The sequence below is a fragment of the Micropterus salmoides genome, unplaced genomic scaffold (assembly GCF_014851395.1).
Source record: "Micropterus salmoides isolate LMB-PRFRI ecotype aquatic unplaced genomic scaffold, ASM1485139v1 Ms_hic_scaffold_3, whole genome shotgun sequence".
Lineage (NCBI taxonomy): Eukaryota > Metazoa > Chordata > Actinopteri > Centrarchiformes > Centrarchidae > Micropterus > Micropterus salmoides.
In genome coordinates, this window is record NW_024042261.1 from 35,766,355 (window position 1) to 35,838,443 (window position 72,089).

The window sequence follows — 72,089 nt, forward strand, 5'->3', positions numbered from 1 at the left end:
GAATGCACCTCATATGGACATAATGTGTAGTTTCTGTTTTGCTTTGGACATTTTGTGAGTTTCAGGTGGTTTTAAAACAATAATAAACATTGACATACAAGCATTTTGTTATACATATTTTTAATTATTTGTCTCAATAAATTTACTCATTAAAAAAAAAGATTATTTCACCCATGTTTAGCCTGTTTGAGCATTTACATAATTGGTTAGCCTATATATGTTTAGGACTATATGATCCTTTCTCACTATAAGGATGTTTCAATGGTGTTAAAATTTCTTTCTTATTAATACCTACTATTATGCATTATAAAAATGTATTTTATGTTATTATCTTCATTTAACCAGGAAAGACTCGCTGAAGTTAATACAAAATTAACACAATAACATTAATAAAACCAGAAATGTAGGCTATTGAATTTAACATGAACAAACACAACAAGAAATACTTTTTTCATTGGGCTCAATAAAAACATGTCCACGTGGGTTTTTAGTCTGAAAAGTGACACCGGATGTCAGCTGTACTTCTTCAATCTGCTTTGACAAAGACGGTAATAAAAGCAGTGAAGACCGCTCGGTGGTGAAAAGCCCGGACAGACAACTGCGCAGACAACAAGCCGCTCCGTTATCCGCCACATCTCGTCGGTATTTTTGTTTTGATGGGTTAATCTGCGACCGAAGAACAGAAGCTGAATAACAGAGACAATCCGAACAGGGAAACTTGAAATGGAATGACACCTTTTCCCCCCTCGAGTGGACTTTTTGTCGTCGTCTTGTGATCCCGGTGGCATTAACCGCTTGTTTTGGCACATTTGATCCCGTCTGATGTCCACCTGCTGCCGCCGGTTTGTGACCTGCAGACAGCCTCACCACGGAGCATCAGATTGACCAAGTAGGTGCACAAGTTGGTTGTGTGTTTAAAATCCTATGGTTGCATCATCTGTCCCGCTGTCACAAGGAAGAAAAAAAAAAACCCTGCAACACATCATGATGTCTTGCTTCTTTAAAATGATTTCCTCGCCTTATCTTTTATAACATATTTGCAGGTTATAGTTACACATAGCTTCGACTTTTGGGTTTATTTGTGAGTGCGTGGATCTTTCTGTGACCCTTAAAGTGTTAAGTTATATGTTTGGGACAAGTCCTGACTTGTTAAGTTACAGAAACATGAGCAACATCCATGGGGAGAGAAATTAAAATAAATGTCATGTAGGTTTGAGACTAAAACTGCGATTTACACATATTATCTTGGATATCTGGATGGCTGCCATAAAATCACTGTTATTAATTAATTATTTTATCGACCCGAAACGCAGTGTAGTTGTAACTTTAGTTACGCACCTCGCGGGAATTTTTATTCCTTTACTCGTTTTTGTTCCGACGTCAAATATTTGTGCCAAAATTACTTTAATTCCACTTTACAAGGATTGTTCATTCACACTGTTTTCTGCTTGCTGACTAAACGTTGATATTTTCCTTCATGGCACAAATGACTGCCGTTAAAAGTTCACGCACACGCCTCTTTGCTGCCTGTGTGTGTGTGTGCGCGCGCGCGTCCTCGTGCTCGTGCTCGTGCAGCACGGATTTGTTTACAAACACGCGTCTCGTGCTCATGAATGGGAGCCGCCGTTGCCCTCTACCGGCCGATGGCAGGTTGGTGGGTCAAACTGGTGAAGAAAAGAGGAAGGACAAAAACAATGGTACTAAAATTAGAAATGTGGATTTATCTATTTTAAAAATATTGTTTTTAAAACACATCTTTGGACACAAGTCCAATATGTTGTTACATTTGAATTATCATTAGATAACTGTGGATAAATCAGAGCTAAAACAATTAGCTGATTAATTGATTAGATGTCAATTACTAAATTAATCACCAACTATTTTTTAAATCGATTGTTGGCTTTGAGTCCTTTTTTAAAGATAAAAAACGTTAAATTCTCTGATTCCAGCTTCTCAAATGGAATTATTTCAGGTTTCTTTACAGAATATATATATATATATATATATATATATATAGATTTAGGACAAAAGAAGACATTTGAAGACGTCACTTTAGTTTTGGGAAACACTCAATGACATTTTTCACAATTTTTTGAACCTAATAAGTAATCAATTAACCGAAAAAAATAATCGGCAGATTAATCGATTATGAAAATAATCGTTAGTTGCAGCCATAGTATAAATATGGGTGTGTAATTACATATGAGCTTGTGTCCCGTGTGTGATTTAGGCTACTGCTGAGATGGCCCGTGCAGAGACCATCGAGAGTGTCGGGGAACCCGGGGGAGGAGGGAACACCTGCCGCATGGGGCTGCCTCGGCCCATCGAAGCCTGGCCCGGCCTGCTCACCACCACCACCATCACCACCAGCTCTAGGACTGGCATCGGTGCCATCCACCATAACCACCACAATCTGCACCCATTGCAGGCTCACTATGTGTCATACTCTCCGCCTTACCCCCACCCAGAGGGGCAGGACGAGCCCCAGACTCACCAGCAGTTATCTGCGTTATCGCCATCACCAGCGCCTCCTCCTTCGCCACTCTGCAATCGGAGGGGCAGAGGCGCAGTTGCACCTAGTGCCTTCTCAGGACAGCAGTCAGGTAAGATAATAGCATTCACTTATAACCAAAGGAAAATAGTGCTAGATGCTTAAAAACAAACCTTAGTGGAGGTTAAAAATCTTACTTTAAAAGTAATAGCACGTGAGTTGCAGCACGTCGTCATTAAAACCATTTCGGTTCGTGCTCCCTTTGTGTTGACACACAGGGAAATTGGGCCAACAAGGTCTGTATCAGAGCACATCAGCTGCCAGAACAAGCAACTACAGGGCCAGCATTGATTTTCGGCCAATGCTGGCTGCAGGAACAAGCTCATCAGATATACTAGACGAGCAGCAGTGGATGCAGGTTCCGATGAAACAGTGGAAATTGTGACTCATCCATGCAGCGCAGTTTGCCTTTCAGACCTCCACCCTTAAACAAACAGTGAAGTTATCAGTTAGCAGAGACTGTTTGGGCTGTGTTGATGGGGGACAGGTGGAGGAGATGAGGAGGAGATGCGTTACAGCTGTGACAGGGAAAAACTCTTCTGCTGCAGAATGGCCACTGTGCCTGAGTATCATGTAGCAACACTGGACCCAGACAATAAAACTGCTCAAACCGGTTTTGTTCAGCAGACAATACAATATATGTTCACGAGGTGTGAAGAGGGGAGGTTACAATGGCAAGGATGGGTATTAGACTATTAATATTTTGGCTCAAGTTAGACAGGAACATCTATTTTACATTCATAGATATTGCACCTGTTTCTGTGCGTTGTCAAAGACAGGTATTAAAAGCAGCTTTTGTTGCTGGTGCTTCATGTTAGTATTTTGGGAATAAACGGTGTCACAACTAAAAATGTCAGTAAATTGTTTTATTTATGTCTCCAGCAGCTAGTTTCTCGCTATTAAAGTGATTCTGCCTCAACCCCTGTCAGTGAGAGTGATTCCCCTCGGAAGTCAAATTACTTCTCAGTTTGTTTAATTTGGCCTCTTGTGTGTTTAGTCAATACAGGAGAGCTTTGAGTTGTGATGACTGGAGTCACCTTTTATTATCACAGGATGGAGCGTGTAGAGTCAATCGAAACTTCAGTATCCTGGTGTGAAATTTAGAAGTGGTAGAAAGGGAAATTCAGGAGGCAGCAGTGGCTCAGCAGGTGGACATTTGGCTGTGAGCCTCTGTTTTGTGACAGCTTTGTAGCAATATAAACAGACAAGTTGTGTCTGCCTCCACCTCCTACTCCTCCTCCTCCTCCTCCTCCCTCATCTGTGGGTCAGCTGTGAATCTCAGGCATGTTCAGACATGTCCTCTGCACTCAGGCTGCAACAGAGAGAGCTTCCTCCCGCTCTGAGCGGCTCAGCCAGGCAGCACAAAGTCATGTCAGGCAGTCAGTTTATCTTTAGTTTAGCCATTTAGTTCAGGCTGCAGATTTCTCATTTTTCAAGTCATTAATTTAGTCAGTCACGTTTGTAAGTTAAACAGCCAGATTCAGAGAAGCCAATTTGTTGGACTTAAAAATGTGTTAATCAGGCTTATCAATCAGTTCACGACTCACACAGTTAGACAGCCAGTGAGTTTATCTTTAGTTTTTACATTCAATCAGGCCTCAGATTTCTAATTTTTAAGACATTTATTTAGTCAGGCAGTTAAGTTTGTTAATTAAGATTCAGAAAAACAACTGTTTGTTAGACTTTGTGTTAATAAGGCTTATCAATCAGTTCACTAATCACACACTTAAACAGTCAGTTAATTAGAAAGTCAGTTTGTTATCCAGTCAGTAAGGTAATTAGCTACTCAGTAACCTAGTTAATCAATTAGTCAGAAAATTAGGATGATCCACAAGACTCCTAACCAGTCAGTCAAGTAACCAATAAACATAAATATTTTTATACATAATGGCGAGGTAGAATAGCGGCGCAACATTCCCATTAGTAAAGTTATATAACATAAAGTTAGGAAGTTATCCAGCTCACCATGAAGCGTTATGAGCCCCTGTTAGTAGGGCAAAATAAAAGGCAAGACAAGTTAATTTCTTAAACATATCCCCTTGTTTTTAACCAGCTACTTGTAGTTTATTTATTTATTTGCACCTATTAAAGTGATTTTACCCCTTGTATGGGCATCTTATTCCATAGTGTATGCTGTAGGTATTTATTTTACTTTTACAATATGTTACCGTAAGCATAGCCATCTTCAAGATACAAAAAAAACAATAAAATGTTCTTTTATGTGTCAACAAATAGACATTGAGCTTAGGGGGGCGTCTTACCCCAAACTACCCTATTTCTGGTCTAGTCTGTTTGGATTTTTAATGCCCCCCAATAACTAAACCCCCCTGCCTCCCACATTTAACTGGTCAGGGGATCTCTCTGTTACCTTGTCAGTCTGTCAGCCTATCACACAGAGAGGTTTATCCCCAGTCCTGCCCCCTTTTCCTCCCGTCCACCCTATCACAGCACAGACCCCCACTCTGCCCGGCCAATCACGTCAAGACGTCTCCAGGAGCGCTGCCTCAGAGTTACCTTGGCAACAAGCCACGGTTTCCAATTGTTTTTTTTTTCTACGCTCTCTCTTTTCTGTCTCTCAGTCTGTCTAGTCACCTGCATCTTTAAAGGATCAGCTGTAATCCTACTAGAGCTATGGTTGCCGCAGGCGCTCAGCTCGGTGCCGGAGACAGGGGTCGTTTCATAGAGACAGTAAAGAAACGGGGGACCCAAAGGTCTATCGTAGGAAGATTAGAACAGGTTATCTACTCATCTTAAAGAGAATTGATATTCAAAACCAAAGACATTGTCATTTAATACAATATAATTCAGAATAAATAAAAACATTTTATGCTTTTATAATGCTTGTTGGCTTTTTCCCTTGTGTTATATATCTTTTTTGTGCATGTAATACATTTTCAAAGTCTCCCACAGAAAAAACTGCTCCCGAACTGCCTGAAAGCAGATTGATTTTAATGCAGCCTTTACTTCTGTGAATAAGTTGTGTCACTTTGTAACACTCGTCATAATGCTCGCCTGGCGGCTACTGTGGCACGCCCTCAAAAACACAAGTGGAAAAACCTACGAGCTCACCCCCACACTCCCAACCAAGCGTTAAATGGACATTATTACCGTGATGTAGAAACAGTGCGCAGTTAAAACTTTACGTATGAAAGATCAATATATTGCCAAGACGAAGCGGTGAAAACACAGGGTGAAAAGAGCAACTGCAGCAATGTACAGTATGACAATAAACATATCATGTAAACCTATTCTAGTACAACCCCTAAATACAATTATGAACCTGAAAAAGAGCATAATATTACCTCTTTAAACATTGTTGGATAATCAAGCAAACTTTTTATGCCATTATATTACATTTGGGAAGTGTTTCTTTGTTTAATTTTGTGTTACATGATAAACAACAGACATGATAAAATGCAGAAAGAGGAGAAGAAAGAGAAAAGTATCAGTGCTCTGGGTTTCCTGCTGTAGTTTAATCATGCATGTGGTAATAATACATACACTCTTCTACATTATAAAATAGGCTTTAGCTGATTCTAGAAGCAAGAAAAATAAACAAGCAAGTAAGTAAACACAAACAAGTAATAGACAAATGAACATTTTTTTTCTAAAACAGTCAGAAAATGCTTTCAAATCGAACAAACCATGACATTTAATTCACGCTAGTTTTCATAAAACTATTGATAATTGCGATGAAGCGACCAGACAGAAGGTACAGGTATCTGTCTGTTTAAAAAAAAAAACACAAAAGCTGTAAACACACAAACACACACACACACACACACACACACACAGTACCTCTCAATACCAGACTTATTAAGCAGATTAAGAGATTACTCTCCCAAGTTCCATGAAGAGGAAAATAAGACACCAGTCTCCTTAAGAAAATATATACGTGTTTGTGTTTGTGTGTGCGAGTTCGGCCAGAGAACTTAACCTCACTGCGACCCACAGTAACTATTTTTGGTATATTGTTAATGTCAGAGGTGAAGGCTGAGGTTTAAATGTGTATAGCAAGAAAATTCACTTCCTGTTCTTTCTGCATCATAAACAGTAACCTCCCCCTTTTCATTTTATGCAAGCAAAAACAAGCCCGTGCAAACATATGAAAGCAAAAATATTTTAATCTGTATTGTTATCTATTTCTATATATTACTGCAAGTTACCTGTAAAGTCACATTGCTGTTGAACGTGATGATCAGCAACGGCCTGAAAGGGGGTGACTGAGGATGTCTGGGAAGTCTGTGTATGATATTGTCTGTATTTGTGTCTAAACTGAATAGTATGTGTGCGTTGATCACCCCAACTTGAACATCTACATCAGTGTACACTGCTTTGTTGAGAAAATGATGCATAACCAGAGGCTCTGCCTGATAAAGTGCTACTGTCTTTTCATACATGAATGTTTCTTCTCAAGAGAGAGACAGAGAGTCAGAGCATGAGGAAGAACTATGCTAAAAATAAAATGAGGAAGAAATGCTTTTTTTTCTGCGTTAGTTTCTTATTTTCTTATTTATTTTTTTTCGCTTTTTTCTGCTGCAGACTCAGCCAGAGAGGAGCCCTTACCTGACTTGCTGCCCCAGAATGAGCCCCCATCCTGGGCTTCACCCCATCACAGACCCCCCAGGGCAGAGGCAGTGCAGGAGCTGGAGGTCAGGAGAGTGGCCGACCAGCTGAGGGCCATTGGAGATGAATTTAATGCCACAGTCCTCCACAGAGCGGTAAGAGCAGGGGCAGGGCTTCAGTGTGAAATGTAGAGTGTGTTTAGTTGTCAACCTTGAGTTAGTTAGGTTGACATTTTTGTATTTCTCACAAAATACTAATGTAGATAAGTTAATATGGAGTCTTGAATAGAAAGGAGTGTTTAACAAAAAATGATTTTCGGGAAGTTCTTGATGATGATTCAAAATACTCCTTCAGCAGACGTGTAAAAATGATTTTATCTTAGGAGTATATGCTTTTCTAGTCTTTTCGACCACTCAAAGCGCTTTTACACAACCTCACATTCACACACATTCATGCACTGAGCCTAAGTGCTCAAACAGACACTAACATTCACACACATTCAATCACTGGCGGAACAGCCGACCTTCCGATTAACGGGCAACTCGCTCTACCTCCTGAGCCACAGCTGCCCGAGAAAAATGTAAGCCAAACCAGTCTCCTCCAGAGCATATATTTATTTTTCAAAGCGGCCCATGTTTCGCTTTTGTTTGTGTGCACAAAAAAACGTGCACGTTCACAAGCGAAAACAACAATTTCACCTCAGTCAGAGCCGTTATGTCGTCTCAGCTTCCTCACTTACAAACACGCACACGTGTAAAATTTGATTTTATCAGAGTAACAGAAGGCCACAAGCTTTTCTGTTTCCCTTTTAAAAAGTTGTGATTGAGATATTGACACATGCCGTCAATCAGATGATGAACACACTTAAAACTTTCATTCATCGCAGTGAGGGTACAGGCCAGAGGGGATTTTCAGTGTTTTCCCTACATGTGTGTGTGTACAGTGTTTAGTGTGTCCTTGAATACAGCACAGTCACATTGCTTCTTATCAGTCCAGTGTGTTCTTGCCTGGATGAGCATGTGAGTGTGCATGCTTGTGTATGTGTTGTATGTTATGTGTGTGTGTGTGTGTGTGTGTGTGTGTGTGTGTGTGTGTGGCATTAGTGATCAGCACAGATCAATACATGCATGTGTGTGAGAGATTAAATCGATGTCATGAGTGTGCTGTGAGCCAGGTTTTATCTTCCTTCCTTCATCCTCTTCCTCTCTTCTGTACTTCCTCCCTACTTACACTTTCTTTTCTTCTCTTTCTTTTTTTTATTGTTAATCTTTATACAAATTATAGTCCTTCCTTTCTTCTTTCTCTCCTCACTCCCTCAATTGATCTCCCTCCCATTTCACTTTTTTCTCTTACACCGTTTCCATCCTCGTCACTCTTCCTCCATTCTTTATCATTCTCTATATAGATTCAATAACATGATTTGGTACAGTAGTTTTCAGAAATAATTCAAAATGTAATTTTTTTTACCTAAAAACAACACAAAAGACTTCACACATTCAAATAATCCTCGCTGACGTACAGATTAAATGACAGTGTTTTCCTCCTCTGCTGTCTATCTGATCCTTTTTTTTATTGTTATTGCTTTATCTCCTCCCTCCCTCCCTCTGTACTCTAGATCGCGTGAGGAGTTGGCAGCAGCTCTCCCTCCTCCACCGTCTCCCCCGCCACACATACGCACACACACACCTCCCCACTGCTCTCTCTCTCCCTCACCATCCCGCCTTTTGCACATAAACAAAGATGACATCAGCTACTCTTTGCTCTGACTCAGACATGGATGGTACACACACACTTTATGAGGGTGAAACAGGCTCTTTGCAGCCATGTGCAGCGGGTTTCTACGGTTCTGCTATCTGTCTGCTGTGTGCATGTGTGTGTGTGTGCATGAGAAACACAGACAGATACTTTATTCTCAAGGGGAAATTGAGGAAATTGTGCATGTGTGTGTTGTTTATAACCCAGCCGGGGCCAAGAGCACAAAGAGATGCTTTTTTCTAAACGAGCAATGAAACAAAAGAAATAAGGAAAGGAGGGATGTAGATTGTAAAGGAAGGAGTTAGGGAAGAAGGGATGGAGGGAGGGAAGGTTAACCACAGGCATGGGAGGTTCAAGCAGTTCTTAGTAGCATCCTTAACACAGACACACTTGTTTATCTTCCTGTTCGAGCTGGCTGAGTGTTCCTCATAATTTCATGCAGACATGTAGTCTCTCTTTCTCTCTACTGCATCCTTCCCTTCTTCACTCCTCTCCCCAAAAATAACATCATGTTACATTTTTGCCTGCCAAGTCCTCTGTCTTTATGAGATATCAAATAATCAGCTTAAAGGATTTTTTTCCCTTTTGTTTTTTAGTTTTCATATGGTCTGTTTTAAACATTTGGCACGTTTGACATGTGTTCAGAATAAATCGTCATCCTCTGAAGCACTTTGAGAACAATCACATGAGCTCAGTCAAACTAATTTAAACACTTACAGGTTCTAACATTTTTGTGGATGTCTACTTCAGCACCTTTGGAAAAGAGCTGTCTTTCTTATCTGCTGCTACACATGTCAACAGGGACAATGGGGAACAGCATTGTATGAGCTGTTTGTAGGTCACTTTGTCAATAAATGCGCATTGTTTAGCATCTTGGTTTCCCTAAAAAGGTCAGATATTGAATAATCCAATGAGTCTGTGTTTTGTTTGGACTAACAAATCTCTCTGTCTCTCTCTCACAGCATGCTGCCCCTCACTGGCAGGACTGGAGAGAGGCCTGCCGAGGACTTTTCAACTTCATCACCCAGACTGTCAGCACTCTCTACAGGCTCACGTAGAGGGAGGCACCTCTCACCTCCAACCACCGGTTATCATTTTTACATTCAGGACTTGAAAACGGAACAATCCTGAACCTGCAGGATAAACGTGCCCTGAAATCAAACATTTGCTTGAACAGAAAGAATTTGTAAGGATGAGATCAGCAGCTGGAGGTGTCGGTGCCACCTGTGGGCTGGATCAGGGTGCTACCTGTGGAAACTGGACCCTGCCTGTCTGTCTGTCTGACAGTCCGTCTGTCAGTCAGTCTGCTGGTACAGACTGGATCTGACGGACCGACTGCCGCTTTCCTATCTGTATATTTTGTAAAATCCACTTGCTTTCACTGTCTTTGTCATCGTCTCGGGGGTCAGCTCTTTATGTAGCAGGCGTGACTCAAGTGTGTGTATGTGTGTATGCGCGTGGCAGACCTTGGTCAAATGGAAAGGTTGTGTACACTGAGATGTCATTGCAGAGACGTTTATATTCATTTTGGAAAATACAGATATTTCAAAATTGGCCTGTCAGTAGTACAGATGAGTCTGTTTGGAAGTGAAGGTCTTCATTATCTTTTGGAGTAGATGCTATACATCAGTTCATCCCTTTGTAAAATCTTCTTCTGTGGAAACTTTATCCTTCAGACACCCTCTGATAACCTAATTTAGAGGATCACACACATGATTTGAACATGGTCTGATGTGCACGTATTACTGTTGTGTCTTTATTTTGCCCCCATTCTTAAAAACTGTGAAACTGGACTCCGTGTTTGCATCGCAGGGAAAAGTCGGGTGTTATTCCTTTATGCCACAGAGTGAACCTCTCTCCCAATCTGAAACTGCTTAATTTCATCATATGACGTGCCTTTCTGCTCAGCGCTCTGTTGAGGCCTAATCTTTAACATCAGGACAATCAGCCACACACACACACATTCAAATAAATATACACACACTCTCTTCAAGTGCTTTGTTTTCAGTCTCAAAACTCAAGTGTCATTTGCATCACATTCAATAGTTTAGCGACAGCCTGGTTTGAGGTCATTTAAGGACAGAAACAGCTTAATCCCCGGCAAGCACACACACATTTTGCCATTCCACCGTTCATACAGCCAGTGTTGGGAGCTGGAAGGTCTCACCCGTCTGTGTCGACAATGTTTATAGTTACTTGATCGTTTGTAAATATTTTTTTGGAAGATGAATTTCATATGAACGTTTTGGTGGACTTGTAAAGTACCCATCAAAGCCAGAGTTCACTGTGTTTGGGAGATCTTGTTTGTATTTCTGAGCAGAGTTTGAATTTAAATCCAGTGGATTTGAGATGGGATTCCATGAGTTAAAGAAAAATATATGATTTGGATATTTTGATTGTTGAAAAGTATTTGATGATGTTTGTAAAAAAAAAAAAAAATGACCCCTTCAGTTGTGCGATTATTTTCATTGTAGTTTGGGAGACAATGTTAATTGCTCGTATTAAGGGCATAATTTATTTTGGAATGTAGCCTATCTGTAGCTTGTTTTTTTTTTGGTTCCTTGAAAATTTCTGATTTTGTTTTTTATGTATTATGTACTATTTATTTTTTTCCAACGTTCCTGATCAAAACTACAAATTAAGTTGTACTTGTTGTGGTAACTGTTAAAACAGAGATTGAATAAGATGGAAGCAAAATCTGTCAAAATACACACTGAAAGTGGAGACATCACTTTAAAAAGCAGAAAAAAATAAATTTCTTGGTATCATCTTTATGATAAAAAAAACTGGCTCAATGGTTTAAAACGGTACTATGCTTTAAAGCAATGGTCTTAATATTAACAATTTACTGATATATTTATTATATATCACCTTCTGTTATTTTTGTGTTTGACACATAAAGCAAAACAAAATGTAAGTGTCTTAACAGAATGACGCAGACCTCTCCAGAAACTGAAAGTGATGTTTTGGCTTTCAGTGTGTATATCAGATGAAATGGACAAGTACCAAAATTCTTCCTTTATACTCTTTATAGCACAAAGAAGACGACATAAGAGCATCACAGACTGTTAGCAATACTCAGAGTTTTTGTTAAACGGCTCAAACTGACTAAACTGAAAAACCCCTTTCACTGAAAATCAGCTGGTTCTTTCTAATTTTCAATGTAAATTTAATTCCAAAACTCATTGTCTGTGTGATTTTGGACAGTGCAAGTGCGACTGGTGCTACACATGCTAAAAACATACATTTATGTACTGTAACATACTTTTAATTTAAGTGAATTTCAACTTTCATTTCAGGAAGCATTCGACTTAAATGTTGGCCCTTATTGACCTGTCACACAAAATGCCTCTAAGATGTGGTTGGCTGTGGTGAATATGTTTCATCAGGATTTGCCATACACATTATTCCACTCTGACTGGGCCTCAGCTAAACAGCTTTGGATGTTTTTAGCACAGGGCCTTGTTTTTTTAACATTTCTGAAAGCCTTGGTGTATAAAGTCATACCACAGCCTGCAGATGTTCAGCTAGCATTGGGGCTAAACTGAGAACAAACTATGCTAGCATGGTAGACGCTCGTTTACTGCTTGTAAATTCATATTTTCAGATCAGCCCTACAAACGGGTTTAAAGAAAGTCTAAAATCTGAAGGTGACAGCTAACCTGGCACTATGTGCACGTGCAGTTGCTCACTCTCTGGTTGTTTTTCTTGTGAGAGTGCACTTCTTGGTTCAGGACTGGCCTCCCTGCTACGACGCTCTGTCATCACATGCAGTGTGTATTTGCTGTTTTTCGACTTTTTTCTATTGTGAACTTTCTACTGGAATTTTTGTACTTTTTTCTTTTTTTATACAATAAAGATAAGGAGAACTATATTCATTTGTTTGGTGTTTCATGTCTTAACATTAGACGCAGTAGATGCAGTATGTATTGTATGTATGTAAAACTAAAATAAATTACGTTACATATTACAAGGACTAATATTTAATTTTTGATAAAATATGAAACCATTGCCAATTAAAGTTTTTAGAATTTCCTTGTCTTGCACTGTGATAACATATAATCATGTTTCATGTAACGACCCACAGTATGAGTTGTTTAATATTTCTAAAAGAAACTTCCATAGTTTTGTCATTTAATCCCACCGTTCAGGAGTTTTCAAGTGACTGATTAACTGGCTGGTATATTTTGCTGAAATTGTTTTAAGATTTTTCCACACTTGTTACAGCATGTCTGGTAAATCAATCTGGTACAGTGCATCAAATGGTAACGTTTATGTTTTACTGTACGCTGTCCCTTTTAAATAAATTAATGAATAATAATGTATCTAGTAAAAATACCTCGACTATTGCAATGCCCTCCCAGCGGGTCTTTTAGCTTGTGTGGTGAAACCCCTAAAAAATGGTTCAGGTTCAATATTTTGATCAGCCCAAAAAGACTCATGTCACTCCATAACTCAGTGACCTCCACTGGCCACCCATGACCTCCTGAATCAAATACAAGTCACTAATGCTGCACACAGGGTGACTACTGGGTCTGCACCCATCTACCTAAACTCCATAATACAAGCTTACATTCCTTCTCGGCCGCTACGCTCCTCCAACGAAGGCCGCCTGGCTCTGCCATCCCTTCACACAAAGCAATCTCAGTCCCTGTTCTCATCTGTGAACCACGATGGTGGAACGAGCTACCACATGCCATCAGAGCAGGGGCGTCCCTCTCTAACTTTAAGAAGCTCCTGAAAACTCTTCAGAGAACACTTTCTCTTATAACACCTCTAACGCCTAACCTCTATCATGCACTTCATGTGCTCCTCTTCTTCTATCACCTTACAATTCTCTTGTATTTATTGCACTATTCTTTAACTCTTGCTTCTTCACTAGGTATTTATCTCATGGACGCTATACGCACTAATAGCTCTTACTAATATTTATTGCTTTATTGCTGCTTTTACTTGTATCTATTGTCACTTGCAGATCTCTTACTTTACTGATGCTTGTATGTTGTTCCTCTAATGTGCGTCACATTGGATAAAAGCGTCTGTCAAATGAGTTAATGTCATGTAACTAACATTGTTTTGGAGCTGTAAAAAGACGACTTGTAAACTTAAATAGTCCAAGGAAAGACTTACCAAGACAGGAACTACACCAGCTGGGAGTTTCACAAATAAACCTGTTCACTATAGAATTTTCCTTGGTGACGCTTAATGAAATTATTTGCAATGTAATGTAATGTAATGTAATGTAATGTAATGGCTTGTCCAGAGAGACATACATATGAGGTATAATCGGATGACGCCACTCTGCCAGGACAGCAGCAGTTTACTGGAATGTGGTTCAGCAGATGTTTACAGATGTTGGTGGGCGGAGCAGCAGCCCTCTGGCCATGCGTGACAGTGGATGGACAGACACCGCTGCGGTTCTTGATCACATCTGGAGAGCAGCACGGATTAGAAGACATGAGGTCAAGACCCTCGCCCACACACAGAGACGCACCACAAGTGTTTACAGTGATGGTCAACATGACAGTCTGGTGCAAGAGGACCGGCACCAAAATACTTACTCCAGAACATGTTTCTGTGCTTTTAAAGTAGCCTTGAATAATCCTTGTATTGCATGGTAAATACAGTGTTGTTAATGTTGTGTGGAAATGTCTTTCCAGCGTGATCCAGAAGGAATGTATCAAAGGACTTAATCAATTATTGTTTTTAATCATTTATAATCTGGTTAGTTTGTTTATTATTAAACCAACATTTAACATAAGAGAAACACAAGTGCATCACTAGTGAATAAACAAAAAGGTGACACATGAAATTAAATGATTACAGACCAAAACAGATTTCTGATGGCTTTGACCTTTCCATTAAAGGACGTTCTCACTAGTTACTATACCATTCTATGCACTTCCAAGTAAATATTTGTGTTATTTTCAGATAAATAAATGTCTCTTCTGCTAGCCAAAATAACACATTAATCAGTGCTTGATGTCTGGTGACACCCAGAAACACGTGTTTCACAGTTATAATTTGTCTAAAAATAAATCTGCATTTGGGGAGTTTCTGGGTTAAGGGTCTGGTAATGAACCTAAATGTCCCTGTCTGGATCATTGTTTTGACAATTGTCATGCTCTTCCCCACCTCTCTTCCTGTTCTCACTCTATTGTCGCAATCTAATAAACGATTATTATTAGGACAATCGATTGTGTATAATTAAATTACCATGGCACCCTGTTTTTTTTAGCTGTTATTGTTTTTTTAATCTTTAGAGCTGAAATGATACAAGTACTTTGATAATTGATTCATCACTTTAGTCATTTTTCAAGCAAAGATACCAAACACGGGCTCAAATGTGAGGATTTTACTTTTCTCTTTGTCATATGTGATATTGGACTGAATATTTTGGGGTTTTTACACTTTTGGGCGAGTAAGTTATTTAAGGGTGCCACATTGTGCTGCAGAAAATTATTAACAGCCAATTTTCATTATTTTCTGACACACAACACACAACGATTCATCAATAAATCAAGAAAATAAATGGCAGAATTATTGGGCTTTACATAACAAACAAAGGGAAGAATTCACCAGTTTACGAGGAAGAGAAAGGACCTCGTGGCAACCAGCACACACACACTTGTCTGTTACTGAGTCATCAGGCAGTATTGAGACTAGATATCCTTACTTAAACTCCTCTGCAGAATGAGCCAATCATGCAGCCCTCAGAGCTAAATCAGGGATCTGATTGGTGGCAACAACAGGCACTTGGTCTTTGCTGCTAAGTGGAGGCGAAACAGAGAGAGTGACCGCACAGCAGGGGCACTGGCTGGGGTTTAAATGTGTGTGTGTGTGTGTGTGTGTGGGAGTGAGAGAATTTAAGAACAAGAGAGAACATGAAAGAGAGAAAAATGAGAGAAGGAAGATAAACGGGGATGGAGAGAAAGAAATAAGTATAGTAGAGTCAGCATGTGAAGTGTGTAAAGAGTGCAATGAATGTGTGTGTTTGCAGATAAGAGTTTAGCTTTAATTAAAGGGGCAGAATGAGCTTAAAGGGACGTTCCATAATTAATCTCCTTTCCTAATCCCAGGAAAAGAGCAGTGGCACCCTGTGCTGCCTAATCGCTCCTCTGGTTTAATTTCAAGGCTCCACTTGTTTTGGTGCTCCGCAGCCCTCAGTCAGCTGTAAAAACAACACCACTCAAAAGTATACTTGTGTTACTCCATATGTAGTCATGGGTATTATTTTCTACCCAGCCTCTCGCTCATTCATTTTTTAAATTCTCTCTATTCTCAATCACAATCTGTTGATCCTATCTTAATAACACATCCAATTGTCACAGATTAAATTAAAAAAAAAACCTCACAAACAGGGGATTTAAAGTCTCCCTTTATACGATTTGTGTAATATATGTATTCTTGCCTTCACACAACAAACTGTACTGAACTTCATATTAAAAAAGGTGGGAATTAGATCTGGCAGTCGACTTAGAGAATATATCTGTAAGTCATCCAAAAGTCCAAATCACAAATTAATTCACTGCAAATTTTGCAACAGAATCAATTGGTTCCCTATTTTAAGATACAAAAGAGGTTTATTTCAAGTCCAAATTGTGTTCTGTGTGTTCTTCTGTGAGTCTTTTGTTGATGGATATCATTAGGAATTTTCTGTTACAGTAAAGTTATGTTTTTTACAGGACATTGTGATGATGGAAAGTTTCAAGGCTAGAAATGTGGGGGGGGAAAAACTGCTTCAGCAGATATTGCATCTATGACTTATAGTGTATTACTGATTCAAATTCTGATAAGATACATTTTTGGTAAACAGCACCCGCACTGCTTTTACCATATCTGCTGTTGCTGCAGATGTCATACAGCAGTCAGCAGTTGCAGAGGACTGCACCAAAATGAGTGTAATTTGTTCCATTTCCAGTTAGATATATCTCTACAGTTCAGGTTTCACAGGTCTGGCGTGTTAAACAGGTTCAACCACCCACTACCAGGGGCTGAGGTCAGACATGAGACCATAATGCTGGTTTTCCCCCTTTGTAATGCTCTGTTCTTGCTGCCTTGTTTGTGAGGAAGAAGATAGAAAATGCTTTGAGTTTGTCCCTAGGCTCATTGAATGCCTGTCCCCGCCCTTTCCTATTATTCTGCTGCATGTTGCGCGTCACTGAGACACCATAGAGCCATGTTTGGTTCGATGAGTCACATCAAGGTGGTGAGAGGTTATTACCAAATACAGTCATACACTTTGCTGAACATCATATGCCTGACAACTGTCTTTCCCCTTCAGCTCAGATACTGACTTACTGTATTCAAATCCACCACACTGATTTGTTATATTACAAGTGAGATTCTCAGTTTGACCAAAATATTTCTAATAATACTGCCCTTCATTTTTAGACTGTTTCAAAATTTCAAAACACTTTTTATACATTGAAATCAAGGCCACCATATCTCAAGGCTGTGCCTTTACACAAAATGGAAAGTCAACAATGTTTCAGACAGATTTCCTTGTAATCCACAGCAACACCTCAATACAATACAAGGTGAAGCTCTTGCGTTTGAACCCTGCACATAAGTTTGTAGTGATGACACAAGGGTGTGTGGGGTTTAAGAGCTGAAGTGAAAGAGTGAAAAAGCTTACAGTTTTTCCCAGTCAATTGTCAAACTATATGACTGTTGTTATAAACATTAGGTCAGTTGTTCACATGACTACAGTCGTTTATAATTGCTTTGGCACAAAATGCACTGAGTAAGCCTTGCAGATCAAAATACACTGCTCAAAAAAATAAAGGGAACACTAAAATAACACATCCTAGATCTGAATGAATGAAATAATCTCATTAAATACTCCTTTCTTTACATAGTTGAATGTGCTGACAACAAAATCACACAAAAATGATCAATGGAAATCAAATTTATCAACCCATGGAGGTCTGGATTTGGAGTCACATTCAAAATCAAAAGTGGAAAACCACACTACAGGCCGATCCAACTTTGATGTAATGTCCTTAAAACAAGTCAAAATGAGGCTCAGTAGTGTGTGTGGCCTCCACGTGCCTGTATGACCTCCCTACAACGCCTGGGCATGCTCCTGATGAGGTGGTGGATGGTCTCCTGAGGGATCTCCTCCCAGACCTGGACTAAAGCATTCGCCAACTCCTGGACAGTCTGTGGTGCAACGTGGCGTTGGTGGATGGAGCGAGACACGATGTCCCAGATGTGCTCAATTGGATTCAGGTCTGGGGAACAGGCGGGCCGGTCCATAGCATCAATGCCTTCCTCTTGCAGGAACTGCTGACACACTCCAGCCACATGAGGTCTTGTATTGCATTAGGAGGAACCCAGGGCCAACCGCACCAGCATATGGTCTCACAAGGGGTCTGAGGATCTCATCTTGGTACCTAATGGCAGTCAGGCTACCTCTGGCGAGCACATGGAGGGCTGTGCGGCGCCCCCAAAGAAATGTCACCCCACACCATTACTGACCCACCGCCAAACTGGTCATGCTGGAGGATGTTGCAGGCAGCAGAACGTTCTCCACGGCGTCTCCAGACTCGGTCACGTCTGTCACGTGTGCTCAGTGTGAACCTGCTTTCATCTGTGAAGAGCACAGGGCGCCAGTGGTGAATTTGCCAATCTTGGTGTTCTCTGGCAAATGCCAAACGTCCTGCACGGTGTTGGGCTGTAAGCACAACCCCCACCTGTGGACGTCGGGCCCTCATACCATCCTCATGGAGTCTGTTTCTGACCATTTGAGCAGACACATGCACATCTGTGGCCTGCTGGAGGTCATTTTGCAGGGCTCTGGCAGTGCTCCTCCTGCTCCTCCTTGCACAAAGGCAGAGGTAGCGGTCCTGCTGCTGGGTTGTTGCCCTCCTATGGCCTCCTCCACGTCTCCTGATGCACTGGCCTGTCTCCTGGTAGCGCCTCCATGCTCTGGACACTACCTTCTTGCCACAGCTCGCATTGATGTGCCATCCTGGATGAGCTGCACTACCTGAGCCACTTGTGTGGGTTGTAGACTCCGTCTCATGCTACCACTAGAGTGAAAGCACCGCCAGCATTCAAAAGTGACCAAAACATCAGCCAGGAAGCACAGGAACTGAGAAGTGGTCTGTGATCATCACCTGCAGAACCTCTCCTTTAGTGGGGGTGTCTTGCTAATTGCCTATAATTTCCACCTGTTGTCTATTCCATTTGCACAACAGAATGTGAAATTGATTGTCAATCAGTGTTGCTTCCTAAGTGGACAGTTTGATTTCACAGGAGTGTGATTGACTTGGAGTTACATTGTGTTGTTTAGGTGTTCCCTTTATTTTTTTGAGCAGTGTACTTTGCATTTGTTCACTGTTAGATCATATTTCTCTAAAATGCAATTATACACATGTTCATTGTGTAAATCCCTAAATGTAAAATCGAGTAACCAAAAATTACAATAACTTGTCACTCATATATTAGAGTTATAATAGTTATGTGGTATTGTTGTAAAAGTTGTAAGATGGATAGACTTTGGCTTTGACAATTCTATTTCCTCACAATTTAGATCAACCAAAAGCTACTGTTGTCCAATTTAGCTGACAGGTAAAACTCATAACCAGTCAGTTCTCAACCACATTTATACTGCAGGGGTAAGACTCAATGTAACAGAGACAGACAGGGGCAAGAGTCTGCCCGTGCAAGAGGAAGCGGCATTAGAGCACGAGGTGGTTTGGTGAGTGGGAGTGGAAGAGTGAGAGAAAGGCAAAGACACTGAGAAATCTCAAATGAGACACAGGCAACAATTATAGACCATGTAATCGACCATGGCCTAAGTATGACAGAGGCTGGTCAGACAGTGCAGCCTAGTCTGGGCCGGTCCACAGTGTCGTCAAATAAATGTTTTGTTGAAAATACAGTGTGTGCCATGGCTGACATTAATACTATTCAACTGCCGAGAAATACAATGTTAGCAATTGGACAGTATTTCTTAGTGGGTAACTATCACACTTTCAGAGTCATTTGATAAGATGTCTTTGCATTTTGACCGTCTTTGTCTAAGCAATGATAAAGAACTCTTGTTTTTTGCAGGTCACAGTGCTGAATGGGCCGCCTGGTGTGAGGGTTGTACTTAGAGTTTTGACAGTTGTAAGTTTGTTTCAGGTAATGTGCCAGTTTGATTGAGCAAAATTATAACTTATTTATTGAATTAAAGTATGATTTGATTATGATGATTTAGACTTTTTTTAATTTTCAGAGAAAACAGGATTCCGATGCAACACTATAGCTGAAGTACCGGATACACCAGATATCAGATGTACAGGCACAAAACAACATGATTGTTTTGTTTAATAAATCCAGAGACCTGGGGCAGAAATCTTTTACAAACGAGTGTTTTATTAGGAAATGTATAAAAAAACTAAAAAACAGTGTACTTGAGACCAAATTAATTTTATGACATAAATAGTCTGACGGAACAAACTAACACAGATACAGAAGTTTGCTGAACTTGTATTTGTGTGTAAAACTGTCCTGTGCACAAGTGTGACGCGTTTAGTTTGGTCCGAAGAAGTCGACCACGCCGTTGCCTTTACGGCCATCGAAGAAGAAGAAGTTCCGGTGTGGAGGGTCTCTTTGGGAGAGAGCCTGAAGGGAAAGACATACGTAGAGAGGAGAGAGATAAATTACACTTTCCAAAACAGTTTTCTTGACAAGAACCATCAAGGTATTTTGAGGATCCCATAGAGAATTCATATCTGAGTCAGTTCGAGTGAAAGTTTCAGTGTACCCACCAGTACGACCAGAAGCTACTATTTTAATGCCAGTTTTCCATTTTTCAGAGCATGCAGACCCACAAAACAACTGTCTGTCACACTTATCAGTGGTTAAATTTCCCGTGTGTGAGTGAAATCAGTCAGGTTCACCCGGCCAGCCGGTCAGCCAGTTGCATAGTGTTTCATCATCATCATCCAGACGGTTTGGCCTTGGCCAATATAATGCAGTCTGATTCTGAACTGTCAGACACTGAACTGAACTCCTGTTTACCTCAGCCAGACGTCACTGCAGCACAAGTGAACTTTTATTCAGCCCATTAGTCCATTTTCTCTCTATTTGTGCATTAAATATTGATTCTGTTTTTATCTGTGACATGAATCTTAATCATTCTAACAACCTTAGTTAAAATCCTGAGTCTTGAATCAAAAACAAAGTCACTAAACAGGCATAATGTGTCTCTAAAGATCCTGTCAATGCAAGAATTCATAGTGAAACCACGTAGAAACCAAGGAAGGGTTGACTGATGTTTTGGTTAGTGAATGGATTTTCATCTAACTTTAAGGAATGATGCATCTTATTAAATCAGCTTTGGGTTTTTTGTTTTAAATTGTACTGGTTAGCCTGAGGGATCAACATAACAATGTGCTGTCAGTGTGTCGAGCATACAGATTGCTTACATATCATCAGTGGTCTGTGTGATGCGTTTGTGTCTTTGAGCTGCTAATATAATTACTTTTTACCTTCTTTACTCTCCAACATCCCCAGAAACCCCACATCGGTGCAGCTCTATGTGAGCTGTTAGTGTCACTGTTCAGTCATATGTTTTTCCTCGGACTCATCCTACTAATGGTCCCCTAATGGGTTTTTTTTTTATGTGGCAATATCAATACGTTTATTATGTTGTTCAGCTGAAGGACAGTATAAATCATTTCCCTTTTCAGGGGCCGCTGCCAGAGCATCACACTGAGTTTCACTGTGGTCACAGTGAAAATGACTTCTGCACAGAGCAGAGTCGCTGCAGTTTTTCTGAAGCTGACCCAGAAACCAGCTGAGTGGCCACCTGTCAGCTGACTGACTCCCTCACACCAGACTGGCCATCTTCATCATTTACTACTGCAGAGTGAAAATCGTAAGGTGCATCAGCACAAACACATTCAGAATGTGTCCTGAAGTTATGATGCTCCTATATTACTGTACACATTTACAGATCGCCTAAAAAGCTCCCTAGTGTTTACATGCTTACCTTGACAACTTCCTGTCCCAAAACTCCTCCCAGGACGGCGCACACTGGAGACATCTCAGAGAAGCAGTAGCTGAGAACAAAAAGTACAGAGAAATATGTGACTAAATAGAAAGTGCGATATTAAGGAACTGAGAAAAAAAACAATCTCCGTCTGGCGCTCTGCCAGCTGATTTATGTGTTTTGCTGTCTGTGAGTCCCTTCAACCCCCCCCCCCTCACACTCTCAGTCACTGTCTTGTTGCTCACCTCTGTCCCCTTTAGAACTGTTACAATTCACCACAAAAATTAATAACTCCACCTGCAGTTTAGACCCCATCCCATCATCCCTAATCCCTGATCAAGACCTGCCTCCAATCCATCATTCCACTCATCATCAAAATCATTAACTCCTCCCCTCACATCTGGATCAGTCCCCACAAAACTCAAAGTTGCAGCTGTCACCCCCATCCTCAAGAAACCTGGTCTCAACCCCCGACATCATGTCCAATTTCCGACCTATCTCCAATCTCCCATTCCTATCAAAAATCCTGGAACGTCTTGTCGCTGCTCAAATTTAAACAACTAACAACCAGTTCAAACCATTTCGCTCTGGATTCCGCTCACAACACAGCACTGAAAGAGCCCTCCTCAAAAATAACCAATGACCACCTCCTCTCCGCCGGCTCCGGTCACCTCACCATCCTAATCATGCTCAACCTCACTGCAGCGTTCGACACCATCAACCATTCCACTCTTCTCTCCCGACTGGAAACTTACTCAAATATCACGGACACCGCACTCTCCTGTCTCCGCTCTCACCTCACCAACAGTTCATCAACATCAATAACTGCACCTCCTCCACTGCTCCTTTGTCACAAGGCGTCCCCCAAGGTTCGGTGTTTGGATCTTCTCCTCTTCATCATTTACATCCTGCCACTCGGTAATATCATACGTAGAGATAGTCTCCACTTCTACGCTGATGACGTCCAGATCTACATCTCCACCAAATCCATCACCACAGTTACCTCTGCAACTCGGACCAACTGCCTCACCGACATACAAACCTGGATGCAAACCAACTTCTTACAATAAATCTGACATGAACATCATCGGCCCCAAATCATTCACAAAAAACACAGACAACTTCAGCCTTTCCATCAACAACTCCAGCTTGTCTCCATCCCGACACAGCTGCAACCTTGGAGTCATCTTTGACAGCGACCTCACTTTTGAACACCACATCAACCATGTCACCAGGACTGCCTTCTTTCACCTCAAAAACATTGCCCATCTCCATCCATTACTCACCTCTGCTGCTGAACCCCTGATCCACGCCTTCATTACATCCATAATTGACTACTGCAATAGCATCCCCTATGGTTTACCTGCTAAAGCCCTAAATAAACTTCAATATATCCAAAACTCTGCTGGCCGCCTCCTCACCCACACACGCATTCAGTACAAAATCCTCCTCCTCACCCATAAAGCCCTCCATAACAAGCCCTCCCTTCCTGCCTCACAGACCTGCTCCACCACCACAATCCCTCCCGTAACCTCCGCTCCTCTGACTCCAACTTCCTCTCACCACAAATCAGGACCAAGCACCTTACCTGGGGCGATAGAGCTTTCACCATCGCAGCCCATTCCCGATGGAACTCCTTACCCATACCCATCCGAGACTGCAACATCATGGACTATTTTAAATCACTTATTAAAACACACCTTTTTAACATCAAATAATGTTATTTTGCACGTGCTGCTGTTTGTTATTTGCCCCTCTTATGTATTTACGCACCACATGTTTTTATCTACTGTTTGTATATTTTATATTATGCTATTTATGTTTTTAATCTGCTTTAAATGTACATAACTTCTGGTTTTACTGTAAAGTGTCTTTGAGTGTCCTGAAAAGCGCTACAGAAATAAAATGTGTTACTATTATTATTATTATAGTTACTGCAGCGGCAAAATTTAACTAAGTGCCTTTTCACTTGACAGTGGAAGTAAAGACGTTTGGGTTAATCACAGTCTGCAATCGCTCCCTCCCACAAATGAAGGTAGATTATGTTAATGTGGAACACTAGTGTGAAAGTGGTTAGGCCACAGACTTTAAATAACATTGATGCACTGCTTCTGTCCGACCTCCACATTGTGGTAATGTGAAAGTGTAGTAATTAAGCTTCTGGTTATTGATCAACAAACTTCCAGGTTTTCTTATATTGTGATAAGATGAAATACATAATTTCATTTAAATAGAAAATCTCAAATTATAAAAGTAGAATTTCGACTATAATACATAACTAATGAGTAAATGGTTGATCTGGAGGACCTTCCAGGCTATAACCATCGTACCACCTGCAGTTAAAGGTTATTGTTGGGGCAGCTGATAACAGCATTGCCATGTAGGTGTCGTTTTGGTCATTTGCAGGTGAAAAGCTTATAACAATAATGATAATAATAACAACAACAACAATAATAAAAACAAGCTGAAATTTTTTAACCGTTATTTAAATGGCATTTCTTTGACTACACTTCAGCCTGCAACCGGTTCTACAGGGGATCCTGCACATATTTCAGGCAAAAGCGTTTACAAAGTAAAAAAGTTATCAATAGCCCCTTAAAGTGGCCCACAGAGGTCAGAGCAGTAGTGTCTACATGCTCACTGAAATACAAGGTTAAGTTTATTTGTGACTGACATACAGGACAAATTGGTGTTACTGGTGTTATGGGTGTTACTGGATCCTGCTGTCAACTTTCAGTTTCACTGTCCTTCTTTCAAGACACGTCAGCACTTTGTTCCACTTTAAGTGTGAATGAGAGTCTATTTCCTATCTGAGCGAATTATCCATTCAGTATCTCACTCGTGTAAAAAAGTCACGAGTAGAAGCTTTATACCTCGTGAAGTCATCATTCAGGAGGTCACTGCTTACTGCCAAGGCCTCAAGGACGTCATCGCGGATCTGTTTCAGGAGCTGATGGTCTTCTGTAAAGGATTGTGGGTCGGGGTCGCGACCTTTGTCTGTACGAAACTTCAACATAACTGTGGAGACGGACGGAAGAGAGGGGGAGAGCAGGAAGCAGGAGAAACAAACAGAGAGAAATAAACGACAGTTGAGGGGCTGGAAACAAGTTTAAAACATTTTTTTAAAGCAATATTTTCCATATCATCTATTGCCATTTATAATTTCATCACGCTTTCAAGTGACTTCCACGGTGAATTATCATCTTATGGAAAGACAACATCTCATCTTGCTGCTCCCTTTGAAACAGGATAAGATCAGTATGTGGTTGCACCATCAACCATTTTATCCGATTAGGCCTACGTTTCCCCCACATCAAATTAAGAGTGTGCATGCAAAGATGCAGAAACACACCTGCACATACTCAGTAAGGAAATACAAGGGTAAAAAAAAAACCCAACCTCTTTCAAGTGTCTAAGAGTCGGCTGCAGGACTGACTGAGAAATAAAAAAATCTGAAGTGTGCAATTTGGTCATGAACAATATTTCAAACAGCAACTTACTTCTCCAACTCCACCACACAGACACAAACATCAACACTACGCCCCCATATTTCCTGTTCGTCCATTAACTTAAACCACATGAGGAAGTCAAATCCTCCCACGGCCATTTCCACCAGCATGGCACACACACACACACACACACACACACACACACACACGAGTAGTGGCGATGAATCATTTTTGCACCTCAGCTCTGCCCTTTATCAGTGAAACTTTGTTAGTAGAAAGTAAAAGACTGGCACAAATGGCATCACACTCAGGTCTGTACGAGGCAGGAAATCAAAACAGAATTTCATAACAGAATATAATAATGTGCACATGGATGGAACAATGATAGTATCTCTAAACCTACACATGTAGTAGTGATAGTCTTCACAGATTAAAGTGGAAGGGAAATATTCGAGATGGCCCTTTATGTCGAAACCTGCATAGGAAGGTCAAATACAATAGGCAACCCCCCCCCACACACACATATAGACACACACACACACATACGCAGCATCTGTACAGTTAGTGAGAGTTCATGTTCATATCTACGTGTTTGTTAAAGCAAAACATGCAAATCTGTTTCAGCTTAGTCCAAACATTTATCTTAAGGAGTCCTCTTTTCCTTTCTTGTATTGTCAGGCTGCCTATAAATTAAAAAAGGGGAATTATGTAGATCAGAGATACTAATGATCACAAGTAAGCAAACACACACACACACACACACACACTCACTCCGCGGTTCAGATCACCCGACTGTTCCTAGTGAGACAGGAAGCAGTTGTAACAGAGGAAGAGCCACTTCCTCATCTGTCGCCCAAAAACAACAACCGCTAGCTCCAATTATAGAAACAGCAAAGGAATAATAACACTGCCTCCTGTTTCAAATTCACTAAATAAAAAAACAACTAGGTGATGTTTCCACTCAGAAATTAGCCTTAAACACGTCAGACTGAAGACAGGGCGAGGCTGCAGTGGGTAGGTGGGTTTCAGAGTGGGGAGTGACTAGACTAAAGGCCATGTGTGCTGGCACAAACCTAAAATTAACCAGACAAAATGTTCAGAATACAAATGTACCTCTAAATTATGAGCAAATTAGCTGTTTAGGAAACAAATCTACCAGACACCCACCGTCATATGACATGTCTGTATAACACTATATTGGTTTAAATTTTTTTTCACCCTGAAAATTAAAATCTGAAGAAAAAACACTTGCCATGTTAGCTTTTCATAAAAATATTTAGTGCTGGGCAACGATTAAAATTTTTAAATCGCAATTAATCGCATGATTTTCAGGTGCAAAATTGAATAATTCTAAAGTAGTGTATTGCACACTTTTAATTTAAATGTACTGCTGTATGTAAACAAAAGTCCAACAACATGTGGTTTGCAAACACTTTAAACAAACAAGGTGCTTCTTACCAGCAGTAAGTAGCAATAAACTATTTCTTGTAAATCTCAACTTAATGTAATCAAATCAGATATTAAACCAAAGCTGTTTGCCACTGCCAGGGAATTACCTTTTATCTAGCTTGTTAAAACAAGTTAGAGTCCAGAGTCCAGTTTTCTTGGGGGTTTTTTTCTGAACAGGTATCAGCAGAAACATTTTTCTTTTATCAGGGAACAGCATAAACAGTCTATGTTCAGTAGCAAGTGTCCCTGTCAGAGTGAGGTGAAGTGGTCGAGCACAAGGTGTAGTGACAAACGGGCGCGTTCCCGTGAAACTGTCGCGGTTGTGCACACGCCCGCCTTCTTGTCGGCGTTAATTTATTAATGCGTTAATGCGAAAATAACACTGACAAATTGCTTTGATTTTCTGGGAATGCATTAATATAATAATTTGAAGAAGTTTTCTTTCTGTTTTATTTTTTACTCATTTTAGTCTTTAAGCTTTTAACACATGAAATCTGGAATATTTCTAATTAAGACATTGTTAAAAGATTTTTTTGGTGGTGTGAGTGTACATGACAAAACTGCTAGTGCCACAATCCACACAAAACGAGGCTGATATCACTTTCTATAACTGAAGTTTGGATATACCAAGAGCACATTATGCCAATTTATCATAGCTTATTTCCTCTGTTCTTATATATGAAAGATACTGTGGTGTATTGGTATTTATGAGATAAAGCCTCCAGCTTGCAATACACCTTCCAAGTCCTCAGATCTTTCCATCAGAGAGTCACTGGCTGATGGACAAAAGGTCACAACATTTTCCTAAACGTTTACATAAAAAACATGAGATGGCCGCACAGATGTTAGACTTTCCAATCACCCTTCATGCTGCCTGGGTACGGGGGTCATTGCTTTTTTAGTCCAACTCCCAGCTTGTTGTAGTAATGCACCGCCATTTTTATTAGATGCACATTTTGCTAAGAATTTCACAATTAGTGGTATATTTTGATTCCTGAATTCTTTTAAATGTGATATAAACTTGCAGAACTGCATTGTTCCATTTGTGACCTATGCGTCCTGCCAAAACTATTGAATTTTGATGATTTACTAAAATGTATGCACAGAAAATAATTTTATAAATTTACAGGGGTGCACCCAATAACCATTTTCTGGTTATTTCCTGTTCTTATATGCTTGTTGTCATGCTGTGTAGGTGTCGGGCTGTTCTCTATTCTACGCTCAGTGCACATGACTGGCCATGGACAGCCTGTGATGGAAACTACCATGTAGTGTGTGGGGATGTTACAGGGCCAGGTGACAGGAGGGACAACAACAACTCTTAAGAGAAGGTCATCAGACACTGTAAATAACCTGAAAAACAGGAAGATACATTTAAGATTTTAAAAAATTCCTTTTGGTTGAATTTTCCTAAACATTTGACGGGACATATACGATTATTCATGTGCAACTCAGTGTAACAATATTCTTTTTTTCCTTTTTCTCCTCAAATTGCTGATTAAATTTTACAAAATCTAAATTCTATTTGTTTTTGTTCTTTTGAAACCCCACAAACATCTTTCGCAAAGGTTGACATCGAACACTTTGCACTTTACTCTAGAACAACATTTATCAAACTTTATGGACATGATTTTCCACGCACGTGCAATGATAGCTTATTAGCCAAATTAGAACCAGTGACTTTGCATGCTCATGGTTTGTGTTTCAGTCCCGCTGCAGGGTTCCTACGCATTTTCAGTTTCAAATTTCTATACCTTTTTAGACCTTTCAGGATTCTTTGTTATATTCGATCAATTCTCTGTATGGAAATTTTGTTTGTGTCTTTCCTCCTACACAGAAATGTCAGAAGACATGTTGTATACCACTAATTTAACTGATAGTTGCACAAACTATAATCTCATAATAAAAATTTAACAAATATGAATTCTTCACAAATATTTTACAAGACCAAAAACCAAAAATTTTGAGAAGATAATTCAAAAATATCACTAAGGAACTAAACAATTGTCAATTCAATTTCAAAACTTTTTAAAACCCTAGAAAAATCTACTTTCTAAAAAGGTTGAAACTATTAATTATCTTGATTATACATCAGTATAAACTGATTATATTTCCACTTAATTGATTAAATGTTGCAAAAGACAAATAATGCCCATAGAAGTTACCAGAGCTCAATTTTTGTTTTCTTGCAAACATAAAAAACCCACCAAAGGTTTTGAATTTACAACATAAACCACAGGAAAAAAAGGGGGAAAATGTCACATTTAGAACCAGTTACCACTAAAACTTCTGTACGTTTACTTGATCAATGATGTTTTATGAAATCACGCTGCAAGTACCGTGAAGTAGGAAGTAGTCCACTGGTGTTCGCTTCAGACCGGCTTTGGCCTTCTCGCTAGTCCAGTCAACCTCCAGTGCCTCCTTCAGAGTGCAGAAAGTGGCCGTCTGATTGGTTGGAGATAAAAAGAAAACTAATGTCAATATGAGGTGAACCAGTAGTGTAATAATTCATTCTTTCCTCATCTTAAAAGACAAATAGAAAGCAATGCGTGGCGGTCACTTGATTAGGGAACGCTATCAAAATGGATTTGTATGGATTTTATGTAAGTGTATATTTATATGCATTTGTAGCCATAAATGCAAAAAAAAAAAAAAAAAAAAAAAAAAAGCAGACAAACTGAGAAAACTGTATTTTAGAACAAATAGAAAAGATTTTGAAAAGATTTATCAAGCAGTCAGGCCAATAACAAACTAGTTCATGTTTGTAAGAAATAGCAGAAACGATGCAAAAGAAATTAATTTTGGATTTGTGAGGGGGAAAAAAAAAATAAGACAACCAGGCCTTACAAAGTGTTTTTCCATTTTGTGTAATTGTCTCAGTATGTTCCACTCCTCCTATCATGACTTACTCAGTTGAGTAACTCCAGCCTTGATTTAAAAAAGGAAGTATTTCATTCACTACCCATGCTGGTGATTTCCATCTATTTGCCTTGAAGACGCGTCTTTATATATGACAGCTATTTATACCAGGTTGGCTGTAGAATAAAAAAATAAAATAAAATTTAGTTGGCTGGGAAATTTGGTCTTCGTCCACCTACCTTTTTCACCATGGTGGTCTCGTTGGGGTCGACTTTGGCTTTCTTTGCTTCAGGACCGTCGTTAGAATTTCCAGTCGGTTTCACCAGTTTAGGTTTCTCCCTAAAAAGAGAAAGTGAAGAGAAAGATACTCAACATTATCAGAAAACATAACTGTCAGTATTACACTGTACATTACATAAACACAAGCACCTGTTTCATTCACTGGAGCTGCAGTGGACCTGATCGAAGTTTTGACTTACACAGATATTCAACTTTCACCGAGCTAAAATACGATTTTAAAGCCACTTCTTTACTGTGTGTGGATTTAAACATATGTGATTACTAAAAAAAAAAAAAAAGCAAAGATTTGTTACGTAATGTCATTAATTGTTAAATGTCAGAGCAAAAAGTAATAGTCTACACTGTAGTGCATAAATGAGTGATTTACTGATATGAGATGAGATACTTTATGGTACTTAGTTACTGTACTATGGTATTATCATCATCATCATCATCATCATTCTGCTGCTTCTAGGATTGGCACTGTGTTCTTCTGCTTTTGGGTTTTTGCTAGATATCTGACAATATGACTGCTTTAAACAACCATTAATATGCATCCGTTACCAAAAGCGCCTCAGACTGGATTTATTTCTCTAGGGAAGGTGGGGTGATTTTAAAATTACCTGCGCTCCTCAGAGATTTTAAATCCTGTGCGTAATTTTTCACTCCCATCCCAGTAATACATACATATCATTAAACTTAAATTAATATGCTGGGTTTTTAATTGCTTAATCCACTGAACTCACCTTGCCTATATACATACAGGCTTTTAATTACTTTACCACGCCAGTCAGTATGAACGCATGATATTTTGGGGCTCATTGTTTCTGCAAAATGAACTAAACAATTGATCTGTGGAGAATCTAACAAATCTATCAATGTGTAGCATGTCCAAATTGACAAAAGTGTAAACCTTTATATTGGTATGCACAATCTAAGCGGCTTAGCACAAGCAGGTGACCCGGTGGGTGTTAACAGGTTTTATACACCCAAAGAACTTCTATTAAAAACCAGATCAGGAGTCTAATTGAGACCTGCGTTTATTTGTCTAAAAGTATAGCTGCACCAAAAGGGACAAGTGTCTAATTGGTACTAGGCTTTTAATTGTTTTACGGTAGTGAATTCACTCTTGTAATTTACATCTCATCCTTGTATTTTAAAGTGGAACTTGCCCTTCTGCTTGATTTTTCGAATCTGTTGTTGTAATGTCAGCTACAAATGCACTGGTTTTCTCATTTTGGCCAGTCCTGCGGATCGTGCAAGCCTAAAATTTCAAGCTAAACACGCCACATTGAATTGCTGCCCAGCCCACACTTACTCAACGTAGTGGTGCTCCTGCCCAAGGTTGCAGAACATGTAACCGTAATAGCCATAGACGTCCCCACAGAAGACCTTGATGTTGCGCTGAGAACAAAGCTGGTCTACTCGCACCATCAGGTCTCTGGAGCAGCCCGTCAGACACACCTGAGGGATAAAAAACACAAATAGTCAAAAAGCCTGGTAAGAGAGGCTGCAGGTACAATTATATTTTATTAAACACTAGCTTTCCCCCTCATTTCTATTTAATGTTTAGTTGACTTTCTTCATCATGCATGTCATTCAGAGCAGTTTTATAACATTATAATCAGAAAAATAATGAAGGAAAATATTAGCCCTGGCATAGGCAAGTTAGAACGACTCAAACTTCACAACTTTAAACTCTTTGTAGAAATAAACAAGAACATGGAGTCCAAAGAGTTCACCGGAGTCAGTCAGAAACAGGTGCAACAGTGTTTTATTCTTTTTCAAGATAAAAAACCTGAGTTATACCTTAGCAGGCCTCAAGGTGATGAAACTGAATTTGCAAGCTGCTGTGGTCGTTTTATATAGCCCTTTTCAAACAATAAGGTATTTCTTTCTGGCATTTTAATGGTGTTTTATTACCCTGATGTCGCTGTTTGCTCTCTCTACAGGCCCCATCATATCTCGATTTGATTCATCAATGTGTTTCACTAACCTTCTCTACGAAGACAGTGCTATTAATTTACTTGTTATTTGTATCACTATTTGCGCCATCCCAGGGTAAATCTAATCCTAAACACCAATTATATGTGGTTATGTGCAAAAGTCCCAGAGGGTAGGCAACTGCACTGTGGGTAGGGTACCGAGGACAGAGCTTCCCTCCTTGCGGCTCCATAGGCTATTCTCGCAGTGCTCACTCTCTCTGCTGGCACACTCGTACACTTCTGCTAAAACACACCTGTCTTTGTGTTGACCGCAGGCAACGTTTTAAAGATATGATCTTATTTAAAATTAAGCACAGCAAAAAAATAAATAAAAATAAGTCCCTTTTTCAGGACACTGAATTTAAAGATAAGTCTGTAAAGATCCAAATAACTTTACAGATCTTTATTGTAAATGGAGTAAACAAGTTTTTCATGCTTATTCAACGAACCATAAACAAATCAATGAACATGCACCTGTTGTCGTTGAGAGACTAACAGCATCCAGACGGTGGGCAATTAAGGTCAGTTATTAAAACTTATAACACTAAAGAGACCTCTCTACTGACTCTGAAAAACACCAAAAGACAAATGCCCAAGGTCCCTGCTCATCTGCATGAACGTCCCTTAGGCATGCTGCAAGGAGGCATTAGGACTGCCGATGTTGCCAGGGCAATAAATTGCAATATCTGTACGGTGAGATGCCTAAAACACTACAGGGAGACAGGAAGGACAGCTGATCGTCCTCGCAGTGGCAGACCACATGGGACAACACCTGCGCAGGACCACAGGGCCGCACCAGATACTGTTTTTTCCATTTCTGTTAACTCGCTTGTCTGTGAAACTTTGTTCAGTTTAGGTCTTTGTTGTTAAATTTTTGTATTAAGTTTGCTGAAAATAAAAGCAGTTGTAAGTGAGAGGACGTTTCTTTTTTACATGCCCTGGTTACAGAAGCTTTGCAAAGCCGGCACTCTTGTATCTTTGTAGTCCACACAGAATATACTGAACAGCAAATTACTACACAGCAATAACCTTCGTCTTAACAAGTTATAGTTTCTGTTGGAGGGAAATTCTGCCCAATTTCAGTAGTAAGTTAATTAATTTAAAACCACTTGCAGGGACACACTGAAATCTATATCTGAAGCATCTGTAACCCAATAATCAACAATGCATTTTCAAAAGTGCATTTAATCTAGAATCCAACAGTTGTGAAGCAAATAGTGTTTAAGAAGCTCCACCCAAATGAGCTACATAACTCCAGAGCCATATTTGTTTTAAAAAAGGAAAGAACACTGTGTTTGACACAGATCCCATTTTTTTAAACTACTGCGCATGTGCAGAGATTGACAACTGTATGCACCCCATCCTGTCAACAAGCAATGTTAACATATTTACAGTAAGACCTGTTATTTTCGGCACCTTTATTCTCAAATTTTAAATTTAATCTCAAATTTAAAAGTATGAAACTAAACTCCCACTGTGTTGGTTTTTTGGGCACCACCTCTTCCTTTACCACTCATGAAACTTTCTTTTGCTGTTATTTGCTCATTTCCGTTCCATTAATTTAACAAAAAAAAAACGCTTGTAATAACAGAAAATATCAAATGATACTGCTGTCTTGCATTTACTCCCTAAGGGACTCCATCAGTAACTTTCAGCCAGCACAACAACAAAGTAACTGAACAGTATCTGGTGAGTTGCCAAACTGACAGAGACACACCTACTGTAGTAGCCACAGCAGTGTTCGGTGATAGGTCACCTCCTTGAGTAAACGTCCAAACAAGGCTAAAGCAAACACAGCCACGCAGTGTACCATAGTGAAACCAGGGTGGGCTGTTGTCTGACTAAACTGACTTGGTGGGCTGGGTTCACCTTATCCTGCTGACCCAGTCCAGCACACCCAAAAACACCCTCAGCTCACTGATAAGACTGATGCTGCATCCCTGGCAGTTTCAGTGAGTCCCACATAGCAGCAGGCAGACCAGGTCAAGGACCAAATAGGATTTTCTTACATATCTATGACAGACTGTAGCGTAGGACCTCACCATCAGAAACATACATAAAGGCTGACTGACACCTTAATGTCCTCATTTCATCAACAACAACAACAAAAAAAAAAATGTAGCGATACATGAGCGATTAACCTCCACCTTTTCCTTCCCAGACATGATTTGCAAGCATTTTTTGACCTGGTGCAAGCGTGTGATTAGAGCATCGGAAAAACAAGGAAGCGAAGGGAGGAAAACAGGAAAGCTGGAATCTCCTGTTAAAAAGAACGGCATTAGAAAGACAAAGAAAACCTATTTGACAATCTTACTGTGAGCCACGTAGTCCTACATAAACACTGCCATATTAGTCAAATTAGAACAACTGGTTGTTTCACATGAGACATTTTTGTATTTGTGGTTTTTTGTTTGTTTGAACCAGTGGAAAAAGGTGACGTCTAGTATTTCCATGCACCAATCACAATTTGACAAATAAAAATCTGAATCTGATGACAGTTACCACTGCAGCCCTGATGAAGCCAATTAGTTGAGCTTTTGACTATTATTATGAGTAAGACAATACTACAGATAACACACTTTTACTGTGTAAGAAACAGAAAAAGGTTGCATATTTATTGGCCTGTCTCGATTTTATTTGTGTTATTTTTCAGTTCCTTCTTACCAGAAACTAAAATGAATCACTGCAGAAAACTAAATTTAGTACTGTAAACATGAAAAGAGCGACTGAGAGAATCAGTAGCGAGTCAGCTGTACTCTGCAAGTAGCCAGATGGACAGTGTGTGTTTTTCTATTGTACTCATCTCTCAGTAATTAGGCCTCTCGTATGAAAAACTGTGACCACACTCCAACCACTCCACTTTAATCACCTTCCATCTTCCCGCTGAGCCACACACTGATACATCTGTGGAAGCAGATAAAAGCGACGACTGGTCTACAGCAGAGAGAGAGAGAGAGAGAGAGAGAGAGAGAGAGAGAGAGAGAGAGAGAGAGAGAGAGAGAGAGAGAGAGAGAGAGAGAGAGAGAGAGAGACCCCCCTCTGTTTTCCTTTTTTTTTATTTCATCTTTTTAAATTGTCCCGCTTTCTCTTCTCCGACACTCTCATCCTCCCTCCCTGTCCTACTAACATCTATCTCATCCTGTCCTCACTTCATTTTGTCCTGCTTCTATCTCCCCCCTCCTCCCGACCCTCACTTAGTCGCCCCAGAGGGAGGAAGACTGCCGACAATTCAGACACAACAAGAGGGAAAAATAATCTCTCGGTTATTCTTCTGATCATATTCAAATACATTCTTGCCTTCGGCGCTGACTTCACTGAGATCCAGCCTGTGTGTGTGTGAAGCTGCCTGTGGAAATTAATGTTTAATGCTGAAGCAACTTTTATCCTGTTGCATAGAAAATTAATACAATCATCAATGTTTTGCTAAATCTAAACCGATCTGCTGGCTTAAGAACAGAAATATAATCATGTTTGTTATAGTGTATTGTACTAATAATGTCATTGTGTTTTACCACCCACGGGAATTGGATTCATACTAAAAAGGAAATCAGAAGCTTCGCACCTTATCAGATGTGCAAGAAATATTATTTTTTCAATTTGCAATTTCACCTTGGTCAGGTGATATTATTAGAAAATACAATGATGTCTAGCAACCAGAGGTCTGTTCTCAACATGGTGACTCTACTGTTTACTTTGAAATACTATAATAGCTTTTAACTTTAACATTGTCCGAGGATGTTCACATCCATATTGGGTAAACAGTGTAGAAATTGCAGCCTCTCTTAATACCTTCTTTTTGAACGGTGCAGCAGGACAATGCCATATTTCCACGCTGTTCAACCAGCCGGCACTTTAACCTCATAGTCATATTTTTCTATCTCAATTTAATTTCAGTTTCAGATCTAATGTCCTCAAACATAGTACAGCAAAAAACGTCAATGTTTAAATACTTGCCTTTGTAGTTACTATGTAGAATTTGTAAGGAAGTACTATGTTGTAGTAGTACATATTTTTACTAACCCTACTTCAAGGTGCCCATGCTTGTTTGTCATTTGTGTTCCAGGTCTGACTTTTCTGTATTGACACATGAATTCAAAGACTTTTAATAGCCAACCAAAGAGATCAGCATTTAGAATTTTCTTAGTGGGTGTACAATTTGTACCATTCTCCACCCACTGAACACTGCTGTAAACATTACAGGACCATATAAGGCAAACACAGGCCTTAAAACAGCAACTGCTCTCGCTATATAATTAACACGGTGATATTATCACAAACAAGTTGTAAGGAAAACATTCAAATCAAGAACAAAATGTAACCATTAATATTGCCTGAAGAATAAAGCTAAACTGATGCCATCGGTGCAGCATTACTTGCAGGTTTTTGGTCCTGAAGCCTCACTGATGATGTACGATATGGACTACAAGTGACATCTAGTGGTCAGTGATATAAGACTGAATGCTCAGGTACACTGTGATGGGATGGGACTGGACCTCATTTAGACAATTGTCCAGGAATGTGTAGAATTACATCACTTGCAAACATTTATCACATATGTTGTGTAAAAGTAAGTAAGTGTGGTTAATTCCTTTAATATGTTTTAACATCTGTTTTTAAGAAAAGGCAGATTTGCTGTTCTTTTAAATCAAATCATTCAAGTTAGCTCTAAATTGTTTATTTGTTGACACTCAAGCAGATTTCAATACCGCTTTAGTTACCCAGTCTCTGTTTGACTGTCTGGAATAAACTTTAATTTCCACTCACCGCATCGAATTGCAGAAAGAAGTCATCTGGTTTGTCTTCGATTCGGTCTGAGTCAGCATGCACCTCCACCATCGGGTTGAGGTTCTGCGCTCGCTCCAGAGAGGCACGGGCTCGATTCTGACCCTGAGCCGTCACCGGAACCAGGAACTGAGCTCGGCATGACTCCACCGACACCTAGTGGGCACACAAACAGGGAATGCATCGCAGGGTGTCAGAATCAGAAATACTATATTGATCCCCGAGGGGAATTTCGCTCACATTGCACTTCAAAGTATAAATACTTTGTAAATGTTTCGCAACTGTCTAGTCGTTTTGACCACTCAGAGCACTTAAACTACACTCACATACTGATAAGAAAGTGCAAACTGCTCTTCAGAAACAGAAAGTAACTCATTCACACACACCGATGGCACAGCCACCAGGAGCCATTTGGGCTTCGGTGTAATAATAATTAATAATCAGTCATTTAGCTCAAGCTTTTATCCAAAGCAACTTACAACAGCTATATATATCAGAGGTCGCACGCCTCTGGAGCAACTACGGGTAAAGTGTCTTGTTGGAACCACCAACCTTCCAGTTAGTGGATGACTGGAAGACTAACCCCTGAGGATTCCCATAAAGGAATAGAAATAATAATATAAATAAGTACACAATCTAAAAATAAATGTATAATTAAGAGTGTGGAAAATGCACAGTATGTAACAGTAAGCTATATAAAAGTATCTGGATGTGATTTAGCTGAAGACAGATAATTGCCCTTATGTATTCTGCAGAGATTTATATCCAATGGGAATTCTTTGTCTTCCATTAATTTAGTTACGCTGGACCACAGACACAAATACATACATGCTATAGATTCAAACACTTGAAAGGGTGATATGAAGCCAGAATTCAGCTGTTATTGCAATGTTACCACAATAAAGTTAAGGGGAAATATCTTGTTTCCTCACTGAGTAGTGAAAGTCATTAAAGACAGTCACCATCTAGTGGACATACAAAAGTACTGCAGATTGAAATTGCCACATAAGGATATCTAAAATTCAATTATCTTTTAGGAGTTATGAACATTTCACACTGATGTTCAGTTGATACCTGAAAACAAAGATTTCTAGATTTAAACTGAAGCTCAAGTCCACTCTGTAGGCGACAGCATGCTCTGATGAGGAAGGAAAAAGAGTTTTCGTATGTGTGTAAAAGGACAGAGGGTGTTGTACAAATTTGTTAAGCTGCTTTGAGGCAAATTTGTTATTTGTAATATTGGGCTGTATAAATAAAACTTGACTTGTGTATGAGCATGTGCACCTGTTCATGATCCAGCAGAGTGAGTGCTTTAACTCCAGCCAGGATCAAGTTCTTGGCCACTTCTGCCCCCAGACCACCTAAACCTGCCAGGAGCACACGGGACCCTCGCAACCTGTAAACAAAAACACATGGAGACAAAATGTCATGTCATTCTGGGCCAGGCAAGAACTACCAGAATGAGGAATAGTTTCTACCTGGATGCTGTCCGACTGATGTGACAGGTTTTGCACCACACCCTACTGCTCTAGAGGTAGTCTGTCCTACTATGATGTTACTAAAGTGAATTAGTGTGTATTGACATTCCATTTTATACATAAATGTATTATGTAATGTTTGAAGGCTGCTCCACACTTTTTATATGTATTTTAGAATTATTATTTTATGATAATATTGAATTAAGTATAGCCAAGGCAGAGATCAAAGTACTAACTTCGTTCTTGGCAGAACAGAGATCCTTGAATCCTCGATGAAAATCTGTTTCATATGTGCCCACTGTAGCGCTGGAATGTGATTTTGAGCCGTTTTGGTTGTTTTTGTAACAAATTAGTTAATAAACTTTTATTTAAAACTGTAGGTCTTATTAAAATAAATTTAACTTTGCGGTAGACATGGCCAACAGATGCTTATATAAACGTGGTGTGGAACATACAGTTAAATCAAAATGAACTACTAATAAGATCAGAGTTTAAGATTAAACAATAATTGAGTGATTTGAAGGTTTGTGTTAGGGCTGGGTGATTTGGCCAAAAATGTTATAATGATAAAAAATGTATTATCATTCAATTTCAATAATTGTATAATCATGATTAATGTTAAATCCTTATTTCAACTTTAAAGGTTGATTTTTGCTCCCGAGTGAAAAACCAGAATCCAGATGCTTAATTGAGGTTTTAAACTATTCTTTATGGTCAGAACAAACACTTTAATGCCAAAGAGTGGATCACTTAACAAATTTGTTTGCCCTCTTGTTTTATTTTCATGCTCTATGTGTTTTTTTATTTTTTATTTTAGCACTTTTCTGTTTTTATCTGTAGCACTTTGGGATAAAGTAATTTACAAATAAAATGTATTATTATTATTATTATTATTAATCAAATCTGAGGTAGAACATTCAAAACAATTATAAAATCTTTTTGTGAACAAATATGGATGGATGGAAAACTGTCCTCAACAAAATAATTATCTTAATAGAAAAATTAAGTGCTGATTCCTTTGTGAAACAAATGCATTAAGTCAAGCATTTATCGGACATTTCTTTTATTATCATTATTGTTCTATTGCCCAGCCATAGTTTGTGTTTTTCATTTACATGGAGCAAAACAAGTGCTGTGTTTCCATATAACTTAAAGCGTAGGCACCCTGTGGCCATTCACTTTATTAATTATAGCTAACGATATTCTCAAGGAATAGTCCACACAATGCGTAGTCTGTTCACAAATCAAAATAACTGCTTTTTAAGTTAAAACTGGCTTAAAGAGGGCAACAACTCAAGCCTTCCGCTGCAGCTATTAGCCTGCCGAGCTAACTGAGCTAACTGACCTCTTCTGGGCATCGAGCCCCCACAATCGGATCTGTCGGTCGTACTGCGCCGCCTCCTCCTCGCTGATGACCGGGTCCTCCTTCTCGATCATATCGATCATTTCAGTTCACTCTATAAACGGGAAATTAGTTGTAAAATTGCGTTAGCCTTTTTTGTGCTGCTGCAAATGTTTCAAACGCCGCGACAGTCCCGCTGAATGAATGGGCGCTGAATGATGACGTGAGCCAGGACGAAACAATGGATTGTCCGTTTTTATTTATTTTTTAAAAACATTATTCTTTCTTTTTAATTTGTCGATGTATTTATTGAAGAAATTTCCCCGATATTTCACCAGACATTTTCTTTCTCGTCATTTCAGTTTTGAATATAACTTAAGATAAATATTTGTTTGTCATTCTCGTTTTAATTTTTAAAATAGCTTGATTCCCAAATAATGTGTCGCTGTTGCTGGCTTGTATTTTATGCACCGGCCATTTAGCCCTGTGGTGTAACCATAGACTGTATAGGTGTAACTTAAAAAAGCCATTTATAGTTATCACAAAGCTTTGGGCCAACAAGTGTCTAGGCTGGGACATGGGTTAATTTTTCCCTGGGTGTAGTCTTTTCCGAACAACTATTCGAGCAGCCATTTTTAAAAGACAGCTTGTTATGTGGCTTCAGATGTTTAATCTAGCACGGACTCTTAAATGAGCAGTCGAACTGTTACTAGTAATAGTTCGCCCTAGGTTTCCCAAGTATTTTACATAAATCCTATCTAGATTGCAACACTGTAGTTTGTCAGGACACATGCAGGCTACAGGAAACTGCATGCATTGGCCTCCAGGATACATGTGTACGTTTTCTATTACAGCGACCAAACTTAGAAAAGAAAATTACCTCGCTAATTAATGTGAGACAGGTGTTTGAGTATTTTGGGGACTATTTTGCCTTTCCCCAAAGGTAACTATAACATTTTATAAAACTGGCACCTCTATTTAGTCCCAAAAGCAAAGCATTTAAGATATTTCAGTAATAATATTTAGTGACGGTGCTTGTGCCCGATTTTGTATTCATATTGTGAGACTGAAGTCAACAGTCAGAACCAACACAGTTAACCTGGGGCAGCAAAAGCTGGTAATTGATACACTGCAAAATTGAATTATGAATAATACACCTCTAAAGAACGTCACCCAAGCACGTCCTGCATATATTTGCCCAACACATTAATCATGTTGTATTTCAGCACAACCCTCTAGAGTCAGATTAATTAGGCCAGGATTTCTAAACAAAAAATGTCAGTCTTGCATACAAAACTTGAATACAGACTCAACATTTTATTTGGCAAACAACTGGCGTCTCATCTAGGCATTTTACATGAACATCATGCATAATTAAGCTGCAATTACTGTCCAATCAGTATTTGGTCCACAAGTGCGCCTGCGAGTCAAACTCGGGGGCCTATGTTGAAATGTTAATTCCATATTCGGTAATTTCCGTGAGACGCGTTCAAAGAACGTTATTCGTCGTGACGTCATCCTCGGAGAAACCCGCCCCTTTTCTCCTAGGAGAAGGCAGACGGCCATTTTAAGTCTATCAGTCGTCATTTCACATCGCTACAGTAGGACGGAGAACGTCAGGACTCAATTTCATCATATTTCTCTTACAACTGTAGTGGAGAATTGCCTACTATGAACAGAAACTCTTCCTAAAACCAAAAACAAGTAGATCCTAGTGAAGTGACGCATAAGCCAGTAGATTCCAGTGTCGAGTTGTAATTTTTGCACCTCAATGTAGCTAGAGGAAATGGCTGTGGAAAGCATGACTGTCCATCCAAACTCCCCAACTACCAACCACGAACACAACAGTCTCCTGACTGACGAAAGGTCGAGTAATTCTACAGTCATATTTAAATGAAATTATTTATTTGTCCTGTGCTTTTACACAAAAAGCCCGGGGTTTCTTTTTCTTTTTCTGTCAAAGGGATTAAACTCGCCTTTTCTGGAAAACGAGTACAGAGGTAAAGAACGCCATGTTGACACGACAACGCCAACTGGGAGGCCACATAGCACCTGGGATAACGTTATTCCCTTTTATTTTTTATTACCTTACCACAATCAACGAGCAGTCGACTCAAGACTATTTGTCTGAAGGAAAAAAAGACGAGGTCGAAACAGCTGATCAGTCATACTTTAATCGTCATTCTAGCCAATTCAGCGGTTAAAAAGCATCGGTTAATTACTTGCCCATTGTAAACTAACTAATTTACGTTAATTAAATTAATTGTGTGGATGTGGTGGCAAATACTGTAATTCCGCTCTGGTAAAAAATCCAAACAATTGTCTTTTGCTGAAGTTGGGCCTATTTTCAGGCTAACTTGGCAACATTAGCTTGTTGGCTAATGTTACCAACGAATACAGCTGGAGAGAAGCTAAGCTAATAGCTAATGGTTTTTGCTAATGGTAATTTGCTATTTATGACATTTCCAATCGTTGAATTTAATATAGCGTTAACTTAACATTGTCAGACCCGGTTGATAATGTTATGCGATCAGTATGGACTAATACATTATCTTATAATTCGTTAAAATCTACTCGTTCATTTTGCGTAAACGTATTGACAATGCGAAGCAACTTGTTCAGTTAGCTCAGGTTAACTTGCGCAGTTTATATTTGTAGTCGGGCCGTCGTCTTTCTACTTAATTAACACTCGTAAGAAAGCGTGTTTAGCTGCTGAACATCCTGAAATTATTGGAATTTCTTTCCCTCAAGTTTTAAATGTTTAACTATCTTAAAAATATTGATTTTTGAAAGCTATCGACTAATCAGTTTTGTAACGTGACTGTTACAGTAGCAAACGCGTGTGTGCTGCTTGTTGGTCATTGATATTTGTCTAACACCACTTTTATTCACAGTCGTGCCCACACTGACTCGTCCCGACCCAAACATCCAACAAAGCCCCCCCAAAATGTGCAAAACGTCTGCAAAGCATCCCAGAAGTGTTTAAAGTCAAACACAAAGTTCCCTTTTTCCACAGTCCCCAGTTGGCAAATTTGCTCTATGTTACCCAGTTGGCCCCATTCCCAAATCCCACAGACTCCACCAGTGTCCCTAAAAGGTTAGGGGGAAAATCTTTTTCATTGGTTTTGAGTGCAAAATGTGAAGAAAACCTGTCACAGTAAGTATTCCCCATTTTAATCATGGCCCTTTGCTTATAGAATTAATGAAGTTGTGGAGTCATCCACTGAGCTAATACTGTACCATAATGCATGGTAAATCATTTGATTCAATCATCCTTAATAGAGAAGACTAATATTGTGACTCTGATGAACTTTTAGAACTTCTCACAGTTGTCTGCTTGTAGGGTGTGTAGATAGGTTTTACCATCCGTTTGTAGTATTGATAGATATAAATGGAAACTTGTTTACATGGATTTTCCTGAACTTAATTGTTTATGCTTGTGTAGGGTCTAATCAGTAAGCTTATGTTTGTGTTGGTAAACTTAAACTATATTAACTCTTACGGGTACACTGACCTGACTTGTTAATTTTTCTTGGCTGAACATAGAGGTGTCTGAATGGAGTTTGTTTGCATTGCAAGTTTCTCTCATTGGTACATTGTTGGCAGGAGGTGATGTGTGTATAGTATCTCCACAGGCCACAGAGACCAACAGCTTCTGCACACAGTGAATCCCAGCCACTCCCTATTCACAACAACCTGCTTCCATAATACAGCCAAATCCCTGTGCTATGATAGAGAGCCCTCTATTGTGTCAGGAGAGTTTTAGTCTTGTAACAGGTCTGTGTCTGATTTGGAGTAACGGTCAGCTTCATAGCAGTGAGGTAGAGGAGTGACTTGGCTGTTGAGTTTGTGGTGTTTGGATTCAAGGTTGGTGCAGGACTCAAACCCTGTTGAGTATAGCAAAGATTTTGAGGCCGGGAGATGAAAAGTTTAAAAAAAATCACTGGTTTTTGATACCAAACTGTTGTATTGAGCCAATATTGTCCTGAAAACACTGCATAATATTTTAGTATTCATATTTTTGGAGCTATTTTGTATAGAATGGCCAAGGAAAGTTGGTAAAAGTAACTGAGAAACAATTTTCAGGGAGAGCATAGCATGTGTTGGATTTCATTCTGGCTTTTGTTCAGAGCAAAATAAAATCAGCCCCCAAAATGAAGACAGGTTTTATTGTTTGTTCTGGATTGTGCTTTAAAACAAACACCAGATAACAGGATTTTGTCCATGGAGCAACTGCAGGTTTTATACCAGTGCCTTGTTCTTCAAAAGGTTTACTAAATTATCGGCGTAACTTGGCTGCATAAAACCTGGAACTTCTTTAAATCTGGAACAAGCATAGACAAAAGAAGATCTTTTCTTTTCTGGCCTTTACTCAGCAAAGTTATCCAGATAACTTGGTAAACGTACCTGTTTTGGGGCAGGGCCCTGATAATTTCGGTCTCTGTAGTCGCTTCATACTCATTGAGTTAACCTCAATGTCAAGTATTTTCTGTCGGAAAATATGAAGTGTAGGTACTCAGAATATGTTTTTTGTTTGGTTTCAATGACAAAATAAACTACTGAGTAGTATTCACTAGTACCATTGGTAGCTGGAAACACGTTTCTGAATTAGTCTCGCTGTGCAGATGAACATTTTGTTCATGACCGAGAGACAAAGTACAGATTATTGGGGCTGATTAATGTGCTCTCCCCAGAGGAAGCCGGTATGCTGAGGATGTGGTGGGGTGTACACATACAGTGCAGCTGACATTTTGCTTCAGAGCAGGTCGACTATTCCTGCTTTGTCTTCACAGTATGCTCTTTGTAGGACAAAACCAGTCATTGAGTAGTCAAATATTGTAAGGCAGTAGGCATGTCAGTGAATAAGCAGAATCCTATTCACATCAGCCTGGCCTCTGGCCTGGCTCCCAGCCTGCTGCAGACAGTACTTGTCAGCCTGGGTGTGGGCCTTTGCGGGAGAGCCACATCCTAATAATTCAAATAGGGAGTGTCGATACCTTGTCTCTTTGTTGATACTAAAATTTAACCCCTGTGCTGTAAGTCAAATCACATCCTTGTCAGTGAAAATGGCAGACAAAACAATGACCTGTATTTGTCAAGAATATTTATGACCACTAGTTGTTTGGTATCTAGTGCTTGGGTAAAACCAGCACCTCTTCTTAGAAAATGGTGGATGGGTAGGGAAGGAAAACAGTGCATGAGAATATTAATGATAATTTTACCAGTTTTAATGTCAAAATCATCAGGGTTTTTTGGAATTTGCATTAATGAAAGCTTTAAAAGATGTTTTCAAACTGGGCATGTTACCTTTCTCTAGTCTAAATGAATTTTTTTTTTCATTGCTGTTAATCTTGTTAAAACCACATCCTCCCTTTCATTTGTCCTTACTAACACCCCCTCCCCCAAAGAAAACTCCCCACAGCCACCAGTCGCTGCAGGAGAAGGAGGCCTGCATCGCACGTGATCCATTCTCAATTAGGATCTCGTGGTTTTGATCACATTGCCAGTGTGAGGGTCTTGCCCTCACAGTTGACCATAGTGACCGCACATAAGTCATTGCCTCATATATAGAGTAGAATTAGGAAAAAGTAGAGTAGAATTGGGATCCTCTGAGCCTTGGGCATTTTGAGGGTTTGACCTTTTGTGTTTGTGCACAAGTAATGGTTTCTGACACATGGGTTGTATTTACACACCATTTTAACCGCAACACAGAATCGTATATGACGCTTGCATACCTGAATTGATGCCCTGTGACAGCAGGAAAATTTAAATTCCATGTCTCCCATGATGTAGTTTAATCCAGTTACTACCCAAAAGGCTTCTTAAACTCTACTAGGACACCTATGTCCTTGGCTGACATCACTGTCTTTCTAAGGCTGTAGCTCAGTAAAGCTAGAGTTAAGGTACTGGTATCATATGAACCTAGATAACCTAAGGCATCAATTGGTACCATGTCAGGCTAGCTTGTCGGGAATGGGGCTAAATAACGCTCCCAGATTTTCTGCATAGATCTGGCAATGGCCGCCAATTCAACCTGCAAACAGCAAGCCAGCCAGTCCATCAGCCAGATCAGCCCCGGGAGTCTGGATGAATTAGCTGACGTTGATCACTCAAGACAGAATTTTGTCACTTTAGCTAGCTAGCAGATGGTCCGCGTTAACAAGCAAGCTGACGTTAGCTAAGATTAGAGCGCTAAAACCACAGTATATTTCACATGCTTGACAGTAATGTTAGCTTTGACTTTGGACTTTCTGTTGGACTTTGTGTTGTGGTTAGTTGTTTGTTGAGATTAGTGGATTTCTAAGATAACGTAAGCTAGTGTTGCACACCGTTTGCGTTGTAGGAGAGTGGAAGAGAAGGCACTTCAGAGTGCACATAAACATCACATCCTTGGAAATTTGGACGTGAAAAATCATCCCAGTCCTTCACATAGAAATGAGTCCACAGGCTGTTATAGGCAACTGAGAAAGTCGGGGTAGGTCTAATCTTTTAGAATACGTTATAATCCCGTTCACACACTGGCAATACGAAGAAAATAAGATGTAAATTGTTTCTTATTCTTACATATGGTACCTTTAACTCACCATGTACTTATTATCCTGTGGCAGCTTGTTTGGCTGATGACATTGACAATCAGGTATGTAGGCCAACCTGAAGGCATATATTACAACCACACTGCAGTTGATTTAGATTTTTTTCAGAGGTGCTTGGGATATTTTGTGCAACCTTCATCTGGCTTAGTCTTGAGAAGTCAGTTTTAGGTGATTTCACGGTTAGTGTTTTTAATGTACACTCATATGTGAAGTAGTGGCATCTGTGCAAAATGTTTCACCAGAAGTTTAAACAGGCAAACATCTGTGAGAAATAAAGGCGCTGTGTAAATACACCTGGAAGAGTCACAGGCACATATGAAACACAATCTTATGCCAATTTTATGCCCCCCTTGTAGTACACAGATCAAACCTTCGAACAGTTTGACAGGTGTTATTTTAAAATACAAAGTACATATTGTAATAAGTATCAGAAATCTCCATGACACAAAGCAATAGTTGCTACAAGGATAACATTCAAAGAATTGCACGTTGGTCCATGGCTACATGTTTTATTAATAACAGATTGCCCCTAAGCTAGTCTGATTTTCTCTCTTGAGTATAATAGTTTACATTAACTCTTAAAAACCTCAAGTCCACATTATGCCTCAGGGTCATCTGTTAAATTTGAAGATGTTTGACTCACACAAATATAAATAATACAACTTAAATAGTGGCGCTATATGTTATGAATCCTTAAACTATAGACTTAATGTCTGATGTTAGATCTTAGACAACTATACCAAGCCTCTGTACTTGTTTTTCATGGGATTTATCTGCGACTGCAAAAAACAAACCACACAATTTTCCCCCCATTTTTTGTTTTTATCACTTATTGTGTTAAATTTGTTTCCTAAAAGTCTTGAGACTATGAGGTATGTAACGTCTCTGTGTGCATTCTTTACATATACAGGCCAGAGGATGGAGAGCTGGAGGAGGGCGAGCTGGAAGATGATGGGGGAGATGTGGCGGAGGAGGAGATGGTTGGAGGAAGTACGTCCGCAGTAGGGGGCGGCGGAGATGGGGTTGATGAAGCAGGCGGAGGAGGTGAAGCAGTAGGGGAAGGGGCCGGGGAGAGGCCTCAGCGAAGTAAGGAGCGCCACGCCAGCAGCAATTCGGACGAGGACAGATCCCACCGTCGCAAGAGGAAGAGGAAGAAAGAGAAGGAGCGAGAAAGAGAGAAGAGGCGGTCCAAGAAGAAACGCAAATCCAAACACAAAGTAAGAATGTCGATAATGATAGACTGACATAGACCCACCTAGTTAGTCTGACTCCACTTTTTCTCTTAATATCTCTGATTCGCTCTCCCTTTCAGCGTCATGCATCCTCTGAAGATGACCACTCGGACTTCAGTGATGATTCTGACTACAGTCCCAGTGAGAAGAGGAAGTACAGAGAGTACAGTCCACAGTACCCCCCTTCTGTAAGTCTGAATAACCGACATTTCCCATGCTTGCTCCAATATTTCATTATTTGTGATATGTCAGTATTAAAGAATAACTTTTTGTGAAAAATTAAATGACCTAATACGCCTACCCGTCTCTAGTCTCATGGGGGCTACGGCGGCTCAAAGAAGGGCAGTTACATGAAGATGGACAAGCAGAGCTACGGAGGCTACGATGAGTATGACGATGAGAACTTCGAGGCAGAGGAAGATGAGGAAATGGGGGAAGAAGAATATGACGACTTCACCAAGGAGCTCAACCAGTACCGCAAGGCTAAGGAGGGAGGAGGTGGGCGCGGCGGACGAGGTGGGTCCAAGGCAGTTGGGCTAAAGCTGTTGAAGTTGAAAAAAACACTTGGTGCGTTACATTTTCTACTGCATGCTCAATATTTGACCAGTTGAAATTTAATCCAGTGGATAAAGTGCCTAAACTAGAATACACAAAATGATAGAATCAAATCTAAGGCCTGATGTTGTGCAAAAGTCCTCTGTTTTTTCCTAAACTACTTTTATAAATGTGTATTTATGTTTTTAGGAAAAATATTGTACTTTGAAAGGTTTTTTTCACTGAATGTTTCCACTGACCTTTAGGAAGGTAAATAGGCTTTTTAAAAGAATGTGACAAAAGCTTGGCAGCATATTCATCAACATGTCAACGTTGTTTGACTTATTACTTGGCTTCATTTGCACAGTTGTGGACAGGAGCTTATCAGCCAAAAGTTCATTTTCAAATTCCACAGATACGTTACTGGCAGTAACTTTCTCTCTGTGTCACTGCAGGGGGTAGAGGTCGTATGAAGAACCAGAGAGGCCGTGGAGGATTGAGGGGAATGAGGAGGGGAAGAGGAGGCAGAGGAAGAGGGGGTCGAGGTGGGGGTGGAGGAGGAAAGATGGGAGGAGACGATGATGGAGACGGCTATGGAGATGAGATGGAGGTGAGGATTAAAATTCAGAATGACCTATTCAGAAAGACCTATTGTCTGTTTCTGTGTTATTCTCCTGCTGTATTTTGGGTATTTGCGCAGTTGTTTAAATATAATTTCACTGATAAACAGTGCAGTGAACAAAAAAAACTTGGCGCCGTCATTTCCTCATTTTTATGAGAATTTAGTTTATTCTGTGTTAGACAAACATGCAACATCTGTAGTGATTGTGAATTATCCCCTTTTGCTGTTCAGCACTGAGAAATCAAGCCTGTTGGTGGTCTTAGGAAGAATGATTGTTTCACTGCAAGGTGGAATAATAACTAGTAATCCTTGAGAACTAATTGTAAGTCCTTATCATCACCTAGTACTGTTGCTCTCCTTTTCCAAAAACCAAACAGAGCACAAATTATTACTTTAAATAAACTCTCAAACCTCCAGCTACATTCTGTGGCCGTAGTCTCCCTGGACCTTTAGTCTTGCTTAACAGATATTTAACTATTTACACATATCATGTAAGTCATGAAAATAGGATAAATTGCTCTTTATGTTTCAAGCTGATGCGGTTGTTCTATTTTGGGAAGCCTCAATTTAGCAACACTCATTAAGTGACACATGTTATATCAGCCCTTACAGTATGGAGATGATGACTATGACAACATGGGGGATGATGACTACGATGACTACTCAAAAGAACTCAATCAGTACAAGAAGACCAAAGACAGAGGCAGAGGTGAGTTTGGACCTCAGGTAATTGTTCAGCTTCAGTTTGTTTTTCATCATTTTTGAAGAAACAGAAACACAGTTTGTTAGTTAGTAGTTCACGCACAGGCTGTGATAGTGACACACATGGTAAAAACTCTGATCCAGAGTCTTGCTTTGATGCCTGTGTTGGTGTACAGTTGGCTATCTGTGTTGCCCAAAAATTCACTCGCTCTCACTTTGTCTTCATTTTCTGCACCAGGAGGTAAAGGAGGCCGCGGGCGAGGGCGGGGTAAAGGAATCCGAGGTATGATGAGAGGGAGGGGTCGAAACCGTGGAAGAGGAAGAGGTGACATGGGGATGGATGATGACAACAACGGAGACATGGACAATGGGGTATGGCTTTAGTAATTCTGTGTCCTGATTAGGGTTGGGCCGATAGACGATGCCATCGTCCGTCTGTGATGGCTAACAGACATCACAACTTTGAGCCGGCATCGGGATTGTAAAACCCCCGCCCCCCCCAACAAAAAAATCTCAAATTTTCACGTTAATACCACCCCGTGAAAGCAGGTTTTATTGTCTGTGAAGTCTGTGCGAGACCACATGCACATAAGACGACTGCTGCCCCGCGCATGCACGCGCCAGATGACATCGTCCATCCCGATGTTTCATTGTAGACATTGTCTGAGGGAAATTTTGTAGACATCGCCCAACCCTAGTCCTGATACTGTAATTAAAGCAATTCTGATAATCCAAAGTAGGAAAATGGAAAGAAAAATGAGGACTGCCCCCTACAAATTCCTGTATATTTGTTAGACTTGAGGAATAAAATGATATTAAGATTCTCTCTCTTACTCATTGCTTGACACTCACATTGGTTTGTGTTTATGTATTTTAGGATGGAGGTGGAGGAGGCGAGGGACCAGGACCCGGGAGGAGGAATCAGAATGACAAGCACCAGGATAAGAAAGGAAAGGCCATCTGCAAGTACTACATCGAGGGAAGATGCACCTGGGTAAGATAGAACAAATGTGTGCTATTTTTGCTTTATGTGTGTGTGCGCTGAATAGGATTTGTAAATAAAGAATATATATAGTTTTGATACAAACTTGGGACATTTTTTCATAATTTAAAATGGTTTTGAAACCTTAAATGCGACACACATTTCCTGAAAAGAAAAAGGATTTTGATTATTTGTTGTTTTAACCCAGTTTTAGTCATATTAAAACAGCTACAACAGCCTCAGGGAGCATCATTTTCTAATATATGATTAAACTTAAATGATTCTCAAAAGAAATTTGGAACCAGTGAACTGTTGCAAGATGCAAAAAATATGAATGAGCTTAAGGTGACCTAAAAAATTTGACAATACAACGTTTACAGTACACAATGAAACACGAAGGAAAAAAGTTGTTGTTGTTGTTTATTTTGTTGTCTGTGGTCTATAAGTTATCTCTAGGTCTTGTCAGACACTCGGATTCATTCATTGTGGCCTTTTTCCATCACCAGGGGGACCACTGCAACTTCAGCCACGACATTGAGCTGCCAAAGAAGAAGGAGCTGTGCAAGTTCTACATCACTGGATTCTGTGCCCGAGCCGACCACTGTCCTTACATGCATGATATCCTTTACATTTGACCACACAGGGAATTCTGGGTATTTACTTGTCTGTCTCTGAATCGAGATAATTAGAAAGTATGAAGTTGCATGATGCTAATTCCACCTAACTGAAAATATGATGAGGTTTGCATTAATCTCAGAATTCAGATGAGGACATCCAGAAGACAGAGCCAGTTAAATTTTTATGTCCAGTTCTTTTGTGAGCGTTTCTCCTTGACTCCGATGCTACGTGAATTCCCCTGTAAGCTGTTCCACACCACAGGGAACTGTGTCAACGGCGACGAATGCATGTTCTCCCATGATGCCCTCAATGATGACACCCAGGAGCTGCTCAACAAGGTAGGATCCTCTAACACTGTACCTCATTCTCTCAGCCACTTTCAGTGAACTCTGTAGATCTTTAAAACGTCTGAAAAATATTTTTTTGAGTTTATAAACATGTGTTTGTTTTTTTGTAAAATATTTCAGATAAGTGCATATCTATGTGACCTTGTTTTCTAGATGCTGGCAGAGGATGCAGAGGCTGGAGCTGAGGATGAGAAGGAGGTGGAGGAGCTGAAGAAGCAGGGGATCAACCCTCTCCCCAAACCCCCTCCTGGAGTTGGCCTCCTCCCCACTCCTCCTCGGCCTGTTCCTGTAGACGCCAACATGGGGGCTGCGGATTTCGGCGGGCCTGTGGCAAGTGACTTTGGGGGTCTTCCTGGCCCCAACCAGGGGCCCAATCCTAACAAAGGTCCCCCAGGACCAGGCCCTGTTCCTGTAAATAACCCCTGTGCTGGTCCGCCTGTCCATGGCCCTGAAGGAATGCCCTTCCAAGGTGGGCCCCCAAATCCCAGTGGACCTCCTCCCCACATGGGCCCCCCACCTCCTGGTTGTGGAGGGGGAGGTGGTGCGGGGAAGAAGATCCCCTCATTGTTTGAGATTAAAGTTCAGCCGACAGGACAGCTGGCTCAGAAACTGGCCGTCAGGTAAGAGATCAGAAAAGAGAATCTTGAAACTGTCTGTCTGTAGATCATATCTAGAGTTCTCATTTATAAATCAAGTAATACTCCACTGAGACTATCTTTGGAAAATTAAATATTTCCATTTGTAGGCTTTAACGGTGCCTCTGAACATTTTTAATCTCGCTCCTTTGTTAAAAGATGGAAGCAGTTAAAAAGTGGCAATGAGTTATTATCACTCAAAAGAGTTTTACTTTTAATGTGACCAACAACTAAATTTCAATTCCATAGCACTACTAAAATTATTATTTAAAGTGTAAGAAAGTATAATCATAAAACACGAGCACTCTGAATTTTGTTATGTGATAGTACTATCTCTTATGATACCCATGTCAAACATTTACATTTTATAGACCCCAACTAGACAGATATGATGTAATGCCGCATTCAGACCAACCGCGAATTTTCGCCTCGCGACGCTTTCCTCGCGTCAGCACATTCGCTGCAACGCGAGAAGGCGATTTTAAGGCGATAACAAAGTAAACATTTTGCTGTGATTAAATAGCAATAAACGGATTAAACTGACGCCAAAATAACTACAACATGATGCAGATTTGTTAAACATATGAATTCATGCTTTGTCAGGTCTGCCAGCAAGACAGCAGGACAAGAACTTCTAAAATGTTTGTTTTCTGACTGGAGTTCGGATCGATCAGGGCTGTGGTTCACAGTAAAGTACAATGACAGCTGGAATAAAGTTACAGACACATGTTTTCTGAACTCACCAGGTATTTCAACCTCCCCGCCTTCTTTTCTCCAGGTAATGTCCAGTTTTGTCCTTTTTTTAAAATATAAACGACGCTAACAACAACACTGGAACCGGATGTGCACGGAAACTAAAGTAAAAAGCTAATTTAATAAAAGCAGTTAACTCCGAGCTCCTCCTGCGAGTAAACGGGGTAGTTGTCAGAGCAGAATCCAACCGACTACGAGTATTTAATTGTCCAAAGGTTGTAGCGCTGCTCCCTGCTCCTCTTCCCCAATTTTAGCAGCTCTCAGCCGGCCAGCAGATTTTCAATCCCCCGCTCTGCCCGGCCCTCTCCACACAACGCTCTGAAGCCTCGGTGACGTACGGACAATCTCAACGCTGATAGGCTATCGTGACTCGGCGTCATGCGACTTCTTCGCTTGAGTTGAAAATATTCAACTCACGCGAATTCCTTCGTGTTGCCTTCATGTCGCCGGCCCCGCCCCCTTCGCGTTGCTTCGCGCCGCCCAACAGGAAATCGCGTCTTTGCATTGACTTTGTAAGTAAACTCAGCGCCCCGAACGCTCACTTCGCTTTTGGTCTGAAAGCACCATAAGCCACAGATCCCCATTTAATTTGTCCCTGAAACACACCACATGACATTGACACCCACAATCACAGTAATTGTTTTCATACAATTTCCAACTGTGAATAATAGACTAAAAAGACATTGTGGACAGGTGTTTCTAATATTTTAATGCACTCCATTTACATACGTGATGGGAGCAAAACATTAGAAATAGCAATGAGTATAATGCACTCCATTAAAACACCACCTTTATCCCCTTTCTGACAGTGTCAATAAAAACTGAACATTAACAAGCTTCATAAAACTGGAATTCATTGGAGAGCTGTTGTTGGATTACGTCTTTACCGGCTGAAATTAAAAACAGTGACTGTAGTTTAGACAGCATTGAGGCCTACCAGTTATAGTCCCCTCTAGCATGAGCTTTGCAACTGGCTGTGCCTACCCAACCGTCACTCCTAATGCCTCAACCCGACAGCCAATCAGAGGCAGAGTAGGGTGCGTCTTTTTCTAGTCCGCTACACTGCGGTGTCTGACAGCTGAACACGTTAGGACTGTAAAAGACTGCCGAACAAGCGGTTCGTCAGAAAGCAAGCCTGGTGTAAGACAGAAAAAAGCTAGTTTACAATGTTAACTGTCCTGTCAGACACTGAAATGTTGCAAAGTTTATACCGTAGCCCTCTGCCATGAACCAATAATGTCAGCTAAGCTAATTGTTAATTTATGGAGAGCAGTGGTAGCAACCTGGATGTAATGTAGGCTAACATCAACAGGACAAAACATGTCGACATCAGTGTCATTTGCGGGACATGTCCCCATCACTTTTTGAAATAGCTTGCAACAAGAAATGTGAAGTTATGAAAGTGCTTTGAGAGAGGTTTATTTGCACTTATTTATTTATTTAAGTAAGAATAAACAGGCCACTGATTATAAAATGACCTAAAAAAATGCAGCACCAGTCTATAATATAGAACCTTTTTGTCAGTTTCTTTTTGGCCAAGTTTTCTGTTCTCTCGCTGTGAACATGACAAAAGAGGAGGGAAGACGAAACCATCCCTGACTCAGCAGGGATGATATTACATGAGAAAAGATGATCTACTAGAGAATCTAAAAGCATCACAGAATGAGAGCCTTACTGCATTATATTCTGTGTTTGCCTTTACATAAATAAAAACATTTCCATCATAAATTGATGCAGAAAATTCCCCAGAAAGCAGGACATTGTGTTTAATGCTCTAGATTTTCTGTTAAGTTCAGCCTTTGTAATTTCTAGAAAATCTCATTCTTGTTACACCAATATTGTACATCACCACATCTCGTGAGCTAACTATCTTTACATCCCTAATCTGTGCCCTTATGACCCCAATACCTTTCAACACAAAGTGACGCCCTTGCGTGTCGGTATCTTTCTCTTGTTGCTGTAGACGAATGCATGTTCTCCAGACAATATGTAAGCTTAAAACAGACCCCTCTTACATGTCTGTGTGTTTCTCTGCTTGTGTATCCTTCTCACCTTTTTACTCCTGACCAGTTTGCATTCCTGAAAGTGACTCTACGTGGAATTTATTTACCTTCCCTGTGAATCCTAACTCCTGCTCTCCCTCCCTATCAGGAGCCAGACTCCCAGTGGCAACCAGGGTCAGGCTGCAGCACCTGGACCCCAAGGGGCCCCTGGTGCCCCTCCCACCCGCTTCCCTGCCCCCCCAGGCATGATGCCCCCTGACATGCAGAACATGGGCCCCAACCATGGGATGAACCAGGGCCCCCCCAACATGGGCGCAGGTGGCCCGCCCATGATGGGAGGATTTGGACCCGGGGACGGCCCTCCACATGGAGGTGCTATGCCTCCAGGTGCTCCTCAGGGTGGAGGAAACTTCTTCAATAACTTCTTCAATCAGCAGGATGGGATGGAGGGAGTGGTGGAAGAAGGTGAGAGTGAATTTCAATGATCACATTAATTATTTAAATAATTAAAAGTACAAAGTTAGGTTTGGATTGATCCTTTAATTGATACACAGTATTTTTTAGGTGACTGTTGTAAAGTTACTGTTTCTTTACTGAGTACACTCGCTGTTCCCTCTCAGGTGATAACTACCAGGGTTTTGCTGGCATGGACGAGAGGGGAGGAGCAGGGAAATTTGGTAATCAATCAGGTGGCCAAGAAGGCCCTTCTAATGGCGCGTCTGCCAATCAGGGAGGGATTTCTGTTCCTGACTTCCTTCCCCCAGCACAGCGCGTCCTGTTCATGAGGATCCAACAGAAGCAGCAGGAAGAAGAGGAAAGAGCTCGCAGGATGGCCGAGGGAGGAGCCGAGAAAAGTAGAGACACTGAAGGTAAAGAAAAGCATCTGCACTGATATTATTCATTCCTTTTTGTAATAGTGAGTTGAAGTCCTTCTTAGCATAATATTTGTCATTTTTCTTTAAAAAATCCCTGTTCAGTAAGAATATGCAGATGTGGCTGTCAGTAAAATATATAAATATGATTTCTTTAATCATTTGAAAGGGGCCACTGGCAAAAAACTTTTATGTTTATTAGAGGTTTCAGTGATTCTATTTAAAAGTTTCACACTCTCTCCTCGGATCACTTTCCCAGCAGTCAACATAAACCTCAAATATGACTCCTTTGAAGTGTTTCTATCTAGGTATTTATTTTACTAGTAAAGTATAAACTCCAGAGTTAACACATGTCTGTCCTTCTTTCCTAGGAGACTCAGGGAACTGGTACTCCAGTGAGGATGAGGATGGCGGTGGTAGTGTGACCTCTATCTTGAAGACGCTCCGTCAACAGACCCAGGCTCCTCAAAAATCTGACACCCCCCCGATTGACCCACGCCTCCAGAAGGCCTCTCCTGCCAGCGCGCCTGCCCGGCCAGCTGACCCCCGCTTGGCTCGGGATCCACGCCTTGCACGGGGTGCAGAGTCAGGCCCAATCTCCGACTCCACCCACTCCATCCCTGCTACATCTTCATCTGGACCGCCTGCAGACCCCAGGTTAGCCCGATTAGCTGCTACTGCCTCAGCTGGATCCACCTCCCACTCGCCTCCTACTTCTAAACAAGAGGCTCCTTTGGTGTACAAGCCCCCACCTCTTACAACCCCGGCAGTGGAGGAGGAGGAGACGGAGCGAGTTCTCCGAGACAAGCCTGTGCCGATTCCTCTGGACCCGCTGATGGGTATGGCTCTGAGAGACCCACGCTCACAGCTGCAGCAGTTCAGCCACATCAAGAAGGATATTGTTCTACACATGCCAGCCTTTTACAAAACCATCACCTGGTCGCCTGAAGATCTCCTTCCGCTCCCTGTCCCTAAGCAGGACCTCCTTCCTCTCCCACCAGGAATCCCTCCTGTCTCCTCCATAGACCCACGCCTGTCCCGTGCTCAGCAGCCACTCCACACACCGCTCCCTCACTCACAGCCTCCCCCAGTACAGCCTCCTCCCTCATTGGACCCCCCTGCTCCCTCTCCCTCCACCTCCTCTCTACCAGACTTTGAGCTCTTGTCTCGTATCCTGAAGACTGTCAACTCCAGCCCGTCCCAGACTCCCTCCCCTCCTCTCATACCCACCCCTATTCCCCCTGCATCTCTGCTGGGTCCACCTCCCCCCATGCCTCCTGCACCCGTAGAAAAGCCTGTTGACCCCCGTGTGGCCCGTAAAGTCCCCTTAGACCCCCGTCTGCAGCCTCAGAAGTCAGCACTCAAGCAACCGTCGGATCCCACTCCTCCTCCTGTCTCCTCTACCTCTCCAGCAACAACATCAAGCCCCCCTCCCCCTACCATTGCCCCCTACGACCCAAGGCTGCTCTCCTCAGGTGGGGCAGGACGCAGTGTGGGAGCCGGGGCACCAGGGGGAGCCAGTGTGCTGAGCAGCATCAGTCTGTATGACCCTCGGACTAGCAAACCAGGCAGCCCTGGTACCAGTAGTGGCTCTAACAACTCCCCCACCTCTGCCAGCACAGAGTCCAAACCCATTGACCCCCCAACGGGTAAACCGAAATCCAAGGAACCCCTCTTTGTTCGAAAGTCTGCGTTGGACCAACCCGAGCCAGAGAAAAGTGGAGAGCAAGGGACCGATCGATATAACAGCTATAACAGGCCCCGGCCCAAACCTGCTCCCTCACCTAATTCCGCGGCCCAGGGAGGGCCCACTGCAGCCGGGGCAGCTGCAGCTGGAGGACAGAGTGCTCCTGGAGCTGCTGCAGACCAGGGGCCAGCAGGTGTCCACAACCTACCTGTGTCCTCTCTATTTGGCGTGGTGAAGCAGGCGGCCAAGCCCGGCGGGACGAGTAGCCCTTTTGGAGGAAACAGCCCGGTGCAGTCTGACCAGGCGGCCACAGAGCAGGACAAAGCCTCTCTGAAGGAGGTTTTCAAAGGCTTTGACCCCACAGCCTCCCCCTTCTGCCAGTGACCCCCCGACCACTGAACCCTAAATCCCATCATGTGGTTGGACGTTGGCTTGTTTTAACGTTTTTGGACACTGAACATCTCAGTGAAAAGGAGAAAGAAAAGCGCACTGAGACTGGTTAAGAAGACAAACTTTTGTGAAGAAACGTCTCACGACATGTTTCATGAACACATACTTATTCACACTTACACAGTGTTGCAGATTCAAATTCTATTAAATACCTTTGGGTTATGGGAAGGGTTTAAAATTAAATCTATTTTAAACAGACATTGATGTATAAATACATGTATTTGCTTCATCTCAATGATTAATGAAAAGAGTTATTCAGACAGCCGCAAAAACATATTTATATGGAATGAACATTTTAGCTTAACATCTTTTTTTCATTATCTCCTTCATTTGAGTTCTTTGTAAAAATGTATCCTCATCTAAAAAACTGTTTGATGTGCTTGTCTATATTTTTGGGCTGTCAAAGTTGACAATGCTCTTGGCAACAGTTTAAAACATGGGATACAGCTCAATTTTCCCCAACAAAATATTGCTTATTTGTGGTGTTTTTGTGATTAAATGAATAAGCACTGAGGCAACTTCTTTAACATAGAGAAACAAATCACCCTCTTTATCACTGCCTTGACATCCACTGTCCTCTTTGACCCATGTGCAAACTCTTATTTTTGTCAAACAATAACATACATTTTGTCATTATGAATCATCACGTCACATTTTCTGCAGAAACAATTGCAAATACCTAAACTTAAATCTATATTGTGCTTTTTTTAGTATTTATTTTTCTACTTCTTTGCACTGTCCGTCTGTGTCCTCTGAGGGCTGTGTTAATGTTTTTAATGTCTGTCGCTCCTCCAGCTGTTCATATACTGTTTCATTTCAGGTATTTAGCTCTTACCCAAAGCAGGTAACTTTGCTGGTACAGGAGGTGACCTGCGACCTTTCAGTACTGCCTCTCTTAACCACTACGCCACTGTTTTTCTCAGTTTTCACATTAACATGGTTTGTGAAAATGGAGATCCTCCAGTTCATTAATAACAGTTTCTGTAGCTTTAAAGTATAAGAGATGGAAAAGAGACCTCGCTGGTCAAACTGATGGTAAAAACATGCCCTCATCCCTCTCCAGTGGCAGATTTTAGCTAGATGATGGTTAGCCATAGCATCACTAGGGAACAAATGTGGTGTAAAGCCGGATTTCAAAGGTTCAACGTCAGCCTTGGTTGGTTAACAGTTATTTCCATCTTTTTTTCACCTTGATCAGAATAGCACATTGACTGACTCAGAATTCATGAACTAGCCTTTAGCTTTTAGTTACTTTGTTTTTATTAACTGTTTTGTTGGAAAGAAGACAAACAGGACAGGGCTGCAGGTTTCTGAGAGTGATTTCCGTACAGCATCGATTTACCCTTTTGGCTTTAGTGGTTGGTGACAATCAAACTAGGCTTGGACCTAAAATTCAATGATTGCATGACTCTTGCATTGATCTGTGCAGGTTCTCCCTCTACTGTCAGTCTGAGCTGTGCATAAAGAGAACCAAGTCATTCACATATCAGACGTGGTAAAAAGAGAATAAACATGATTTTCTCTCTCAGGCTTGCAGCAAAAGAAGACCTTATGGTGGAAATGTTCATGTGGGATGGATTCCCAGTTAGGATGTTTAAATATTTCATCCAGAATCTCCCTTCCTAGTTTCTGCCCCTTACCATAAACAGCTGAAGTCAGAAGTAAATGCAGCGTCAGAATCAGGGTGAGGATAAGCAGATGTTCCCGTTTTGCCTGATCAGCCAGTGATTTCATTTCCAGGCTTGTTTGAAAATCTTTAAACTTGGTGTCACTGTTGTGGAGCTTACAGAAGGTTTTGACTTCCAGAAGGTTTAAGGTTGCCGTCGACAGTCTTGTGTATAAATGTTGATCATTTTAATTTATTTTTTTATACATGGGTAAATATACATCCTCACTTGACATTTTTGGACTGAATCATTTAATATGTCAGGAATATATGATTACCGCTCACCTCAGTGGGATGTAGGCAGCCTGTAACAGTGTGAAGAGAGGAGAAAGACATATTTTTTTATTTGGTTTTGTGTATAAAGATTCAGTATAACAGAAAAGTCACTATTGCTCCCTCCTGCTCGGAGGCTGAGTGTCAGCTATAGCAAGTGTGAAAGTTGTCGTCGATTTGTTCTTTCCTTTATGGCTTTGTTGTTTTATAAGTTTGTTTGTTTGTTTTTTCTTGCTCTGTAAATTTGACCAGTTTCCCGTCTTTGGAGGAGTTGAGTTTTCTAACTGTACACTGTAGGTGAGGTTGTCAAAGTATTTAAATAAAGTTGGTACATGATCAACCAGTTAAAACTCTGTTTTGTATGTTTGTTTGTTTTTTTTACCTCAGTTGAGTAATTTGATGAGTTTTAAATCTGCTTTGGTTGTGAAGTCATTTTGTTAGCTAAATCAAAATAAACATGGCCTCTCCTCTGGTGTCCTCCTCAGAGCAAACATTACATTTTTGCCTTACTCGCAGTCAGGATCTAAGAAGAACAAAGCATCTTTTGTCCATACAACAATTTCCTATATTAACAGTAGTGTGGCCATAAATATATAATCACATTTTTAGAGACTGTTGACAGTATAAACAGCTAAAGATGTAAGAGCTGTCGTGTCTTTCATCGCAGGCTAAAATTACAAAAAACATTTGATTTTGTTCCCTTGTCATCTAAAATATGTTGAGTGAGATTGTGTGGTGGTTATTTTTCCAGTGTTGCAGAGAATCACTAATACTTATTTTAAGCTACTTAGAGAACCAGACGGGTGGGGTTTAGTAGATCGGGACTATTCAGGCGGGTTGAGGCCATGGTCACTAAATTGATGTTTCTTTCCTGAGACTATTTTAATTTGCTTTCCCTTGTTTTGTTGTTGTTCTGCCATCCTGTCTGTCTGGTTCTCCACAATCCTAAATGTCTTAATTTTTCACATGTTGCTGTCAGCTTTTTCTGATACTGTTCCTTGCTATCTTTAGGCTTCCAGTGTTTGGAGCTGTGCAACTCTGGCTTTGGATCAGAACCCCAGCAGCACGCAGCCCGTTTCCTGGTCAGCTACGATCCTCCAGTGACTCACTTCCTGCTACCCTCCCTTCCTGCAACATTGGCTCCAGGAAGACAAACTATTCATCCAGTACCTCAAAGGTTTCCTATCACACATAAATTACACACATGCACTGAGCTGACAGTGTTTTGGGTACACTTATCTAGCTGCATGTTGCTCCTCTTTTGATCTTCAGAGCATCTGTTTATCATCATTCTACTAAATATTGAATGCTTTGTGCGTAACTATTGCACTGTAGTGAACAGCCCTTTCACAGGTAAATGTCCAAAGATTCTTAATGGGGTTGAAATTTGGAGATGGTCCGACTACTACCAGGGGAAATAAAAACACACTGTACAATATTCAACAAATGAGAACTAACATCCTAGCAGATGAAACACCAAACATAAAACACCACCACCATTGTGTATGACTTGATAGTGGTGCAATAGGGATGGCCTCATATGTCAGCTGCTGTGCTGTGTCTACTAACCTGATTTGAATTTTATATTGCATTATTTTTAAACCTGTCATAACGTAAAACTGGACAAATGAGAACTGTATGATGAACCTGCCAGTCAGACAGACTCAAAGTTAGTATAAAATTGTTTGAATGGACCTGATTGATTGCTGTCAGGAGGTAAATATCATACGTTTTGTTTATAGTGTTTTCATCAAATAATCTAATGGTCACACACACCATGTGAACATCGGTTGAAATTTTATATATGCTTTATATATATTGAGTTATATATATTGAGTTATATATATAATAGTTGTAGGAGTTAAAGGTACCAGCTGTAATCAATTCTCGTAAATGAAAACTCATCCATCCATCGTCAACCGTTTATCCTGCGTACAGGGTTGCAGGGGCTGGAGCCAATCCCAGCTGACATCGGGTGAAAGGCAAGGTACACCCTGGACAGGTCGCCAGTCCATCACAGGGCCACACGTAAACAATCAGTCACACTCACACCTAAGGACAATTTAGGGTCACCAATTAACCTAGTCTGCATGTCTTTGGGCGGTGGGAGGAAGTCGGAGCACCCGGAGAGAACCCACACAGACACGGGGAGAACATGCAAACTCCACACAGAAAAGTTACAAACATCGCTCATTTAGCCTGTTTCAAACATCAGATGAACACTGACTTATGCTGAAAAAGTCTGGTCTGATTTACCAAACACCACAATAATGAGACGTTATGACGGCGAGGGCGTACCTATAAAGTCTGCGTAACCTGCAAGTCAGAACAGCTAATGAGTGATACAACCTGAGGTCATATCAGAGTGGGCAGAGCTCACTGTACCAGTACTGTACCAGTACTGTACCTGCTGAATGAATCATTTTCTTTCCCACGGTGGATCCCTGAGACACACACACTCACAAATCCTGGAGACAGCTGTAATTCAGGTTGGCCTGTGCAACAATCACTTGTGACTAAGTGTGTCACATGAGCAACAGTTTTGCATCACAGTAGAGAATAACCGTCTGTGAATGTGTTGGATTGCACACACATTGACACATAAGTCAGAAATGAAATGACATGTGAACTTTAACATCTTGTCTTGTACCAAACATACTGTGTACATGATCATGTATACCTACACACACACACTCAGGTATATATTTTAACATATTGATACCTATACGAACATATTCACAGTGCAGCCACAGAAACGTATAAACAACTACTGTATTATTATGTTTACGCCTACAGAAAACTTTAATAACTGCACTCACACAGCTCATGTTCACGGTTCACAATACAACATGCTTAAATATGTTATCATGGTACTATACAATATTTTATTACATTTAAATAAATATAGCCGCAAGCGGAAATTCCCAGGTTCATACCTTTTTTTGCAATATCGCCTAGTTCACACATGTGGTTCAACATTGTTATAAAACATATCCCGCAAGTTTTGTAAAAACTGGACAAGCATTTTTTTGATCTATGGCTTGATTTACCATTCCACGTCCAGATAAGATTCATTTAAAGCGCTCCCTCGAGGTCGATTTGAATGAAAGTTTCAGGGTATATTTCCGGCACTGATGTGGACACCGCCACGCCCCTTTACATGTTTATTGGTCAATATCTTGAAAACGAAAGGAGCTATCAACAAGCTTTATACAACTCTATATATGCTAAGTCCAATGATGATCCAGAGAAAATTTGGTGGCAATCGGAGCTAGAGTGTAGGAGGAGATGTAAAAAAATGGCAGAGGTTTTTTGTAGGCAGATCTTTATGAACCCTGGGGGTATTTTGTAGAGTACATCGAGTTGGACTTCTGTGAGAAATTTCAAGTCAATCGGACTTATGGTAAGAAGTAGGTGGCCTTTCAAAACCTGTAGTTTTTGTGCCTCAATTACAGCGCCACCATGTGGCCGATTGGTGTAATATTTCTATAGAAGCACGAGCACATCTGTTTGAGTTACTGTGCCAAGTTTCACGTTTCTAGCTCATTCCAGCTCACAGCAAATGGAGAAAAGCAGATTGCCAACACAAAAACAATCGCTAATATAGCCGCAAGCGGCAATTTGCGGGTTCATACCTTTTTTCGCAATATCGCCATCAAAAGAATTTCACACACATGGTTCAATATTGTTACGAAACACATTCTGCAAGTTTTGTAACAATTGGACAAGCATTTTCTGAGCTCTTGCTTGATTTGTTTCATTCCACATCCAATTATTTCAGGGTATGTGTGAGGTGCTTATGTAGATATATCCTGCAAGTTTTGTGTTGATTGGACAAACAATTTGTATTTTGTAGCCTGATTTGTGTTTTATGCCCTGCAGTTTGTTTGCATTTACAGCGCCCCCGGGTGTTCGATTTGAATGAAACTTTCAGGGCATGTTTCATTTACTTATGAGGACACATCCTGAGAGATTTGTGATGATTGGAGAATGAATATGGGATTTATAGTGTAATTTGTGTGATGCTAAGCACCTGTCTTGCGCTTGTAGCGCCCCCTAGTGACGTATGTTCATCAAACTGTTCAGGTATATCCGAGGCACCTATCTGAACATATCCTGTGAGTTTTGTGATGATCGGCCCTACAGTTAAAGATTTGTGGTCAATCATGTCCGGAGCCACGCCCCTTTTAAAGTTCATTGGTCCATATCTTGAAAAGTAATTGAGATATCGACATGCTTTATACAACTTTTAATAGGCTTGATCCAATGATGATTCACTGAAATTGTGGTGGCAATCGGAGCTATGGTCTAGGAGGAGATGTCAAAAATGTGATTTTCAAAAAATTCAAAATGGCGGAAAAAAACTCCAGCCAGACCTTAATAGTCCTTGAGGCTTTTTTGTAGAGCACATTGAGCTGCACCTGTGTGAGAAATTTTAAGTCAATGGGACTTACGGTGTAAGGGGCGTGGCCTTTCAAAATTTATATTTTTAGGCCTTAATTATAGCGCCACCATGTGGCCGATTGGGTTCATATTTCTATGGAAGCTGATGCACACCATTTCCAGTTATTCCCCCAAGTTTCATGTTTCTAGCTCATTCCAGCTCACGGGAATTTGAGCCAGCGCAGCAGACAACAAATAATAATAATAACTAAAACACACAAAAACAACCAGTATGAACCCTAAATAGGATATGGTGTATTTGGACATTAATAAATAAATAAGTCAACTGAAAATGTCTATTTGGCCACCACACTGTATTTTAATCAGCTGGATTACGTTATAAAACAAATAGAGCAAGTGGGACCTTTGTTGCATGTCCTTCCTCATCTCTGTCTCCCCTCATTTCCTGTCAACTCCCTGCTGTCGTCTGTCTAATAAAGGCAGACAATGGCCAAACAATTCTTCAGTTTAATTTCATCCTTTTAATGTCTTTTTCGGGCAAAAACATGGCCACGATGAAACAATTATTTAGAAATTTACTGGGCCCGTGTTTTCTATTTTCCTGCACTATTTCACTCCTGGTGTTTCCCCTGAGTTTGTGTGTTCACTGTATCAGTAATCTGCTTAGCTCCCATTTCAGGGAAGCTACCTGCGGCGAGTGTATATATAGAAGATCTTATCCTCTTAGAGGATGACTTCAGCTGGGATTTGGAGATTGATAGCCTGTCAGCTGCAGTTCTGTTTCTGCAATTGTGGGGGTGCCGTGTGTGAACACATACGCTGATGACCGGGCTAAAGCTTCAGTCTCCTTTCAAAAGATTTGTTATGTCTCTCTCTGCTTGTTTGTGTCTGTCTGTCCCATTATCTTTGGAGTCACTGCTTCAATAATGTCATAATACAGCCAAATGTTCTCACATGCTGGATTTAACAGAGAGGAGGACACTGGGGTTAAGGAAATAATGGAGATTTATTCCACCCACAGGTCTGGTAATTACTATTAAAGACCTTCTTTGCTCTAAAGCAATTAAACAGTATTTAACGGCTCAGTTTGTGACAACATTGGCGTCAAATATAAAATAAAAGTAATATCTGTCTCTCTTTGCGCCCACGCTGTCTAGTCTGGGATTCTGTCTCTATGAGTTGCTTGTTGGAAGCTGCTGAAGATAAGAGCGTCTGTTAAATTCCAGAAATGTGAAAATGTAAATTCCTGTCTCTGATTCCCTGATTGTCTCATAATATGGGGAGACAGTCAAGCTGAAAAGCTGTGAATTAACTTGAAAATAACTGACTTTCCAAATCCTGTGAAACTGCACCCTCCCCCTGGTTAAAATACATCTGAGGTTACAACAGCAACACAATATTTAAGCTGTTTTATCATCTTGTTGACCAGACTAGCAGGATCTGTGTATGCTGGACTTAACATCCCAGCAGATAAAACCTATTCCAACACAACTGTGTTATGACTTCATAGTTGTGCAATAGAAATTATATTATTTTAAAACCTATATCTTGTCTGGAAGTAAAACTGGACAAATGAGAAGCTCATAACAAGGCTGTTTGTGGACTGAGATGTGACTGGTAACTTGGCAGTCAGACAACCTGAAGGTGAGCCAGGATGCTGCAAATGAACCTGCAGTCTTCACTGGACAAAAATGGGCAAGATGTGTCAGAAATCGTCCCCAGTGGGATGCAGAAAACGAACTTCCAACCAAGTGTAATGTTTTGCTTTTTTCAGCTTGTGCTTTCTTAGATTTGCATTTGCTCACCACAGAACACCTGGTTGGTGGGGTTTACAGCATCAGGACAATTCAGTTAATATCGAGTTGTCAGTCATATAATCGTACAAGTACTTCTAATATTTTGCATTAGGTAACTGATCAAGTGATACAACGTCCATATTCAAGGTCTTGTTAACATGATATCTGCAAACTCTTCACCTATGTGTCTTTTTGTGGGTCAACAGGATCAGTCGTTAATGACAAGTATGCTGTTTTGGTGCTGTTTCAGTTAAAGTTTTAAATATCTCTTAGTCTTGATAAATCATTTTCTGTGTGCTGAGACTGTTTTCCACCCGTGGTCATATCTGATCACCGGAAAATAGTTTGTGCAAAGAGTGAAAATTACAGTTTCTCAGACAGTGAGAGCGGGAGACTTCTCTCTGTTGCTGTATAAATTTACGCTTTAGAAGGATTTGTTCTTCCAAATCATGTATTTTCTTGTGTTGCTTAACAAACTCCACCCATGTGGGTGACTGGAAGTACCCAGGTGTGTTTGGCATGAACTCAGTTTCACAGAACCTCCCGTGTCATCATCAGATCCAGAGAACAATTACTTTTTTTTGCTGTTTGAGACACAGAAATCTGAGTTTACTGACCATGAGAGAGAAAAGACTCGACAGTGTTTCGCTGCAGCCTTCAGCTGCAGAGTTTCTGATGAATAGATCAGCAGTCTGAGGTTGAGATGAACAAACTGACATCACTGTGTTGGTATGTATCTGCACTACATGTGACAGGGGCCTTTGTGGTAGACACATGCTTGTGCTGCCGGTGTGTGTGCGCACATTAGTGTCAAGTCAATGCTGCTGTGCTGAACCCTCACACAATTCAGTATTTGTGTCTGCATGTGTGGGTGTTTTGTGTATGTGCTAGTTCTCAACTCATTTACAGTAAATGTACAGTCTACAATCAAACCAACATATTTGTGTAATTTCATACTAAAAGAAATGTTGGAGAACATGCAAATTTTAAAGACCACAAACCAGACCAGAAATCTTAACATCCACATTAGGACAATTACAAAATCAGCCTACTATCAACCTAAGAATATATCAAGAATTAAAGCACTAATCTTTTTTTATTATCTTCAGTAGGCTCAGTTACTAGTCCTCACTAAGACCAGGAGAGACCTCGGCTGCGGTCGAAAAGTCAAAGAAATCTCATTTCCTTACCACTTTTCCTTAACCTCGATGGAAAACGTGAGGTCAAGGAAAGATGTGCAGGAGAATTCATAAGGACTTAGGAAAAGACCGCTCTTTTCTAGACGACGGCGGATGTTACTGACGTGACCTGCTTTGATGAAACTACAATGTTCTCACACGCTTGCTCACACTCACCTTCCTGCCCCCCATATTTATCAACATGAATCCCAATTATTGTATATAAATAATACATTTACTATAGAGGTCATCCAGTTTGATCATTGCCTTTATTAAGTCGAGGTTGTCAGCATCTGTGACTGAAATAAAATTAATTAATGATACTGTGGAAGGCTGGCAACAGGTTGACCAAAAATTACGCTAATGCAAACTGGGAATTTAACGTGAGCCTACACATTATCCTAACTTTGATCATTTTACAAGACTAGTGACATATCTCACGTACAGGTTTCAATTATTATTGACAGTTCAAAACATATGCATATTAGCAAGTTGTGGCATAAGAGAAACTCCAGAAACAGCCAATGTTAACTTACATAGTTTATTTATTATTATTATCAAATACAATCCGAAAATGGTGTTGAAACAGTATTTGATTACAGCAAAGCCACAATAAAATAAACGAAAAGAAAGAAGGAAATTGTGAGTGTCATAATGTGTGTATGTATTGCAAGGATTTTGTTAAAAGTGGTCAATGGATTTTATCGTTTGAGTTTGAGAACGTGCGTCGCTTTAAATGTTGCTGCCGAAAGGAATTGTGGGACGGCATTATATACTCTGGTGTGACTCTGGTGAGGATGATCTGGTGTGCCCCATAATGAAGGGGATAAGAAAGGAAGCATTGAAGCAGCTTTCCTTAGCTTTTAGTCGACCGGCTCAATACTTCCGTGTCACTTCACTCAGTTAGGAACCTTCCTAAGCAAAAAAGACTTTTCGACCACAGCCCAGATCTTTACATTGTCTTCCTGTGTGTCAAAGAATTGACTTTAAAATACTGCTGTTGGTTTATAAAGCACTGAATGGTTTACATTTACATACAAAAAAACAATTTGTATCTGCAGCTCTGTTCTGAACTGTCCAGACCTCTCAGATGGTCTAGGATCAGGTCTGTTTACTGTCCCCGGAGACAAAACTAAACACAGAGAATTCAGTTTTCATGCGCCACATATCTGCAACAAACTCTGATCTGCTTCAGCTCTCAGTTCTTTTAAATCAGGACATTGGATAGCCAATTTTTACGCCTCCACTAGACGATAGGACGGCCGAGATGTGTGTTCCAGATGAGCTGCTAACAGTGTGGGATTGTCAAGTCTGTAGTTCCCATGTGGCCTTGGCACACACACACGCACGCACACACTTCAAGACCCTTACACCCTGCTTCCTGTCCCTGTTGAAATAATTCCAACCATCACTGCTCTCATCCTGGGAAGACTCCTCCTTTCCTTTCTTAAAATTTACTTTCCTTCCCTGTCGTTTTCTTTTTTCCTCCTTTCCTTTCTTTCTGTTTGTGCAGAGGTTACTGCAGTTCAGGTCCATGTGTTCCACTCGTGGCTTGATGGTCGCTGTCCTCACACTCATCAAAACAAATTCTTTCCGTGTCTCCTCCTGTTTTCCTCTTTATGCTCCATATTGGTCGGAGGGGGACGAGCCCATTTCTGCTCCTTGATGGATCACTTCGCTAACAAACTAAACAATGCTGTGTTTTCCTGTCAAAGGCAAAAAGAACATTACATTCTCAGTCAGGCCCCAGACAGCCTGTCTGTCTGCTGAAAAACCATTTTTCTCTAACTTTCTAAAAGTTAATGTCATCATTCACGTACTCTGTGTTTTTCTGTGCACTGAACATGTGACATCTGCTAAAATCCTGCAGTATACGTTTAGAAACATCTGCATGAAACATTCTTTCTCTATTTTTGCTGCTGGTGTTGCACCGCTTGGTTTTAATGGGTCAATTATAATTAACCTTGCTAAACTGGTGTTGCTCTTTGGTTACTTTAAATCAGTTTATTAAACATCCGGTGAGTGTAATTTTAGGTTGAGGTTTTATTAGATTTACAGTACAATCAACGATCAACGATTGGACATTGAATATTTTGAATACTTCAGTGTTCTTATGCAACTTCTCTAGTAACTGAGAAACGTTCTTTTGAGCCCAAATATTCAGGAGGCAAATCACCTCTTCATGAGTCCAGGTTGGTCCCCTGCTAGTCGACATTTTGGTCGACAAATTTACCAAATTAGGAGGAAAAAATGTTTTTTACCATTAAAATGAATTATACATTAAGACGCTTTGTATTTTGTATTGTTGGTTCGAATGGTGTTCACACCAGATATGAACTCCTCCAGAGAGACCCTGAGGTGGACCAGAGAGAGAGCGGTCGTTTGCTCCCCACTAGAGTTCAAGTCTGGCGTTCACACACTCCAGGGTTTGGTTCAACCAGACTAAACAAGATTAGATGTGGACCCGCCCTGAGTCTTGTTGATTAGTTAATGAAATTATTTTAATGTTAATATTGAACTTCATTTAGATGTCACTGGCAGATTTGTAGACATTTTGCCACCAGTTTATTGATACCTCAAAAGTTCTTAAAGCTAGGGGATATTGTAGCTGTATGTAATTCTAAATATCTTTAATTTGGGATTACAACTATTGTTATTGGCTTTTTCAACTTGACTGCATATTGTTCTGGTCTGTACTGTATGACATGAGCATTGCATTACCCCCCTCAGTGCAGATGGAAAATAGCCAACAAAGAAGCCTAATTATTCCACCCAGTTATTGATAATAATCGATTAACATGTCTGGAAGAAGCAGGAAAATCCTTTGTAAACTCAGATGAGAGGAACATAAGAGATGTGAACTGTCTAATTTTTTAAGACGAACTCAAGTGCTGTGTCAAACTAAGATTCACCCACTGAAGCACTCAGTTTTGTTAAACTCTGTCAGGCCTTGTCATCCTCTGTTCCCAGAGACTCCAACATCAACATCTTAACTTCCTGTTGTGGAGCGGACTGAACTAAACCACAGGACAAATATAAAACTGGCCATTGCTGGCATTTTCCCAAACACATGCTCACTCAAACAGAAATACACAAACACACACACATTCTTAAGTACTGGAGTGAACATTGGCACCGGATTTTGGACTCTCCTCTCTTGGGTGTTGTTTTTGAAAATGGAGATACACACTTATTATTCTTAATGTCATACACACACACATACAGGAGTACTTTTTAGTACACACACATAAACACCTTCCACTCCGCAATCCTGATGTTTAACCAAGATAAACGTGAGAGTTTAAAGTCTTCCATTTGCCAAGTTTCCCACTGTTGCCTGAAGACTTGTTGCCTTCGAAAATACACACACACAAACACAAATTCTCTCTCGCACACACATAAAATACACCTTAGCCCTGTTGGAAGCGTTCCAGTATCAACGACGCATGAGTTGGATGTTTGTTTGTCTTGCAGTTTAGCCATTTAGGTTCCCAGGTCTTTTCAGTCTGTCAATCACAGACACATAAACACATATGTTTGTACTGTAAACGGTACAACGCTCCACATAGCCCCTTCCCCTTATTAACATGAAACTAATTGACCTTAACCTTTGAACCAAACTTCAAGGGACAAGTTCGACAATTGTGGGAATTACACTTATTCACTTTTCTTATGCTGAGAATCAGATAAGAAGATTGATGCCACTTTCATGTTTCTAAAATTACAGCCAGCGAGCTTAGCACAAAGACTGGAAACAGCTAGCCTAGCTCTGTCAGAAGGCAACAAAATCCACCTCTAAAGCTCAGTAATTAACTTATTTGTACAACAAATTTAGGCTTGAAAACGACAGTTTGCCATTTTACAGGGGGGTCCATGCTGGGCAATTATTCGGTTGGCACATTGCTGCCTCTGTAAAATGTCAGTTTGTGATGTTAAACAAACTAGATATGATGTGTTAATTAATGAGCTTTAAAGGTGCTGGTTGGTGGATTTCATTACTTTTGGACAGAGCCCGACTAGCTTCAGTTCAATTAAATTAAATTTTATTTATACAGCGCCAATTCACAACAACAGTTATCTCATTGCGCTTTTCATATATAGCAGGTCTAGACCGAACTTTTTGTCAAATTATTTACTGAGACAATTCCCACCATGAGCAAGCACTTGGTGACACAGACAAGAGGTAGAAACCTTGAGCAGAACCATGGCTCTGGGTGGGCGACACAATATCCACACAGAAATACAGACAGCCTGCAGAAAGTGACAGGAGGAGAAAGGAGAGGGACGAGAAAGATTACGGGAAAGGGAAGAAGTCAAGTTAGTAACATGCAGTAATGGGTGGAGATTACATACAGACGGAGAGAAAGAAGAGGAGCTCAGTGCATTATGGGTCCAGGCATTTAGCAGCACAACTAAGGGATGGTTCAGGACTCACTTGAGCCAGCCCTAACTAACTAAGTTTTATCAAAGAGGAAAGTCTTAAGCCTACTCTTAAATGTGGAGATGGTGTCTGCCTCCTGAACCCAAACTGGAACCTGGTTCCACAGGAGAGGAGCTTGATAGCTGAACGCTTTGGCTCCCATTCTGAAGACATTAGGAACCACAAGTAACCCTGCATTCTGGGAGCGCAGTGCTCTGGTGGGGTAGTAAGGTACTATGAGCTCTTTAAGATAAGATGGTGCCTGACCATTAAGAGCTTTGTAGGTAAGAAGAATGATTTTAAATTCTATTCTGGATTTTACAGGAAGCCAATGCAGAGAAGCTAAAACAGGAGAAATGTGATCTCTTTTCCTGGTTCCTGTCAGAACACGTGCTGCAGCATTCTGGATCAGCTGAAGAGTCTTAATGGACTTTTTCGAGCAGCCTGATAATAAGGAATTGCAGTAATCCAGCCTAGAAGTAACAAATGCATGGACTAGTTTTTCTGCATCATTTTTAGACAGGATGTTCCTGATTTTTGCACTATTACGTAGGTGAGAAAAGGCGGCCCTTGAAATTTGCTTAATGTGAGAGTTAAATGACATGTCAAAGATAACTCCAAGATTCCTCAGTGGTGTTGGAGGCCAAGGCGATGCCATCAAGGGAAACTATATCTTTAGATAATACGCCTTAGAGGTGCTTGGGCCTTAGTACAATAACTTCAATTTTAAAATTACAACATTACAATGACTTCAATTAGACATTAGAAAAATAATTAATAATTAATTAATTAAAGTCATTCACGTTTTTACATCCTGTGGGCCCATTTGGAGTTTT

The 72,089-nt window shown here is 40.5% G+C and overlaps 3 protein-coding genes across 5 annotated transcripts; 2 read left to right on the forward strand and 1 right to left on the reverse strand.

Moving 5' to 3' along the window:
- The first annotated feature begins 562 nt into the window (after positions 1 to 562).
- Positions 563 to 12,746, forward strand: bbc3 (BCL2 binding component 3). The gene is made up of 4 exons (XM_038693584.1): positions 563 to 889; positions 2,231 to 2,603; positions 7,094 to 7,272; positions 9,835 to 12,746. Exons 2-4 carry the CDS (start codon positions 2,243 to 2,245, stop codon positions 9,928 to 9,930), a joined length of 636 nt encoding a protein of 211 aa, XP_038549512.1. The 5' UTR covers positions 563 to 889; positions 2,231 to 2,242; the 3' UTR covers positions 9,931 to 12,746.
- A 7,476-nt stretch (positions 12,747 to 20,222) lies between these two features.
- On the reverse strand, positions 20,223 to 39,690 carry sae1 (SUMO1 activating enzyme subunit 1). Its single transcript, XM_038692622.1, has 9 exons — positions 39,490 to 39,690; positions 37,951 to 38,062; positions 36,649 to 36,822; positions 31,218 to 31,363; positions 29,860 to 29,959; positions 29,101 to 29,206; positions 24,737 to 24,881; positions 21,864 to 21,933; positions 20,223 to 20,491 (listed from the first exon to the last, which is right to left on the reverse strand). Exons 1-9 carry the CDS (start codon positions 39,588 to 39,590, stop codon positions 20,399 to 20,401), a joined length of 1,047 nt encoding a protein of 348 aa, XP_038548550.1. The 5' UTR covers positions 39,591 to 39,690; the 3' UTR covers positions 20,223 to 20,398.
- A 1,360-nt stretch (positions 39,691 to 41,050) lies between these two features.
- zc3h4 (zinc finger CCCH-type containing 4) lies at positions 41,051 to 59,810 on the forward strand. Of its 3 annotated transcripts, none has more exons than XM_038692618.1 (14): positions 41,051 to 41,352; positions 46,990 to 47,296; positions 47,392 to 47,499; positions 47,623 to 47,878; positions 48,301 to 48,455; positions 49,071 to 49,176; positions 49,408 to 49,541; positions 50,047 to 50,163; positions 50,658 to 50,769; positions 50,998 to 51,107; positions 51,270 to 51,736; positions 54,656 to 54,972; positions 55,128 to 55,376; positions 55,751 to 59,810. In XM_038692618.1, exons 1-14 carry the CDS (start codon positions 41,273 to 41,275, stop codon positions 57,448 to 57,450), a joined length of 4,218 nt encoding a protein of 1,405 aa, XP_038548546.1. In that variant the 5' UTR covers positions 41,051 to 41,272; the 3' UTR covers positions 57,451 to 59,810. The 3 variants fall into 3 exon arrangements, with proteins under 3 accessions (XP_038548546.1, XP_038548547.1, XP_038548548.1); XM_038692619.1 differs by having other exon boundaries at positions 47,623 to 47,827; positions 55,751 to 57,450; XM_038692620.1 differs by lacking the exon at positions 41,051 to 41,352 and adding an exon at positions 41,387 to 42,643 and having other exon boundaries at positions 55,751 to 57,450.
- The last annotated feature ends 12,279 nt before the right edge of the window (positions 59,811 to 72,089 follow it).

Excerpts from the sequence above, each read along its gene's own strand:
- zc3h4 (XM_038692618.1), top strand. The coding sequence starts at position 41,273 with ATGGCTGTGGAAAGCATGACTGTCCATCCAAACTCCCCAACTACCAAC. Across the intron at positions 50,164-50,657 it reads TCGAGGGAAGATGCACCTGG|GGGGACCACTGCAACTTCAG; the intron begins GTAAGATAGAAC and ends TTCCATCACCAG. Across the intron at positions 55,377-55,750 it reads GAAAAGTAGAGACACTGAAG|GAGACTCAGGGAACTGGTAC; the intron begins GTAAAGAAAAGC and ends CTTCTTTCCTAG.
- sae1 (XM_038692622.1), bottom strand. The coding sequence starts at position 39,590 with ATGATCGATATGATCGAGAAGGAGGACCCGGTCATCAGCGAGGAGGAG. Across the intron at positions 29,207-29,859 it reads AGACCACCATGGTGAAAAAG|ACGGCCACTTTCTGCACTCT; the intron begins GTAGGTGGACGA and ends CCAACCAATCAG. Across the intron at positions 21,934-24,736 it reads CTGAATGATGACTTCACGAG|CTACTGCTTCTCTGAGATGT; the intron begins GTATAAAGCTTC and ends TTTTGTTCTCAG.
- bbc3 (XM_038693584.1), top strand. The coding sequence starts at position 2,243 with ATGGCCCGTGCAGAGACCATCGAGAGTGTCGGGGAACCCGGGGGAGGA. Across the intron at positions 2,604-7,093 it reads CTTCTCAGGACAGCAGTCAG|ACTCAGCCAGAGAGGAGCCC; the intron begins GTAAGATAATAG and ends TTTCTGCTGCAG. Across the intron at positions 7,273-9,834 it reads CCACAGTCCTCCACAGAGCG|CATGCTGCCCCTCACTGGCA; the intron begins GTAAGAGCAGGG and ends TCTCTCTCACAG.